The sequence below is a fragment of the Mixophyes fleayi genome, chromosome 1 (assembly GCF_038048845.1).
Source record: "Mixophyes fleayi isolate aMixFle1 chromosome 1, aMixFle1.hap1, whole genome shotgun sequence".
Lineage (NCBI taxonomy): Eukaryota > Metazoa > Chordata > Amphibia > Anura > Limnodynastidae > Mixophyes > Mixophyes fleayi.
The window spans coordinates 179,285,255-179,357,343 of NC_134402.1; the positions used below are offsets into that span (position 1 = coordinate 179,285,255).

The 72,089-nt window shown below is 41.8% G+C and overlaps 2 protein-coding genes and 1 long non-coding RNA gene across 4 annotated transcripts; 2 read left to right on the plus strand and 1 right to left on the minus strand.

Annotated features, from left to right (window-relative positions):
* The first annotated feature begins 27,877 nt into the window (after nucleotides 1-27,877).
* Nucleotides 27,878-38,629, plus strand: FNTA (farnesyltransferase, CAAX box, subunit alpha). Its single transcript, XM_075204570.1, has 9 exons — nucleotides 27,878-28,131; nucleotides 28,381-28,466; nucleotides 29,153-29,267; nucleotides 30,909-31,013; nucleotides 31,922-32,048; nucleotides 32,480-32,628; nucleotides 32,806-32,868; nucleotides 37,656-37,827; nucleotides 38,439-38,629. The coding sequence occupies exons 1-9, from the start codon at nucleotides 27,968-27,970 to the stop codon at nucleotides 38,574-38,576; spliced, it is 1,119 nt and encodes a 372-aa protein (XP_075060671.1). The 5' UTR covers nucleotides 27,878-27,967; the 3' UTR covers nucleotides 38,577-38,629.
* Nucleotides 38,630-44,275: 5,646 nt separating this feature from the next.
* On the minus strand, nucleotides 44,276-48,820 carry LOC142106786 (uncharacterized). Of its 2 annotated transcripts, none has more exons than XR_012679790.1 (2): nucleotides 48,744-48,820; nucleotides 44,276-44,696 (listed from the first exon to the last, which is right to left on the minus strand). It is a non-coding gene; the product is annotated as an uncharacterized LOC142106786 (long non-coding RNA). The 2 variants fall into 2 exon arrangements; XR_012679792.1 differs by lacking the exon at nucleotides 48,744-48,820 and adding an exon at nucleotides 48,652-48,737.
* A 56-nt stretch (nucleotides 48,821-48,876) lies between these two features.
* POMK (protein O-mannose kinase) lies at nucleotides 48,877-55,644 on the plus strand. Its single transcript, XM_075204571.1, has 3 exons — nucleotides 48,877-49,077; nucleotides 52,755-53,066; nucleotides 54,833-55,644. The coding sequence occupies exons 2-3, from the start codon at nucleotides 52,785-52,787 to the stop codon at nucleotides 55,604-55,606; spliced, it is 1,056 nt and encodes a 351-aa protein (XP_075060672.1). The 5' UTR covers nucleotides 48,877-49,077; nucleotides 52,755-52,784; the 3' UTR covers nucleotides 55,607-55,644.
* The last annotated feature ends 16,445 nt before the right edge of the window (nucleotides 55,645-72,089 follow it).

Here is a 72,089-nt window from a genome sequence, read left to right on the forward strand (position 1 = left end):
GACAGGGCACACCCGTTAGGGATGCCCCAGGAGCCAAGACCCTAAATCTCTCCATCTGACCCCTAGATAACGCATCCGCCAACTCATTCTCGACTCCAGGCACATGCCGAGCTTGAAAGGATATATCGCAGGCCAGACAGCGCCAGACTAACCTACGCAGAAGTGTAATTACTGGGGGGGACTTGGACCTTTGTCCATTTATTGCCTGCACAACACCGAGGTTGTCACACCAAAAAACTACCTGTTTTCCAGCTAACCTGCGTGACCATAGCTCCAGTGCCACGATCATGGGGAAAATCTCGAGTAGCGTCATGTTAGCTGTCCAGCCGGACGCCACCCACTCCTCGGGCCATGAAGCAGTACACCACTCGCCTGCAAAATATGCCCCAAACCCTACCGACCCAGCTGCATCTGTAAATAGCTCCAGCTCCGGACTGGACACCGGAGGACCGGGCCATACCCGTACTCCATTGAAATCCTGCAAGAACAGGTCCCACACTGCCAAATCCTCCCGGATTTCCTCCGAGAGTGAGATTCGACAATGCGGTCGCCTGTTCCCCGCCGTTGCCCTCTCCAGCTTCCTACAAAATACCCTGCCCATGGGTATCACCCGGCAAGCAAAATTGAAACGTCCCAATAACTCCTGCGCTTGTCTCAACGACACTCCCCCTTGGCCTATCACTTCGCCTATAGCTCCCCTTAGCTTACTCACTTTATCGTTTGGCAAGCAGCAGATACCCCGGACAGTATCTATCTCAATACCCAGGTATGATAACTTGGTGGTGGGGCCTTCAGTTTTTTCCCCAGCCACTGGTACCCCCAGGGAATGGAAAAGAGCCTTCACCGCAAACAACATGTCTCTACAAGTCTCATCCTCCCCGGGCCCTACCACCAAGAAGTCGTCCAAGTAGTGGGCGACTCCGTGGTGGCCTGTGCCCGCGCAGATACACCAGTGCAAGAACGAACTAAAACATTCGAAGAATGCACAGGACACCGCGCACCCCATAGGAAGGCACCTGTCTACATAATAGCCCTCCTCTAGCTTAAAACCCATAAAGGGGAAGGAATCCGGATGAAGCGGCAGCAAACGAAAAGCCGACTCCACGTCAACTTTCCCCATCAATGCCCCTTCCCCGAATCCCCGAACCATGTCCAGAGCCGATTCAAAGGACTGGTACGTGACCCTACAGTACTCATCTGGGATCGCATCATTCACCGACGCCCCATGTGGAAATGAGAGATGCTGAATGAGTCGAAATTTCCCTGCCACCTTTTTAGGAACCACCCCTACCGGGGACACCACCAATTCCCGATATGGGGGGTCCCGAAAAGGTCCACTCATGCGCCCCAACCTCACCTCCTTCTGAACTTTCTCCAATAGAACCCCTGGGTGCAAACTAGCCGATTTCAAATTTCCCCCTTTTCCCGACTGAACCGCTCCCTCGATAGGAACTCGAAACCCCTCTCTAAAGCCTTCCCTCAAAAACTCTGCCTCTATCCTATGAGGATAGCGGCTAAGCCACCTGCCCAGGCTCGCCAAATTAATCGGCGACCCTGCCTTCCCCAACGCCAGTGCTGGGCTGACCACCTGAGCCACCTCTTCTATCCTGCTTGTCACATGCCTTTGCTGAATGACCTCCCCCGCACTTAATGCATGTATGGGTGAATCTGCACCCTTGTCCGTGAGGGCAGCTTGATCGGTTGAACAGGAAACAGCGGCCCTTGCTGAGAAAGGGCGCGTTACCCTTCACCCGCCCTGTCTGTCTCCGCCACGTGACGCTTGTGGCGGCGGCCCCCCACCCCTCCTGGGACACCTTCAACCAAGTCTCAACATCTTTGTACCCTAACATCAGGCTGGCGTGTCCCTTATATTTTTCCCTGAAAACCTCATCGTAGGCCAGCCAAACCCCGGGACGTGAGGACACGTACATCTCGTGTATCATATGCAGATATTTTAGCATATCCATCCATTCGCTAGGGCGAGACTCCAGATAACAGGCCGCAAAGAGGTAAGCGCCCGACAGCCAGTTCTTATAAGTTTTGTAACTGGCTTCCCCGCCCCCTCCCCTGGCCATGGCCTCTGTCACCAATTTCTTGCCCTGCTTGGAAACTTCAAACATATCCACGAAACGGCCCCTGTGAATTCTACTGCGTATTGTCTTCCTGACCCCTTGAAATATACCTGTGCTTGCGCAGCGCATCGTGTCATCACCCGTGAGCCTGGAGCCCCTGAAATGTCTATACCTGTCCGCAGAGCGCCCTGACTGTCTAGTAACAAAGTGCTTCCGCAAGCGCTTTACTAACCGCTGCGGACTCCCTTGTGAATCGGAAGAAGACATGCTAGAGCTACCGCTATAGCTACCAGACCCCCCAGATTGCTCATCATACATATCAAATACATTCATCTCACCTTGCTCCGCGGACCCGCCTTCCAAGCCCTTCCACTGACCTTCCATCTCCGCCTCGGCCGAGGCCCGCCGCTCTCGAGTCACGGACCTATCCCTTCGACCACCACTTAAAGCGACGCCATCTGCTGGGAGAGACACGTTACTACATGACGCCAGAGACACAGCACCAATCAACAAAGAGCACCTTCCTTGACTACCAGACCTGTGATTCTCCTGCACCACCCGGCTAGCCCGCTCCCCCTGCCCTTCCGAAGCAACTCTACTGGGACCTGATCCACTCCTAGATCTACCCCTGCGGGACCCGGAAGCCACCTGTCCGCTGCCCCCTGCTACCCGGTCTGACTGCTGACTACGATGTGATCGGGCTCTATCCTCTCTGGCCTGGCTATGCCTATGTGAAAGATCCTGCACTTGCCCACGGTAACTACCCCTTGTAGAACCCGACTGAGGCTGACCCCTGTCCATCTCATGCGGCCCATTTCGTACATCCCTGCCCTCCCCTGGAACAGGACTACCCCTACCACCTATGCTACCATGGACACTGAGGGAACGTGAGCAGGATTGGGACTGACCAATTATAGGCAACCTAGGGCTATTTGGCCACCTAGGGCTACTCCCCGTCTTAACCCTGGAGCTGCTGGGCCTTTTAACATGAGTAGGGGAGTGGGGGACCCCACCCCCTTGTAATGACCGCGAGCCAGCGCTACCCTCCTGCTGGCCCACGGACCTGGGATGCTGCCTACCGGCGGGGGGGTGTCCTGCCCCCTCCGCCGCTGAATGCTGGCCACTTACCCTCCCCCTGGTGACTGGCGCTAGCCGAGCGGATCCGCCGCTCGTGGCGTTGCCATGGCGACGGACCAGGGACCGGAAGTGACGCCCGTCACTTCCGGCTGGGCGGCGGCCATGGAGGACTGCATCATATCCCTCCGCCGCATCTCTGGACGGGGGGAAGGACCGCCGCCTGCTAGCTCTCACATGAGAGCGGGATGACTGAGCAGCTGAAGGTAAGGAACAGGGCGGGGGGGGGAGCGGGAGGAAGCGGGGGAGCGTGAAGCCATATCGTGGATGTGGTAAAAGAATGAAAAACACACCAAACAACAATAAAAGGGGGGGGGGAGAAGAGAGAGAGAGAGAGCGGAGACAAGGAAAGGGAGGAGGAGGGAGATGCAGCGGGAGATGTTACCAGGAATAAACAAGCACTAAAATACAAATACTGTACGTTCAAGGGTAACAGAAAAGAAATAAAGAGCACAGACAAAGGAAAGGAGACACAAGCAGATATACACAAGTGTTGAGAAACAGCGACAGAGTAATAAGAGCTATACTTATCTATGTCAAGCAGCCTCTAACGTCCAGCAGTCTAACGTCTAACGTCCAGCAGTGTAAGAGATGGATTCTTCTCCGCCTATCCCATATATAACCTCCGTAACTCCTCCCCATGACTCATCCGGACGTCCTGATCAGACCAGCCCCTTTAACCCCCAGAGTCCAATACAGTTCAACACAGCCTTAGCTTTTATTATCCCTCGAGCTTATATCCAGCCCTCTGTTCTTATTTCCACAAAAAAAATCCTGCTTAAAAATCATCATGAAAACACAACCTTTAGCTGCCTTTGTGACTATTTCAGTGTAGTATGTGTACCCCTAATTCTGTCCGTTGTAAAAAAAAAATGTCTTAGACCCGTTGATGAGACAATATCTCAAGTATTGGACCTTTGTCTGGCATGGCTCTGATCCATCCTTTTTGCAACCTCATGTCCTTGTTACCAAGAAATGAATCAACAAGTATTTAATTTCAAACACTGATGATATGAACAAATCAGGATACAGCAATAATATTTTTCATACTGCACTTAATTGGTTGGAAAGAGTGAAACCAGTCACGCCAAGCATGTGTCCTGATATTGAAGTTGCCTACAACCCTTTGGGACAATGTCTATGTATTTTGTACCTCTTTATAAGAAAATCTGAGGTATTGACAGTTATAAGTGTAAAGAATGGGAAATAAGACAACAAAGAAGAATAATAACAAAATGATTTGCAGAAAAACAGAAAAGCAGAAAAGGAGATTTACAGCAAGATGACAGCTGGATTGGGCACTACTGGGAATTGGTTCTAAACTATTTCACTAATCCCCTTGAATCTTAACTAATCTATGATCCCTCCCCCATTCTTTTTAAACCTAACAGGGAGTTACATTACCCATCCAATCCAGTGTCGTCCATCGTTAGTTCTTAAGGAACCCAGTATCTGATCACAATAACTATACAACCAGTGATGGACTTGTGGTGAAGTGCAAAATTAACCCATGTGACGCATACTCTGTATTTCCCATGTGTGTGTATATAAAAAACAACATTAGAAGCAGAGTATATACACACTTCATTTTAAATAATAAATCAAATAAGTTATCATGAGCCACTCTAGAAGAAAGACTGTTAGAATGAACCACTATTAACTTGTCTTTTAAGGGAAAATTTTGTATTTCTCCCTCATTCCCAATAGTTAATAAATATATTTATATTTGGCTTTCCTTGTCTAACAGAAGAGAGTAAAAAAAAAACAAGGTTTATTAGTATAAGAAAGCAAACAAAACATTTTTATTTCTTTACTTTCCATCCTTATCATCAACCAACAACAAAAAAAAACAAAAATAACAGCAGAAAACAAAAAAAACTCAGACTGTATCTATTCCTTAGCAGCAACTGTTTCCTACCTCTGGATCGAAACTACATGCTGTCGAATCTAAATCAGATTGTTCACCTGCAAGTGTCAGTTTATCAGTTATGATCTCATCAGCTGGAGAGAATTAAATACACTGCATGGTTTGAGTGTACAATAAACTCTGCTTTATTAGTTACACCTCCCTATCTATATAGCAAAAATCACGGATTACAGAAAACTACGCCCCCAAAGGTTTTAACCACTCATATTCCCTTCACACAAATGTTAGTATATTCTCTCCTTATCAACAGGAGAACTACACAGGGGGGGACTGGCTTATCTTCTGTCTGGTATGTCAAAGGTTCTAAGCATAGCCTTGCAAATAATGAATTACGCCTACAAAACAGGTGCATCTAATTGTATTTAAGCTATAACAGAACAAAATGGCTATAAGGCAACAAGATGGCGTCAGCTTAGCAAAATCCCATTTCTCATTTCCCATCTTTTTATTCATTATTTGCCCTAACACTACCTATCAGAGATCACATTCTAGCTGTTAATGGGTACTTATACGCATACACCCTTCTAACAGAACATATGAATAGGATTGCCTAAAACTGGATACATAGAACAACCCATCCCCCATCAATAACAAGTCCATGATCCCTCTTCTAGCTGATAGATGGTCAATGAGTCGACAACCGTCTTGCACCCGCTGCATGTCCTGATGTCAGATCTTCACATATATCAGTGAACATGAGAGGCTCTGGGGCCTCTTGTGCTTCCTTTTTGTCTTTTAACTATGGATTTTTTTAGGAAAGGAAAAAAAGGAAGGGAGGGAGAAAATACACAGTGCACTCGGCAAGTGTTATATGTCACTTATTTCTCAATAGAAGGGATTGTCCGTTGTGCTGTATATCTTCATAAGGATAAACTTCAGTAACGGGCAAAGTTCTTGGTTTCTGCACTTATCACAACTGGCAGTAGTACTGAGAGTTCCACAAGGTTCACACTCATTAGATGGGGTGTACAGTACAGCGGTGAAGACAGATGTGGTAACTTTAATTTTTCTGGAAGAGAAACACTTAGCTTTAATAAACTTGCTAATAAGCCACATCAGTTTTATTAGTATATATATTATAATAAGCATTAGTAACAGTCCTTGAAGTACAACATGTATAAAACCTGAAAACCATCCTCCTATAACCTTGACCCAATCGGCCAGGTACAGCCATGAAAACTATCCTTCTAGATAAGCATCTCCAGTGTGCTCCTTTAAAAATTTATATTTCATGTCTTCATTTTTTGTAAGTGTTCATCAAACACTTTCTCTGGATCATCTGCGTCACTAGTTAAAAAGATGCAACCCTGGGCTTCAATTTACATATTAAGGGTCAGGCAGTACCCTCCAGACTAAAATGTCAGGTAGTCCAATATTAACCTATTGTCTTGTGTAAATGTAATAAAGTGTTGTGCCACAATACTCACAAATACATTTCTGTATTGGGTGTAAACCCCTACAGTCATGGGTTGCTCTTTTCTTATTTGGTTGGGTTAAACTTTCATATTAGAATTTTTCTCATTATGTATAATGATCTCCACATTACTATTGGCATGAGTCTGGTTCTTCCAGACCTAGCTTTCCTTTCTAGACTAGTACACATCTACAGCCTACAGCAAAGGAACATAATGTGCAATCAATATTCCTCCTGCTAATATCAATGAACACCACTCTCTGGTCTCCCTTGGACCTTTAAAAAACTTGTAAACTACATTTTAATTAGACTCCCCTTGTCTGAAGATCTTGCAGTGGGATTCATGTATTCAGCTGTCATTTCCCTTTACTTCCACTACCATGGGAGTCGTCAATAAGACCTGGAAAGGACTCTCATATCTGGGTTCAAGACTCTTCCTGACGTGCTTTTTCACGACCACCCAGTCCCCTGGTTGCAGTTTATGGGTACCTGCATCAAAATTAGGGCCTGGAATGGAAGAAATCACTTGACCATGTATTTCAGTTAGTTGTTTCTATAATAAAGCCACATAGTTTAACAAATCACCATGTACATGCTGTAGTTGCTATGGAAAGTAACAGCCTGTTCTGTGTGCTGTGCCAAACAGTATCTGATTTGGTGCTAAACCTGTGTCTTTGCTAGGAGTGTTTCTTACTTAGATCCATGGCAGACCTGTTTCAGCCATTATATTCTGCATTTTCAATTGCATAGTACCATTAAGGCTCTCCACACATCCCGAACTTTGGGGTCTGTGAGGGGTGTGAAGGGCAGATATGATTCCCATGTCTTTTAACAGTTCCTTGAATCCTTGCCCCGTAAAGTGTATCCTTCTGTCACTTTCAATGACCTCTGGAACCCCATATCAGCAGATTACCTCACTCATAAGTTTCATGGCTACTGCTTTAGTATTTGCTTTTCTATACAGCCATGTCTCCAGCCAGGGACTAAAGAATTCGACACAGACTAGCACACTCTCAAAGCCCGAGCATTTGGGAAGTTGTATAAAGTCTATCTGTATCCTCTTATAGGGATACTGTGTCTGGGGTGTGGTTTTCCATAGGACAGACTTACCCGGGCTATTCTGTGCACAGATTTAGGGATCCTGCCACTAATGACTGTGCTGCTTGGGCGAACCCTGGTGCTATCCATAACCTGTTAGTGAGTACAACCATAGCATCTTTCCCCAGATGCACTTTCCCATGCGCTATATTGGCCCTAATGGGGTAAAGGGCTTTTAGCAGACACAAACGCTGACCTTTACACCACTCTCCTTGCAATTCTAGTGCTCCATGTTTTGCCCAAGTCTTTTTCTCATTCTCTGTTGCTTGTCTCTGCATAAGTTGAAGTGTGGTACTGTCAACCTTGGGGTCAGGGGGTCACCATGTAAATAGACTCCCCTTGGGGTACTGGGGCTATGGCGGCTTCTCCTGCGGCCTGGTCTACCAGTCTATTTCACTTAGCTTCGGGGGTAGTATCTCTGTGTGTGTCTTCACCTTCATCACTGTTTGGAGGACAGCTAGAATGCAGTGAACAGTACCCTGGTATGTTCAGCATATTGACTGGTTTGCTTGCTGAACCCATAAGGTTCCTACTTTTTCATATAGGGCCATAATCATGCGCAATAACAAACGCATCACTTGAATCAGTGTAAATATTTACTCTTTTTCCTTTTGCACATATGCATGCAAGTGTCAGGGCCTTTAGTTCAGCTTCTTGTGCTGACATGTGACTAGAAATAGTCTATTGAATCTAGAGATGGGCGGGTCCGGTTCTCCGAGAACCGAACCCACCCGAACTTTGGGTATCCGAGTACCGAGCTGAGCAGCTCGGTACTCTCCCGCCCGTTCCGAATCCAAATCGAGGCCGAACGTCATTGTGACGTCGTCGGATCTCGGGGCTCGGTTCTCGCGATACTTCAACTTTATAAATACACGCCTCCACAGCAATCCATCGCCATTTGACAGAGGGAGAGAGCAGGGTGTAGTCATAGGCTAATTAGAGCAGGGACAGAGAATACAATATTGTTCTTGCAATTGCTCTAACCAAAATCGCTAGTGCAGAGAGGAGGATAGAGGTTTATTATTTTTTCTTCATATTTGGCACTCCCCAGCGCTTTTGGGGTGTCCCCCATAATTGTGCATAAATATTTCTGGCTGTCAAAAGTCATATCTGTCAGCAGTATCTACTAAATAATTTTTAGCACTCCTCGGTGCTTTTGGGGTGTCCTCCCTAATTGTGCATTAATATTTCTGGCTGTCAAAAGTCATATCTGTCAGCAGTATCTACTAAATAATTTTTAGCACTCCTCAGTGCTTTTGGGGTGTCCTCCCTAATTGTGCATTAATATTTCTGGCTGTCAAAAGTCATATCTGTCAGCAGTATCTACTAAATAATTTTTAGCACTCCTCAGTGCTTTTGGGGTGTCCTCCCTAATTGTGCATTAATATTTCTGGCTGTCAAAAGTCATATCTGTCAGCAGTATCTACTAAATAATTTTTAGCACTCCTCAGTGCTTTTGGGGTGTCCTCCCTAATTGTGCATTAATATTTCTGGCTGTCAAAAGTCATATCTGTCAGCAGTATCTACCAAATAATTTTTAGCACTCCTCAGTGCTTTTGGGGTGTCCTCCCTAATTGTGCATTAATATTTCTGGCTGTCAAAAGTCATTTCTGTCAGCAGTATCTACTAAATAATTTTTAGCACACCTCAGTGCTTTTGGGGTGTCCTCCCTAATTGTGCATTAATATTTCTGGCTGTCAAAAGTCATATCTGTCAGCAGTATCTACTAAATAATTTTTAGCACTCCTCAGTGCTTTTGGGGTGTCCTCCCTAATTGTGCATTAATATTTCTGGCTGTCAAAAGTCATATCTGTCAGCAGTATCTACTAAATAATTTTTAGCACTCCTCAGTGCTTTTGGGGTGTCCTCCCTAATTGTGCATTAATATTTCTGGCTGTCAAAAGTCATATCTATCAGCAGTATCTACTAAATAATTTTTAGCACTCCTCAGTGCTTTTGGGGTGTCCTCCCTAATTGTGCATTAATATTTCTGGCTGTCAAAAGTCATATCTGTCAGCAGTATCTACTAAATAATTTTTAGCACTCCTCAGTGCTTTTGGGGTGTCCTCCCTAATTGTGCATTAATATTTCTGGCTGTCAAAAGTCATATCTGTCAGCAGTATCTACTAAATAATTTTTAGCACTCCTCAGTGCTTTTGGGGTGTCCTCCCTATTTGTGCATTAATATTTCTGGCTGTCAAAAGTCATATCTGTCAGCAGTATCTACTAAATAATTTTTAGCACTCCTCAGTGCTTTTGGGGTGTCCTCCCTAATTGTGCATTAATATTTCTGGCTGTCAAAGTCATATCTGTCAGCAGTATCTACTAAATAATTTTTAGCACTCCTCAGTGCTTTTGGGGTGTCCTCCCTAATTGTGCATTAATATTTCTGGCTGTCAAAAGTCATATCTGTCAGCAGTATCTACTAAATAATTTTTAGCACTACTCAGTGCTTTTGGGATGTCCTCCCTAATTGTGCATTAATATTTCTTGCTGTCAAAAGTCATAACTGTCAGCAGTATCTACTAAATAATTTTTAGCACTCCCCAGTGGTTTGCGCTCAGAATGGATTCAAAGCAGTCCACATATGATCTGAATGAGCAACCAGGTTCTGTCACCAGTCCTGATGTTAGTGTTCCCAGTACGTCATCTGGCCAAGGCGATGTCAAACAACAGAGTGTTTTCAAATTAATGCAAAAAACAAAAACCAAAAAAAAATTTACTGTATTGAAGCGAAAAAGAAGTGTAACTGAGCAAAAGTTAAGTGACGATAAAAAAAAAATTGCAAGCATGCCATTCTACACACGCAGTGGCAAAGAGAGAATGAGGCCTTCACCTTTGGCTATTAGTGGCAGATCCCAAAAAGTTACCCAGCCTACAATTGGTGCACAACTACTGTTACGCGTCAAAGCCGAGCTGCAAGATAACAGTGAGGCATTACAGGAGAATATTTGCTCTGATTCACAAATGTCAACAATCCCTGTGGAGAGTCCATCCAACAGTGGGATGTCTAATCGTGAGCATTCTGCTGATGTGTGCCTTAATAGCCCGAGTGTAGCCGGTGATACCCAAATTGAGGATGCCACTTTGGAATTAGAAGAGGATGAGGGGGAGATTTGTGTAGGCGACGAGGGCGCTAATGAAAGATGTTGATGAGGATGAGGTTGTTTGTGTAAGTCCTGCACCAGTGGCAGCAGTTCTGGCACGTAACAAGAAAAAGGCCATTGTCATGCCTGGGCATAAAACAAAAAAATCCACTTCTTATGTGTGTAATTATTTCTACCCAAATCCAGACAACAATTGTATAGCCATTTGTAGTGTATGTCAAGCCACAGTCAGTCGAGGGAGGGACCTTAACCATCTTGGAACCTCGTCTATGTTACGCCATTTAACGAGAGTTCATGGCAAAGTGTTGGGAAAAGCTGAAAGTTCTTCCCAAAAGAATACAAGCACTCCCTCATCAGCTAAGACCCTCCGCTCACCGACATACCGACGGCTACAAAATACACCCACCACACCATCCTCATCAATATCCTCAGTAGCGCTCGGAGTTAGCCCGGCATCCCACTTAAGGCTGGATGACTCCGGCACTATTATTGATTCCTCTGAAGAAAGCATTAGTCCTGCTGCTGCTGTTGCTGCTGCTGGGGGTGAATCGTCATCCCAGAGGCAGGTTAATAAAATGAGCAGTCCTACATTTCAGCAATTAACTGTGAAACAATCATTTGCGAGGGGAAGCAAATATGACAGCAGTCACCCAGTCGCCAAGCGAATCACAGACGCCATGGCTGCAATGTTAGTGTTAGATCTGCAGCCAATCTCCACAATAAACGCAGCTGGTTTTTCACAGTTAATTGAGGTTTTGTGTCCACGTTACAGAATTCCATCGCGACACCATTTCTCCCGTAAAGCTATTCCACAACTATACCAAAAAGTGTGTAAAAATGTAGACATTGCGCTGAAAAATGCCATTCTGCCCACTGTTCACTTAACCACAGATATGTGGACAAGTGGAAGTGGCCAAACCAAAGACTATATGACTGTGACAGCCCACTGGGTTTGTCATTCACCTTCACCAGCAGGAACAGCAGCAGCATGTACACCACTACGTAACATTTGTCACAGGCAGGCCACTCTTTGTATCACCGGCTTCACTAACAGGCATACGGCTGACAATTTGTTACGCAAACTGAGAGATGTGATTGATGCATGGCTTATACCACTCAGACTCCCCAGGGTATGTCATTTCAGATAACGCCAACAATATAGTGCGAGCATTACAGCTGGGTGATTTCCAACATATTCCCTTTTTTTTTGCTCACACCATCAACTTGGTGGTACAGAGCTTCCTACGAAATAACCGTGAGGTGCAGGAGATGCTTTCGGTGGCCCGTAAAATTTCAGGCCATTTCAGGCATTCAGCCACAGCATGTAGGAGATTACAGCAGCTCCAAGAGCAGTTTAACTTGCCCTGCCACCAACTTAAGCAAGAGGTGGTAACTCGGTGGAATTCCACCCTGTACATGCTTCAGAGGATGGAGGAACAGCGCAAAGCCATCCAAGCATATTGCACAAGTCATGACATTGGGAAAGGAGGGGGGATGTATTTCACTCTTGCACAGTGGGGAATCCTTTCAGTGCTGTGCAAGGTGCTGAAACCATTTGAAGTTGTGACATGTGAGGTCAGTGCAGACTCTGCTAGTTTGAGCCAAGTCATTCCTTTAATTAGACTATTGGAAAAGCAGCTTGAGAAAATGAAGGAGGAGCTGAAAGCAAGCAATTCAGCAAAGTATGTTGGCCTTGTCGATCAAGTACTTAATTCGCTTCATAATGATCCTCAAGTTATTAAGATTTTGAACTCTGATCAGTACGTTTTGGCCACTGTGCTTGATCCAAGGTTTAAAACCTACATTGAGTCTTTACTTGTAAATGAGCGAGATGTGAACTTTTGCAAGGAGCTATTGCTCAGCAAGTTGGCCGCTGAACTGGGCCTCGGCTTGACGACGTGTCCTCCTTCACTTTCTCAAGCTGTTGCTCGTAAAAAATTAAATTTCCAAAAAAGAAGCAGGGAAGACACAGGGGGCAGACCAGAACAATTTAACATCTGGGCTGGTTTGAAGGATTTTTCAAAAAAATGTGTCACTTTGCCCATAACTCCATCCAATATGAGTATAAACATGCAAAGGATGGTGGAGGATTACTTTCAAGAGGTAGTTGATATGGAAATGTCAGACAGTCCCTTTCCTTACTGGGAAGAAAAGCAGGCCATTTGGAAACCCATGTACAAACTTGCTTTGCAATACCTAAGCTGCCCACCCTCCAGTGTGTACTCTGAACGAGTGTTCAGCACAGCAGGGAACTTAGTCAGTGATCGCCGTAGAAGGTTACTTCCCAAAAATGTGGAGAAAATGATGTTTATAAAAATGAACTACATCTTCCACGAGGAAGACCTTCACCATCCAAGACATCCAAGCACTGACTGTTCTCTAATGGCGGATTCAAGCGGCGATGAATTGATAGTCTGTGATGATGACGTACACACTGATGAGGGTGAGGATTAAGCTGAAGATGATGCCGATAACATCTTTTTAAAACTTTCTATGTAAGTGTAGGGTGCAATATACCCCCAAAGAGGAAAGGGACTTGTGGCATTTCCATATCATATACCATCTTGAAAGGCTGCTGTTAGGGCAATTTATCCTTAAGGGTAGGGTGTCATAGACAGAGTGACCCTAAACTGGCTTTGTCCATTTTTCATAAAATTGTACAGTCTATAATGGCTGAATTTTTGGGTATTTTATACAAGTGGAGGGGGGCCTAGAGAGACAGAAACCAAACTGGCTTTTTCCATGTCAATTAATATTGTACAGTCTATAATGGCTGAATTTTTTGGTATTTTATACAAGTGGAGGGGGGCCTAGAGAGACAGAAACCAAACTGTCTTTCTCCATGTCAATTAATATTGTACAGTCTATAATGGCTGAATTTTTTAGTATTTTATACAAGTGGAGGGGGGCCTAGAGAGACAGAAACCAAACTGGCTTTCTCCATGTCAATTAATATTGTACAGTCTATAATGGCTGAATTTTTTGGTATTTTATACAAGTGGAGGGGGGCCTTGAGAGACAGAAACCAAACTGGCTTTTTCCATTTCTTTACATATTTAACTATAAGTGTAGGGTGTAATATACATTCAAAGACGATGGCTGCATTGCCAATATGCATAGATGGAGAGGAAGACAATCTGTTTTGTGTGTAGAATAGGCCTACCAACGAAGAATTAAACTGTTTTTTTGGATGATTTATTACCTCAACAATTAGATTACTTGTCTCTAAAACAGTTGGAGCACTAAATTGGGTTAATTTAGGCCCAAAAACATGGATTTTCCCAAAAAATAGCAAAACAAAACCAAACAAAACCAAAACCAAAACCAAAACACGTAATGGCGGTTTTGCAAAACCAAAACCAAAACCAAAACACGACGGTAATCCAGATCCAAAACCGAATCCAAAACCAAAATACGGGGGTCAGTGACCATCTCTAATTGAATTACTCTTCCTGTGTGTGTGGTTACAGCACACTCTGTATAAGGGACAGGATCTATGTAATATTGTGAATCATCTACAAAAAGAATGTCTGCATCTGGTAATGGTTTATCTTTAATGTCAGATAAAACCAGATATTCTTGTTTAATTAGTTCTATACAATCATATTTAGAAAAATTTTGTGTTTGCATTTTTTTCTTCCTGTTCAAACTGGGATGGGATTCCCCCAAATCCCTAGTGGAACCCCAATATATACAGGTACTTTTCCCATCTTTTGAAACTTGCTGCAATAAGGCAGCAGGATTCAACATTGTGCACCACTTAAGTGTAACGCTACAGGGGGTTAGCAGTGCTACTTAGTCTGTCTGCTGAGAAGTGTTTTGTTTGTGCTTGATTTAAAATTTCTGTTACCGCATGTGGCACCATTAGGGTTACTGGGTGCCCTAGCACAATATCTGTACTTTTTCAAAACACTATGGCCGCTGCAGCCATTGCTCATATGACTGGGTCTAATTGTGCAGAGTAGTATGCATGTGACCTTCGCTTGCGACCATGTATCTGTGTCAGTACTCCTTGTGCATGTGCACTTACTTTATAACAAAATAATGTGAAAAGCTTGTCATAATCTGTCAGTGCTGGCGCTGAAGTTACTTCAGCTTAAAATTAGTTAAACATTTGGCTCTGCTCAGAGGAGAGTGTAAATGGCTTGCTATCATCCAGAAGTGCTATTGCAGGAGCACAGATAATAGCTCATAAAGTCTTAAGGCTTTTTTCATTTATGTACAAACATTGAATTCCCATCAGTGCATTACCATACCCATGATACAAAGAGGTATTTACAGTATATGATGATTATAGCACAGTAAATAAGGGCAGTGAATGTCTTTACAACACTGATTGACCCAAAACTATTATGAGGATAAAAGAATAAAAACATTTGTTATCTACCATAATTTGACATTACATTGCATTACTTTCTTTCAAACCATCTGATATAAAATTCGGTTAAAAAAAACAAAAAAAACAAAAATAAACCTAAACACTATTTTATATTCAACTCTGTTAGTCCATTTCTCCTTTTCTCTTTAAAAACATCTTCTCACCTTCTTCGACATACAGAAAAACCACCTAGTTCATGCATTTGCTATGCGAATAGCCCATAAACTCTAATATCTCTTTCCAAAACAAGGTAATCATTACTCAGCAGAGTCTACGTTCTTTAAATCCTTCATTAGTTTATACTTATGTTTGTTGTGGCTGTAGACCAAAACATATTGCAAACTTCTATTCATTGGAAGTTGGATCAATGCAATCTGGATTGCCTAAATGGTCTTTTTTGCTGGAGACCTGTGAAGAAAAAACTTTTGCATAGAGATTAACATTTATTCACTAGGAATAACTGTAACTGTAACATGCGTGTACACCATTATCAAGTAACAAGTAAACATTTTTGTGCATTGAACAGCTGCTAATAAGACTCTATGCGTTCCATGCCATGATTTCCTCAAAGGGGCAGTCCCTAGTCTCACAAACAGGGAATGTCAAAGTGACGAGACCTGGGCGAGTGTTCAAAGCCACTCCTTTCATCACCAACAGCCCCTGGAAAACTTTGTAAGCATTCAGCATACTTACCTAATTTCCTACACTTATACTTATACCTCGCCAAACCTATCAGCCCTTGCTTATCCCATACATCGACCATCTCAAACGTTTGTTTAGCACTCATGTGGGAATGGAATCCTCAATGCTTCACAGTGCAAAACTCTCAAAAGAGATTTGTATTGGCCGTGGATGAATTCTGTGTTCACTCACTTCTTCTCAACTGGGTACAACTTAACAATTGAAGCGATGATATGCGTATACAGCAAGGACTCCTAACACAGTCACTTACATGGACAACGGAAATATCAACACTTCACAGCATAAATAAATTATCAGAGGTTTTAACAATTCATTTCACTATAAAATACAACAGGACTATCTAACAATACAATTGTTTAAACATGTGGCAACAGAGGGACACATATGCGTACACTAAGCAAACAAACCACGTTTAAATCTCAAAACGACATGAAAAGGAAAGTTTTCTCTTTCTTGTCCCTAGATTTTAACCAGCACTCCTTGGATTACACAAAGCGGATATTCGGGTTTGCAACACTGGAAGATAAACAGTCCTAGAACTAATTGCGTTCTTACCCGATTATGACGCGTTGTCAGGCGCCGTCTCCGCACTGAAACTTGGTGCATGAGACGGATGCCTGCACCTTCTCATCAGCCACGTCCCATTGCCTAGCAGCGGAACACCATCTCCGCTCACCTGTCAGCGGTCAGCGTGTCTGACTGCCAAATCTCCATCACCCAATCAGGATGCACCTTATGGTATATAGAGCACAATATCATACATGTTGGGTGCCAGATATTTGTTTACCACTGCTCGAGCGCTTCTTGAACTTCTGATCCAGTGTTCTTCGGTTCTGACTCAGCTTCCTGTTACTACTCTCCTGTGTTTCGTTTTGGTACCTCGCTGCCTGGCTGGATTGACTATTTGGCTTGACCTGACTTCTCTCTGGAACCTCCCTGTGTACCGCACCCAGGGGCGGATTGGGAACTTAAAGTGGCCCTGGAAAAATTTCTGAAAGTGGCCTCATGTGGGCGGGACCATATTAACTGTAGGCGGGGCAAGCACAAAAGGAGGCGGGATTACTACTAAGTCGACTATGCCACCAGAGGCCTGTAAAGTGCTAGACTGCCTTTTACATAGAACCCTTCCCCCAACATTCCCACGGATGGGACAAACATGTCCCTGGGCGGGACAGAACCCTAAATCAGGACTGTCCCGCTGAAATCGGGACAGTTGGGTGGTATTATTGGTTCACCCACATAATGGCTGCCTTCTTTGTGTACGAGTGATGGGTACACTTTGACTAATACATAGTAAGCAGGACAATATGAGCAACTAAATTTAGCAGTAGTAAACCAGTAACAGAAAATGTCATCACAATATATAGTCATGGCCAAAATTTGAGAATGGCACAAATATTATTTTCACAAAGTCTGCTGTCTCAGTTTTTATGATGGCAATTTGCATATACCCCAGAATGTGGGATCGGGGCACCACCAGTGCAGAGCTTTCTCAGTATTTGCAACAGGCAGGTGTGAGTGCATCTGCACACACAGTGAGGCGAAGACTTTTGGAGGACGTCCTGAAGTCAAGAAGGCCAGCAAAGAAGCCACTTCTCTCCAGTAAAAACATCAGGGACAGACTGATATTATGCAAAAGGTACAAGGAATGGACTGCTGAGGACTGGGGTAAAGTAATTTTCTCTGATGAATCCCCTTTCAGATTGTTTGGGGCACCTGGAAAAATGCTTATCCAGAGAAGAAAAGGTGAGCACTACCATCAGTCCTGTGTCATGCCAACAGTAAAGCATCCTGAGACCATTCATGTGTGGGGTAGCTTCTCAGCCAAGGGAGTGGGCTCACTCACAATTTTGCCTAAGAACACAGCCATGAATAAAGAATGGTACCAAAACATCCTCCAAGAGCAACTTCTCCCAACCATCCAAGAACATTTTGATAATGAACAATGCCTTTTCCAGCATGATGGACACCTTACCATAAGGCAAAAGTGATAACTAAGTGGCTCTGGGATCAAAACATCAAAATGTTGGGTCCATGGCCAGGAAACTCCCCAGACCTTAATCCCATTGAGAGCTTGTGGTCAATCCTCAAGAGGCAGGTGGACAAACAAAAACCCTCAAATTATGACAAACTCCAAGCATTGATTAGGCAAGAATGGGCGGCCATCAGTCAGTATGTGGGCCAGAAGTTGTTTGACAGCATGTCAGGGCAAATTGTAGATGTCTTCAAAAAGAAGGGTCAACACTGCAAATATTGACTCTTTGCATAAAGTTAATGTAATGGTCAATAAAAGCCTTTGACACTTATGAAATGCTTGTAATTTTACTTCAGTATACCATAGCAATATCTGACAAAAAGGTCTAAAACTTTGTGAAAACCAATACTTGGGTTATTTTCAAAACATTTGGCCCTGACTGTACATATGTGTTTATTTAATAACAGGGTGCAAAGGAACTACCAATATAGAAAAATACAGTTGGCAGACTGTCCTGCTCTCTCTTACCTGTTCTTGCTGCTTTCCCTACCTGTGGTTTCTGGTGTCTCTTGCTCAGTTTGCCGCTTGTCTGGATCCTGAAATGCTGGGTGCACTATCTGGAAAAGAAAATGGGTACATGAAATTTAGAAAACTCTAAGGAGCTCTGGTGTTAAATCAAAATAACCCACATATAATGATAAGGCCTCCCTCCAACCCCAACATTAAAATACTAGCATTCACATTTAATAAATATAACCATTTCTCACAACTATCCTGGCATTAAATAATTCATATTCAAATTTAATAAATAGACTTCATTGTCCCCAAACTCACCCTCACATTCAATTAATAGCCCCCAAACCACCCTATCTTAAATTAATAGGCCCCACTATTAAATTACATTACCCCACCATCACCCCACAAACAAAATAGCACCTATTAGCCACCACCTACCCCACATTACATTGACACATGCCCCCTTGTCATCACACGCACACACAGCCACACACACAACACTGACATCAGCCCCCCTTCACACATACACAAAACACTGACATCAGCCCCACCCTCACACAAAACACTGACATCAGCCCCCCCTTCACACACACACACACAACATTGACATCAGCCCCCCCTTCTCACACACACACACACAACAATGCCATCAGCCCCCCCCCTTCACACACACACACACACACACACACACACAACACATTGCCATCAGCCCCCTTCCCCCCCCCACTGTTGTCCTCACAAACTCAACTTTGCCATCAGCCCCCCCTCCCCCACGCTGCTGCCCACACACACAACTTTGTCATCTTCCCCCGCCCCCACACACACACACAGCCAACAGGCCCCCCCAGCTGCTCACCCACACACACACACACACATAGCCAACAAGCCCCCCCAGCTGCTCACACACACACACACACACACATAGCCAACAAGCCCCCCAGCTGCTCACCCACACACACACACACACATAGCCAACAAGCCCCCCCAGCTGCTCACCCACACACACATAGCCAACAGGCCCCCCCAGCTGCTCACACACACACACACACACACACACATAGCCAACAGGCCCCCCAGCTTCTCTCACACACACACTTACATAGCCAACAGGCCTCCCCAGCTGCTCTCACACACACACAGCCAACAGACCCCCCAGCTGCTCACCCACACACACACATAGCCAACAGGCCCCCCCAGCTTCTCTCCCACACACACTCACATAGCCAACAGGCCCCCCCAGCTGCTCTCACACACACACATAGCCAACAGGCCCCCCAGCTGCTCACCCACACACACACATAGCCAACAGGCCCCCCCAGCTGCTCTCACACACACACTCACATAGCCAACAGGCCCCCCAAGCTGCTCTCACACACACACATAGCCAACAGGCCCCCCCAGCTGCTCACACACACACACACACATAGCCAACAGGCCCCCCCAGCTGCTCACAGACACAGCCAACAGGCCCCCCCAGCTGCTCACAGACACAGCCAACAGGCCCCCACAGCTGCGCTCTCTCTCTCTCACACAAACACATAGACAACAGGCCCCCACCGCTGCGCTCTCTCTCTCTCACACACACACGGTAAATTTCCCGGTAAGGCCTATGACCAATCCGCCCCTGACCACACTGCTCGTTTGGCTTTGATCTGGAAGGCCTGACTACGCCTGTTTACAACTGTCGCTACACCAGTGACTGTCTTGCAGAACCGTGACCTGCGTACTCTCTGCAGCTAAGCCCAAACTCCCTTGCGAGGGTCCCTGGTGAATGCCGGGGGTACATTAGACTCCGCGCCTCCCTGTTTAGTTGCACTAATACCAGTTAGCGGCCATCTCTGAAATTCTGTAACAGTATTCCCCAGCCATATGAGTGGAGAGGATGAACCCTCAGCTTGAAATCTTCTGCTCCACTTAGCCCAGAGGGTGGATCAGCAAGACTCCAATCAGGGACAATTCTTGCAATGTCTACAAGGGGTTGTTTCTCGTTAAAACACTCTCCAGGGGTCTCTTCCAGCAAGTCAAGCGGCCTTAGCAATAACGGTTTCCTCCGCAGCCACAACATCTACTGCTAGCACCTTTATTTCCAGAGGCCTACGTAGTCCACCGCTGGAGAAATATGATGGCGATCCTAAGAAATGCCATGGGTTCCTTAACCAGTGTGCTATTCAGTTTGAGCTTGCCCCAAATAATTCTGCCTCCGAGAGGACCAAAGCGGCTTATATAATTTCCCTCCTCTCTGGTCAAGCCTTGGCCTGGGCTTCTCCCCTCTGGGAACGGGATAATCCTACGCTCTAAGATTCTTCTACCTTCATTAAGAATTTTTTGGAGGGTTTTTTATGAGCCCCGCCGTGTTTCATCCGCGGCTTCTGGCCTATTAGCTCTCCGTCAAAGTTCACTCATTGCTGGGCAATATGCCATGCAGTTTCACACCTTGGGTTCAGAAGTTGAACTCCAGGGCTGGAACAACGAGGCCCTGGTAGCCACCTTTTGGCAGGAGTTAAACAACCGCATCAAGAACAATCTGGCCTCCCGGGAGCTCCCGTCTAATCTTGATGACTTGGTCTCTCTGTGTGTTAAGGTGGACATCCGCCATAGGGAAAGTACTCAAGAATGAGAACGGACCCTGTGCTCCTTCTCTCGCCTGGTGCCTCAGTTCCAAGCTCCAGCAATTCCTCCAGAGGAACCCATGCAAATTGGCTGCTCTCGCCTTTCCCAGGAGGAGCGTGACAGACGCATCAAGACTCATCTTTGCCCTTATTGAGGGGACTCGGGTCACCTTCTCTCCTCATGCTCCAAGAGGCCGGGAAATGCCCTATCCTAGGCGATGACAGGGTGGTCGTCCTAGGATCCAAGTCTCTCACTCCCTATCTTTAAGAGTCTCATGCACCGTCTCCGCACTTACACTGACCCTCTCGACAGCCGTGTCCCGTTGCCTAGCAGCAGGACACTATCTCCGCTCACCTGTGGCAGTCAGCATGTCTGACTGCCAAAATCTCCCTAACCCAATCGGGATGCACCTTTTGGTATATAAAGCACCCTCTGACACATGTCTAGTGCCAGAGTATTGGTTCACTTCCGCTCCAGCGCTTCCTGAACTTCTGATCCAGTGTTCTTCGGTTCTGACTCGGCTTCCTGTTATTATTCTCTAGTGATAGGAAATCTAGTTCATTTTGAAGATTCATTTTGATCTAGTTCACACAAAAGATTAGTTCATTTGGCTCATTTAACTCAGTAGTTCATTTGGCTCATTTGACTCAGTAGTTTATTTGGCTCATTTAGTTCATTTGGTTCGTTTGACTCAGTAGTTTATTTGGCTCATTTGACTCAGTAGTTCATTTGGCTCATTTAGTTCATTTAGCTCAGTTAGCTCACTAACTCTGGAACACTGCTGAGTGAAATGATTGGAGACATAGATCTAGTCTATTACTCATACTGTAGGCATATCTACTACTCCTCATTAGATGAGCTATAGTCCTGTTAAAATGATCAGATAAGTTTAATATGTCAGATCATTTTTAACATTTTAAAAAGGACAATCACTTATACAAAAACTAGTAGTGACATGTTGAGCTCTGCAAAGTTAATTACATTTGCATTATTATTTTTTATTTCCATAATGTGCAAATGAAAATGACCCAAATTCAGAGTATTATAAAGTGTCATATTTTTGCTTTTAAAATGGAGATCAGTGCAATCAGGATATATGGGAGATGTATCAAACCTTAGTGGGGAATGTTTACAACTGTAAAAATACCCAAAACAGGCATCACTTCACTGGGGGCGGATTCAAAATGGCACAATTCGTGAAGCCCTGCCACCTACGCCCATACCCCGCTCCAGGAACTCCCAGGCGTAACCAACATTAACCAACATAATGTTGGCAATTATGACTAATCAGCTTCTGTCATTTATCTAGCAGAGTCTATTAAATGGCAGAAAATGATTGGTTGCTATGGGCAACATTTCCACTTTATCTCTCTTGAAGGTTTAATACATCTCCCCTGTATATATTGTGGAGTAAACAGAACTATAGTATATAGCATGCAGCACTCAGCAGTGTAGTGTTCTTGAGCTGACAGGGAAGGGAATGTATCCTGTGACTCATGAGCTAAATGATCTAAGTGATTCAAAAGAAAAGAGTCATATGAGTATTATGAGTCAGAAGAGTGAAAAGAACTAGATGAACTACTAAACTCCTGAGCCAGAAGAATGACAAACGACTCATAGTTCAGTGATCAGTTCCACCGTGTCTCACACAATGTCTGAGCACAGCAGTGCCACCTTTGGTAGTTTAGAGGTACTGACTCATGAGTATTACATGAGAGAGCTGAATAGCAGTGCTGCTGTATTAGCACCTACAATCCCAGTAGCATATTTAGCAAAGATAGGAAGTGTAGGTAGAGGGGAGTTCAGGACCCAGTACCAAAGCCAGAATTCAGACTAATAGGACAGTGATTTTATCACAAAAAGGTGAGTAGCATGAACATACAGACATTCACACTCACACATAGGCTTTAGCTAGTCAGTGCAATTTCAGATTTTTTTTTAATTAGATTTGTATATCATGTGTTGTGCTTTCTACTTTACTTTTATAGTTAGAAACTAAAGAGCCATTGTGAATGAGACAGTGAGTGAGGCTGCTGGAGATGCTCTGCTTTATCTCTAACTCCTCCCACTTGTTTTAGCTCCTGGTGAACTAATCTTTGCCAGAGCTGTGAACTAAATGAGTTAGTTCACTGTGAAGATTAATTAATTTTGAACTACCCATTACTACTATTCTCCTGTGTTTTGATCTGGTACCTCGCTGGCCGGCTGGTTTGACTATTTGGCTCGACCTGACTTCTCTCTGGAAGCACCCTTTGTAGCGCACCGCTCGTTTGGCTTTGATCTGGACTGCCTGTCTACGCCTGTCTACTTTTGTCACTACACTGGTGACTGTCTTAGAGAACCGCGACCTGCGTACCCTCTGCAGCTAAGCCAAAAGTCCCTTGCGGGGGTCCTTGGTGAACATCGGGGGTACGTTAGACTCCGCGCCTCCCTATTCAGTTGTGCTAATACCGTTTAGCGGCCATCTCTGAAATTCTGTGACACGCGTCTTCCACCCTTTGTTGAGAAACCGAAATCCATAGGTTTTGCTAATCTTCCGGGTAGCGTGATTTCCGCTCAGAGCCCCCAAATTGTTATGTTCGTTTTATCGCTACCAATAAACATTATCCAATGCGACTATTGTGGTTCCAACGCACAAAAAGATTTAATTGCATAAAATAGCAGGATTTACAGCAAGCCATGCTAAAGCATAAAAGATATAACAATAAACAGCAAAGTATAAACCCGAATACATTACATACAGTTTGGCAAGCGCGCCCTGGGCCCAGGTTCTGATATAGTCATGTTGTCTGTTGTCTGGGAGATAGAGATTTAACAATGAACCAGGAGCTTGCTGTGAAGATACGTGGTTCCCAAATCAGTCAGACACAGTATAAAATATATGGATGATTTATTCTACAGAACAGGATTAAATACAGCACGGCCCCCTTAACGATAGTAGGTCCAACAAGTGAGGAAATCAGTTCAAATAAATCCAGTGAAATATGTTCCACAGCGCATCTCTGGCAGAGCACCACCTCTTGGCCAAAGGTTAGTCACACATCTGTCCAGCTCCCAGGGTAACCTGTTTTCTCACATCCTAATCCCACCTTGGGAATTGCCTGCCCAGAGAAGTTGCAAAAGGTCTCGATTGGTGGGTTGCTTACACTATCCAGTCCCCTTCCTTACCTCCCCAGGTGTCTTTCCTCACTCAGGTGACCCCTGCTGGGTCCGGATCCTGGCTGACTGTAGAGCTTGCTAGTGGACAATAGGGAGCAAACAGAAATAACAAAGGTAGCTTAATTCACTCAACTCCTGAGTGTTCCCTGTGGAGGTGGAATTTAACACCTGAAGTACTTTTCCCAGGAGATGTTATAGTTACATCACTGATACTTCCTGATAATAACATGGCTAAAAAGTGCAGTTCAGGTATGGATTAGATTAAGGAGTTGTAACACCATACACCATGCCGGTTGCTTTACACTTGCTTATATACAGTTTGAATTAACATAAACAGTGATGATGTCAAAAATATGCACAGATAACACTAAGAGAGGTCTTCATTGGTCCAGGGTTAACAATGTTCCTGTTGTCTGCTGGTCATAGGTCAGTTCATTTGATCTTTTCCAAGGGTGGTGGGCAACTCACTCCAACTGTTGCCTGCTTGTCTTTCCGCTGAATAACCAGTTTAAATTGACCCATAAACAAAGTACTTTTGAGTATTAATCTCATATTGCTCATAACTTGCGAGCGCTAGAAGCGATCACTACTCTGTTGAAACTGGGTTAATGCTGGTGAAATAATGGTGCGTAAAAATCGCCAACACTCTGCTGTTTCCACATCTGAAGAGCTCCGAACTTCCACTGGCATTAATGTAAGCACAAAATTTGTGAAGAGGCAGCTTAATGGAATGGGTTACCAGGGCCGAGCAGCTGCATGCAAGCCTCACATTACCAAGACAAATGCCAAGCATCGGATGAAGTGGTGTAAAATACACTGACACTGGACTGTGGAACAGTGGAAATGTGTTCTGTGGAGTGAGGTATTATGGTTCTCTGTTTGGCAGTCAGATGGCCGAGTCTGGGTTTGGCAGATGCCGGGAGAACGTTACCTGCCTAACTGCATTATGAGAGATTATGGTATGGGGCTGTTTTTCAGGGTTTAGGCTAGGCCTCTTATCTTCAGTGAAGGGCAATCTTAATGCTTCAACATAGAAAGTCATTTTGGACAATGCTATGCTTCCAACTTTGTGGCAACAGTTTGGGGAAAGCCCATTTCCAGTCCAACATGACTGTGCTCCAGTGCACAAAGCAAGGACTACAAAGACATGGTTTGATGAGGGGCCTCACTAGCCCACACAGAGCCCTGACCTCAACCCCATTGAACACCTTTGGGATAAACTGGAATGGAGATTGCGAGCTAGGCCTTCTCATCCAACATCAGTGCATACTATTCTGGAAATCCCACATCCCTGCAAAAATCAGATCTGGCTATAAGGCTTATTTTATATTAACGCTTATTGCAAAGATAAAAAAAAAACATATCGCTACAATCAATAAAATATCGATGAGCAGTACTTAGCATTTATTTTATTTATTTTCTCCTGCTATCACCATCCTACATGTACCCCATGAAAAAGACATGTGTTTGCCGCGGCTCCCAGGGGTGCCGAGGCGATGTCACTGGGTTGCCGCGAGCCAGCCATAGAAAAAAACAAAGAGCACATAAACTTACCAATTCGCACGGCGCAGGGACCCAGCAGACTCCTCTCTCCCGCAGCTGTCACTGAATATCGACGTCAGTGACAGCTGCGGGAAAGAGGAGTCTGCTGGGTCCCGGCGCCGCGCGGATTGGTAAGTTTATGTGCTCTTTGTTTTTTCCTATGGCTGGCTCGCAGGAGAGAAGTGAGAGGGAGTGTGACAGTGGGGCAGACAGTGGGGCAGACAGCGGGACAGGCAGCGGGGCAGACAGAGGGGCAGACAGAGGAGCAGAGGAGTGTGACAGCGGGGCAGACAGAGGGGCAGAGGAGTGTGACAGCGGGGCAGACAGCAGGGCAGACAGAGGGGCAGAGGAGTGTGACAGTGTGGCAGACAGAGGGGCAGAGGAGTGTGAGTGTGGGGCAGACAGCGGGCAGACAGAGGGGCAGAGGAGTGTGACAGCGGGGCAGACAGAGGGGCAGAGGAGTGTGACAGTGGGGCAGACAGAGGGGCAGAGGAGTGTGACAGTGAGGCAGACAGAGGGGCAGAGGAGTGTGACAGTGGGGCAGACAGAGGGGCAGAGGAGTGTGACAGTGGGGCAGACAGCAGGCAGACAGAGGGGCAGAGGAGTGTGACAGAGGGGCAGAGGAGTGTGACAGCGGGGCAGACAGCGGGGCAAAGGAGTGTGACAGCGGGGCAGAGGAGTGTGACAGTGGGGCAGACAAAGGGGCAGAGGAGTGTGACAGTGGGGCAGAGGAGTGTGACAGTGGGGCAGAGGAGTGTGACAGTGGGGCAGACAGCGGGCAGACAGAGGGGCAGACAGTGGGGCAGAGGAGTGTGACAGCGGAGCAGACAGAGGGGCAGAGGAGTGTGACAGTGGGGCAGACAGAGGGGCAGAGGAGTGTGACAGCGGGGCAGACAGCGGGGCAGAGGAGTGTTACAGCGGGGCAGAGGAGTGTGACAGCGGGTCAGAGGAGGGGGGACATCGTGAGAGGGGCAGTGGAGGGGGGACATCGTGAGAGGGGCAGTGGAGGGGGACACAGCGTGACAGGGGCAGAGGAGCAAGACATTGTGAGAGTGGCAGTGGAGGGGGACACAGCGTGACAGGGGTAGAGGAGGAGGACAGCATGAGAGGGGCAGTGGAGGGGGACACAGCATGAGAGGGACAGTGGAGGGGGACACAGCGTGAGAGGGACAGGGGAGGGGAACACATCGTGAGAGGGGCAGTGGAGGGGGACACAGTGTGAGAGTGGCAGTGAAGGAAGACACAGCGTGAGAGGGGCAGTGGAGGGGGACACAGCGTGAGAGGGGCAGAGGAGGGGGACAGCGTGACAGAGGGCAGAGGGGGGGACAGCGTGACAGAGGGCAGAGGAGGGGACAGGATGAGAGAGGGCAGAAGAGGAGGACACAGCGTGAGAGGGGCAGTGGAGGGGGACAAAGCGTGAGAGGGGCAGAGGAGGGGGACAGCGTGACAGAGGGCAGAGGGGGGGACAGCGTGACAGGGGCAGTGGAGGGGGACACAGCGTGAGAGGGGCAGAGGAGGGGGGACAGCGTGACAGAGGGCAGAGGGGGGGGACAGCATGACAGTGCAGAGGAGGGAGGGACATAGTGAGAGAGGGCAGAGGAGGGGGGACATCGTGAGAGAGGGTTGAGGAGGGGGACATGGTGAGAGAGGGCAGAGGAGGGGGGACAGCGTGACAGAGAGCAGAGGAGGGGGGGCAGCGTGACAGAGGGCTGAGGGGGCAGTGTGTCTGGATGCAGAGGGGGCAGTGTGTCTGGATGCAGAGGGGGCAGAGTGCCTGAGGGCAGAGTGTCTGGATGCAGAGGGGGCATTTTTGCATACAACTAAATAAGTATTTCTGTCCTGACCTAAATACTTATTACATTTTTTTGACCCAACTACTTCTAAAACAGGACTGCTCAATAATTATTTTGGAGGGGTGCCTTGAAAAAATTTGGAGACTCTAAGGGTGCCGCGAACGGCAAAAGTTTGGGAACCACTGGCCTATAATGTAGTAAGTATTTATGCTGGACATTTGGGTCTGCTCTGCAATTTCACTAATCAGACTAAATATTCAAAAGAAAAATTCAAATGATCAGTCTTCTGTAATGTTTGATCGCTCTATATAAATAAATGTGCAGAATGGCTGTACAAGTATAAAAAGAAAAGGCTAGGTCTCCGAGAAAATGGATACCGTCACAGACAGTAAAACAGGAACCACTTTCTCCTCTGGTAGATTGTTTATGAGTACACTTGCGCATACACTCTTGAAGCGATGGCATTGGCAGGTCCCGGGCTCAGGCTGATAGCGCAGCTTCCTCTTCCAGTGTCTCTTTCACTTTTCTCCCGGTAGTTGGATGAGAATGCAATCCCCCGAAGAGGCAGATGGGGAGATCGAAAGGCAGAGGGCAGGCGGTGATGCTGTCGTGCTGGACATAGATTATGACGTCCCGGAGATGGAAGGAGTTGGAGACTCCGAGATGGATTATGATAGCTTCTCAGATCGCTACATTCTCTACAGGTATCCACTGAACTAACTACTGATTCTGAGGTCACATACTAAATATTATACAGGGTTACTATAACATGGACTGAATTGCTATAACAATCTACAGAAGTTGCAATTTGTCCTAGTCTGATGGGCTCTGACAACCCAATGAGAAACATTATTTTTTCACTTGTGATGGAAATAGCATTGAACGCTTACTGTTAAATAATATCACTGATAAAAGCAAGTTTCCACATTGAAAGTAACTCATTATTTTAACAGAGATCGGAAAGAATGGGCAGATGTGACCCCTGTGCCTCAAGATGATGGACCAAATCCAGTTGTTCAAATTGTTTATAGTGAAAAATGTAAGTAGCAATTTTAGGGTAAGAAAACTATTACATCAATATCTGTGTAGGAAAATATATAGGGATACTGTTTCATTTGCTATTGGTAATATATTGGACTATGTATCTCATACTGTAATTACAATGATATTTGAAGTCACAGATGAGTGTGACAGTAGTATGATTCCTTCACAGTAATGTAATATAGTATAATGGGTAATTTAGTGAGGTGCTAAGAGCGGTTTGGGTAACCTGTGGCTTTCCAGCTTCTGTGGAACTTGAAGTCCAAGCATCCTTGCCTACCTTTGCTATCGAGTGTAATAAGTAATTTTAATAATATTGCACTGTAGTATAGTGTTTTCAAGAATGTGTATTGGACTATAGATTGTCGGATATTAGTAGTCAGTTTAGAGTTCCGTGACCTTTTTGTAAGGTCAGAGAAATCCTCAGTGACTTCAAATATTTTTATAATCTATAGTGCAATATATATTATCCTTTATAACGAGTTGTGATGTCAGACAGATCTCATTGATTTTCTGATTGCACTTAGCCTTGAAATTAATTGGTTTATTACTCTGTAATAATATTATATTGTTTAATGATTGTTATTAGATTAGTAACACTTTAATATCCTTTTTTAACCTGCATTATGTCTATAAAATGTTATGCTGTACAGTGATGTTGAGTTATTTACATTGCATTTCCAGTCAGGGACGTATATGATTATTTTCGTGCTGTCCTTCAGCGAGATGAGAGGAGCGAAAGAGCTTTTAAACTGACAGCTGAGGCCATTGAGCTGAATGCTGCAAACTACACTGTGTGGTGAGTTGTTACAATTATTATTTAAAGGGATTGTCCTGTTTAGGCCAACCCAAACTTCTTTATTTCCATACTCAACCTTACTAGATAGAAAATTGAAACCCACGAGGGATGGGGTATTCAGAAGTGGGCACGAACATTTACAGAAACTTTTAAATCTAAAATGTAGCTTGTACTATAAGATCTGTTAGTGGCATTTAAGTCTTTTGCAGGATATTGTAGAATTAGTAATTTACACGCTTATGTCATTAAGATGCATATTTTCGCTTCTAATTTTGTACCAGGTTTTATCTAATGACACAAGACTTGTTACCGCTCATTGATGTCTGCAAGTTCTGTATTTACATTTAAGAACCTGTACACTGACATCTATAGATGGCATGGGAAGGGAATTGTGTACTGTAAATACAAAGGTTTATTATATTATAATATAATTATTTTTCTTGCCATGCTTCAGCAACCCTGGCAATCAGCATACATTTTCCTATACTTGCAATGGAGATTGGGAACACTTAAAAAAACAAATAACCAATCTTTGTTTGGAAATCGCTTGAAATATATACGTAGTTTCCTAACTAACTTATTTACATTTTCTTAGCAGTTTAAACCCTTGAGTTTTTCAAACTGTCTTGTGACACGAGTACAGTGTGTGTGTGTGTGTGTGTGTGTGTGTGTGTGTGTGTGTATATGTGTGTATATATATATATATATATATATATATATATATATATATATATATTTATTTAGACCAATTAGCACATTAGATTTATTTGTTTTCTCCAGGAATTAGTGCTTCAGAGATATAGAAGCGCGTATTGCGTCCGTAAGGACAGGAGCCAATGTGTTGCTAAGGATGCTAGCAGAGGCCCTGCCCCTTGAAAAGAGGGACTTGCAATGTAAATATTGAAACGCTCTTCACTGATGGGTGACAAGTAAGAGGATATCTCACAGGACTCAGCGCCTTGCCTGTGCAGAGCTGAAATCACCAACAGCTCATCAAGGGTAACATATGCAAGTTCCCTCTCAGGGCCCTAGACAGTAATGATAGAGGCGGTCTCGAGAGACTGAGTGTCTGCACAGAACAGGAAGTCACATAGAGATACAGAATGATGATATTGGAGAAGAGCCAAGTAAGTAAAGGTTACCTGGCTGACTTCGAAATCTGAGTAATAGTTTTATGACAGAGGACACAGTATTCAACCTGATGTGAGGCAGAATAAGTGATTGTGCTAATTTGACCACACTATGGTACTACATTAAGGGGAACAAACCATGTCCTTACTGCAGTGCCATAATGTGGACAAATTAGCACAGATGTTTATTGTGTTGTAAGGCATCATTACTGCCTAGGGCCCTGACTGATCTATTTATTTTATACACATATATTTGTTATTACAATACTGCCCTGCTTGTATGTTTAGTATTGTACATCATAAACCAATTTACCGTTATGTTTAATTATTAATATAATGCCACACTTCTCTTGAATAGAAAGGAGGAATACTTTTACTCTACATAATTGTAGTGTGGCTACTAATTTTTGTTCTCTATTTTTTGTGTTTTACAGTATGTCTGAAAAATGATTCTATATTGGCCCTTGTTTACATTATGTAGCCTATAAATCCCATCTGATTTGTATTGCAGGCATTACAGAAGAGTACTATTGCAGTCATTGAAGAAAGATCTACGCGAGGAAATGAACTATATTACTGCAATCATTGAAGACCAGCCAAAAAACTACCAAGTCTGGTAAGAGATTTCAAGCACATTGTCACTGTGAACGTGTCCGTTTTCATTCAAGGTCAGACTAGGAAAGTTGGACTGTGTGCTGTGGTCACCTATGGGGGGTAAAAAGGGCCATTATGTTGTCTAGTATACAAAGCATCAGTCTTCTCTTTTCTGGTAAAAGGCAGACTCAGAAGCAGGCAACCTGAAATTCACAGTTAGGAGGATTAGACATTTTAGCATTCCCGGTCTATCATTATTGGTAAAGTTTTGCTGGGACTTGCAGTTTTGTAACACCTGAAAATTGCCCAGTATCCGGTTGAACAACAAGGCCCAGCATGACCTGCTATCCAATGCTGGGAGACACAGATTGCTTTTCTCAGAGCAGGCCCCTCTAGTACACACTACTGCGCTATTTCTTTTTTGCTTTAGACACTGTCTTTAACAACTCGTATAGAGCTCACAGTCAGCGCTTCTATTGGCTGGTACCAGACAGGAGGCTGTTTGTACACTTGACTCCAATTGGCTGCAGAGTTTATTGCATGATCAGCTGTGTACAGGAGCGTTGGAAACGGTCTTCTTGTTCCTCAGGCTTTCCCATGAAATTATCAATGCAGCATGGAGGGATGGGGGCAGGTGGCAAAAAAACCGAAAGAACCCTGACGGGTGTAGGGCTGTGTGCAATTGCTCTCTTTGTTCTTCAAAACGTCAACCTTGTGAATACTCCACTTTTGCTTCATTTTTACACTTCTCCTTATAAGAAGAACTTTCTGTTAACATTTTGGTGTTCAATAAAAACTGATGCAATTTTCTAGTTTATAGGAGCAAGATGAAAAACACTATGATGTTCCGGCCTAATTTGACCCACAATTATAATAATAATGCTCTGTAAAGCATCAAGATGGGGAAAAAATATTTTTTTTATTCATTAGGCACCACAGGAGAGTGCTTGTCGAGCTGCTAAAGGATCCTTCAGAAGAGCTTGAATTTATTGCAGATATCTTAAACCAGGATGCCAAAAACTATCATGCATGGCAGCACAGACAGTGGGTTATTCAGGTATCTTCATACAGTATAATTTTTATTTACAATCCTTACGTTCTAGGAAAAAGTATTTAGACCACTTTTAGGTTTAATGAACAGGCTGAAATAACTCCTCATACAATGGTTTGCTGTCAGTATTGGCCATGTACTTTACCAATGTTTCCCTTTACCTATTTATACCTTCAGTGGAACATATGTTCATACATCCAGACAATATCTATCTATCCTTTCTATAGTCTTCATCTCATCTATATGGATGAGATGACATTTTGATTGCAATGTCTCTATTCCCATTGTACATCTATTTTTGTAAAACTTCTCCACCCCAGTTCTAAATAACTGATTTTGGGTTACCCATGTTTTGAGTTTGCATTTGCTTTTGTTATGTTTGTTTTTACTTATTGTTTCACAGCATTGCTAATATGACTGCATTTCATTTTCTGTAGGAGTTCAACTTGTGGGATGGTGAATTGCAGTATGTTGATCTACTATTGGCAAGAGACCTCCGAAACAACTCTGCTTGGAACCAAAGATACTTTATTATTTCTAATACATCTGGGTACAGCAATGCTCAAATCCTAGAAAGAGAGGTCCAGTAAGTGGCATACATATGTGATCTGATCTTAAGACTTAATGACAAGTTGCTTACCGATGCTTATAGATAGGTATATATGTGTTACTTTATATTATGACTTATTTAATGTTAATTGGCTTTATTCATAAGAATACTTACCTTTTAAGCATTGACTCTTACTTTACTTCATTCCATCAGATATGCTCTAGAGATGATCAAGGTTGCACCACATAATGAGAGTGCGTGGAACTATTTGCGAGGGTAAGACACATTTTTTTGTACTGAAATATGAAAATTTTTATATATGGAACAAATTTTAAAGAGCAGATTCAATTTGGCGTGAGGGGACGCAATGTGGCACTGGGACAGTCCTTGGAAACACATTGCTCTGATCTTTTTACGGAAATCTCCGCTCATTTTCCCTCTTGTCCTATAGAGATATGAATGGAAATTTCTGTAGTGAGGCGATGTTCGGTGGCACCTCGCGGTTTAATTGAATCTGGACCTAAAAATGCATTCACTTGTCTTTCCCACCTTTTGCTTTCCTCTTTGCATTCCTCTACCTCTAAAATCACTAAGGGCAAGATTTACTAAGCTGCGGGTTTGAAAAAGTGGGGATGTTGCCTATAGCAACCAATCAGATTCTAGCTTTCATTTATTAAGTATCTTCTACAAAATGATAGCTAGAATGATTGGTTGCTATTGGCAACATCCCCACTTTTGCAAACCCGCAGCTTGGTAAATCTAGCCCTAATTGTTGAGTGTTCAATATCTTCTGAATGAACACTAAAAAAAAACCTAACATGGGTAACAGCCCATTGTGATGTCCATTGAATCAAGACTCCACAAGAACTTACCACCTGGAACAGTTACTCACAGCAGACCAGGCAGCAAAACTTCAATAATTTTCTATTATGATATGGCAGCACAGTGGCCTACTGGTTGGCACCTCTGCCTCACAGCACTGTGGTCATGAGTTCGATTCCCGACCATGGCCATATCTGTGTGGAGTTTGTATGTTCTCCTTGTGTTTGCATGGGTTTCGTCCCACACTCCAAAAACATACTGGTAGGTTACTTGGCTGTGTCTGTGTGTGAGTGTGTGTCTATATTAGGGAATTTAGACTGTAAGCTCCAATGGGGCAGGGACTGATGTGAATGAGTTCTCTGTACAGCGCTGCGGAATTAGTTGCGCTATATAAATAAATGATGATGATATGGGGGTATATTTACTAAACTGTGGGTTTGAAAAAGTGGAGATGTTGCCTATAGCAACATCTCCATAAGACTTAATCATTCCCAATTCGTCATAGTTGAGAAGGTAGTGTTTAAGAGATTTCTGATATTTCCATAGTAGGATCTTGTTTTAAAAAACATAAGAATTTCTATCTGACAAGTGTTTTGATTTTCCTACATAATGGTCTTGATCTTAATATAATTTTAGTTTATAGAAGGATTTAGAGATGATTGGAAAAAAAACATTTTTTTTTTGTATAATATTATGTTGGCTACTCATAAAAATACACCTATTTCAGGGATTTACTGAATCGAACAGGTTTGTCCATTTAGTTATCTTGCTTAGACTTATGTTCAACCTAGTCATTTTGGATTTAGCCAACCTAATACAAATCCTGAATTGTTTAGGAGATGGAATTGCTTCTAAAGTTACAGATTAGATTTCATCACTTAGGCCCCTCTTGCTTAAATTTATCATTTTTCATGTAGTTTTATTATGTATGTGAACATGCAATATATTAATGAAATTGTTTTCAATGTAATTTCTCTTTCATCCTATCTGGGGGGCACTGCTTCCATGGGGTTGTATGAGGGGAGCTAGGAGTTGGCACGCAAACAATTAATTATTTGTTTACCCTACAGACTCCTCCCCTCTGCAACCCCCTGTATCCTCAGTGTAATTTGAGTGCCCAAGAAGTTGGGCTCTGTGCTGCTCTGCAGCATTTTCTTACAGACTTAGATAAATTTATTTTATTTTCATTTATTTTATCTTTCTTTCCATAAGATTAGGTGCAGGTGCAGCAGCTGCTACTTACTGGGACTATGTTGGAAACACATTTCCTCACAGGATCCTGGCTGCTGCATTGCCAGAGCACGGACGGCTCTGGTACTACAGATCTCTATAAGAAGTGACAGGAGGGTGACCGGCGCTGCTAGTCATCAGACAGTGCCACAATTCTGATGCAGGCCACCATTTTTAGGATGGCACCAAGTTCCCTGGTAATGAGAGAGGGGAGACTTGGACCGCACATGGATGGGCTAAAGGGCGCTGTGGGCTCATATATAGAAGCCAGTGCATCCGCCAGAGAGACAAGCCGTATCATTAGGCTGCTTGATAATAAAAGAAGCACTCCATAACAAATTTGGGAGGAACAAGGCGCTGCATAAAGAGAGGACAGCCCTACAGAAAGTGGTGACTTGGTGTGTCACTGAAAAGTGGGGAAAATGGCAGCAGCCTGTTGTACATTTTACATGCTGCACACAAACCTCTCTCCTCCACCTCACACTATGCAGAGGGTCCTTGGCCATACAAGAGGGCTAAGTATCTTTCTCATCCTGAAAGATTGTTTTATTTTGTTTTTGACAGACATGTATATAATATTTTAGAGATGTATGTGCTGATTGATACAGGGGTTTATAAACGCTGTATACAGTTCACACACATACTGTATCCTAAGGTTACTTACTAAGAGGATACGCTTAAATTCTTGGTAAAATCCAGGATTTCCAGGGGAGGTGTTCCCAAAACTAACAAAAATGTCAGACAAGGGAAAATCTCGTGTCAAGTATTATATTTGCTCCAAGTGTGGCACAAAACTTTCCAGTGGACAGCAAGACCCGGAGACAGTTTGTGCAGCGGTGTGAGGTGGGAACCCAGGGAGAACAGTCCCAGGGTAGCACAACGCCCCAAATGATGGAACCGGTGTGGGCGAGTACGCAGGGGTCATGTCAGTTCCCGGAGTGACAGAGATGCAAGGGGTTCTATTCAAATCTCTTCCTAGTCCCCAAACCAGATGAGTCCTTCTGTCCAATTCTGAACCTCAAGGTTCTAAATCTACACCTTCGGGTAGACAAATTCTGCATGGAATCCATCAGATCAGTGATCAACGGATTGGAACCACTGGAGTTCCTGGCATCCATCGACATTTGGGATGCCTATCTACACATACCCATTGGGAAGGCCACCAATGCCTGCTCAGGTTTACGGTGAAGGACTCTCATTTTCAGTTCCAGACTCTTCCCTTTAGCCTCTCCACGGCTCCAAGGGTGCTCACCAAGATCATGGCGATACTGGCCGCCCTGCTGCACTCCCAAGTGGGTCAGCATAGCTTCTTACCTGGACGATTTGCTGCTCACGGTAGATTCTGACCAGCTACTGAGAGAACTCTCTTACTATTTGAGTTCTGGAACAACATGAGTGGATAATAAATCTTCCAAAATCCTAACTGACTCCCTGTCAGCGAGTGGTCTTCCTGGGTTTAATTTTGGTTACCAGGTTGCAATAGATTGGACCCCTAAGTGTCCAAGTGTAGACCTTATCTATCTTCTTTCAACAGAAAATGGCAGATTTTCCGCAGGTACGGATTTTCCTTCAAGGGGTTCTGCATATTCAGCCCCCTTATGTTATTCCCACAGCTCCATGGGACGTAAACTTAGTCCTGCCTTTGCTTCTGCATGGTGGGTTTCGGAGTTTGAGGCCCTTTCCTTTCGGTCCCCCTATCTTATTTTCTACAATGACAGGGCTGTGTTGAGAACAGTTCCGTCTTTTCAGCCAAGGATGGTTTCGGGTTTTTCAACGGAACCAGGAGATTGGGGTTCCAGTCTTCCAGGAGGCGGCAGCCTCTGCAAGCCTAAACTCCTTGACTAATTTCAATGTGGTTCGTGCCTTCCACATCTATGTTAAACGGACATCGGCCATTCGACAGACTAACTCTCTGTTCGTACTATTTGAGTCCCTAAACAGGGTTGGTCGGTTTCTAAGTGGCCCATCGATAGATGGATTTTAACTGCAATTAAGCAGGCCTTTGTCCATTTCGATCGGCCTGCGCTTAGTCATATTGCCGCCCATTCCACCCGCTTAGGGGAGCTTCTCGGGTTGCGCATAACAGGGTCTCAGCGGATCAGCTCAGCCGGGTGGCCACCTGATCCTCTGTCCATACCTTCAATAGGTTTTATCAATTCAATGTGTTTGCGTCCCCGGACGCCAGTTTCGGCCACACAGGGTTGCGGACCGGACTGTCGGAGCGGTCCCTCCCTTAGGGGGCTGATTGATCCTATCTATCACCCAGATAGGATGAAGGAGAGAAGAAGAATTTTATACTTACGATAAATCCCTTTCTCTGATTCCATCTGGGGGACACTGTGTTTTCTCCCTTCTGCTGTTATTCTTCGGGTGTTTGAGTTCCGTTCCTTAGGGCTTTTGTATTGCACACTGAGGTTTGCACAGGGTTGCAGAGGTGATACAGCCTGTTGGCAGGAAGTTAAATAAGTTAACTATTTGAGTGCCTACTCCATGTTCCCTCATACAACCTCATGGTAGCAGTTTCCCCCAGATGGAATCAGAAAAAGGGATTTGTCGTAAGTCTAAAATTCCTCTTATCGTAAGTATAAAAAAACCTTTCTATTTTCATAGGACAGTGGAGACGCTTGATGAATATGACCCTCAAATATTTTAACATTAAATGGAATTGCATTACATTGGCGGCTGTTCCATAAAGGCCTTTTGCCTATGCAGCACTTCAAACTCCCAGTACGGTATGTGACCCATTGGGTTAGTCCCATTAAAGGGTTTGTAGCAGAGACTGTGTTTAAAGAAAGGAAGGATAGAAAACACATTTAAATAGACATGTATGTGCTGAAGCCCTGGTCTTTTGTTAAAGTTTTGAGCCCTGAGATCACATGCAAGTATGTGGTATGCCCCACCTTGAATTTATAATTTGTCTTCCTCTTGTATGTAAACGTGTTTGTTTATAGTCGCTAAATCATCAATCAGTATACAAATACTACATTTATACACTTACCATTGTTTTTCAGAATATTACAAGACCGAGGCATGTCAGATTACCCAAACCTGTTGGAGCAAATCCAGAGTTTGCAGCATACACACAGCTCTCCGTTTCTTGTGGCCTTCCTAGTCGATTTATACGATGACATGTTGGAGAAGACGTGTGAAAATTCTGATGATATCCTGAACCAGGCACTCCAGGTTTGTATTACTTTTATTAATTGATTTGAGGTCCGGATCTATCTTTTTCCTAACTTTTAGCTCTGATTTTTGAGCAGTATCCAAAATATCTTAGAAATGCTCATGTTGTCCTTAGTGGTAATTCAAATGTTGAAGCGCTAGATGCTTTTACATGGAAATCCTGTGCCAACGTTACAGTGAAGTAGACTGCCTGTCAGCTGTAATATCAGAGTAAACTGGTTCTAGCAGCTCTAGTCATTTCTATTACATCCAGTTACACTAACTCTTTTAGAGCCACAAACTGGGAGACACAACAAAGAAAATCAAGTATATAAATATAAAATATATCAAAGCATTCAATATATACTGATTGACATATTCTTGAAACCGTTAAACAAAATTTTGTTTGAAAAATACAGCAAGAAATTTATGTCCACTAAATACTGCTATTCACCCTTAGTGGTTCAATGGCTTTTCCAGAACGTTGGTCGTGGTTGATGTGTGTGTGTGTGTGTGTGTGTGTGTGTGTATAGTACTAGAAAAGTTTAGTTCACTTATAAAGTCAACCTTTGCCGTTTTTATGTGGAAATGATTGGTACTACTTCAATGTGCTATTTTTCCTGTTTTTTTAGCTCTCTGAAATCCTTGCAACACAGAAAGATACAATTAGAAAAGAATACTGGCAATATGTTGGGCGGTCACTACAGATGAAATATGGAAATCTTTCTGCGAAAGAAGAATCTAGTCCTGTGGAAAATAATTTACAATGAGAGTTGCTTTGTTCTCATTTATGTATTTAACATGTGGTTTTTTTTTTTTTATTTTACAATAAACAAAAGTGTTTAACAGATTAATCCTATAAATTTTAACATATTGCTGCCTATAACACATTTTTCACTGCTTGACAAAACTTGGGCAGTATTGTAAACAATTACCAACTAACCATTTGGACTCCATATTAGCTACACGAGCTAGTCATTGTGACAGTAAAATTCTGCAGATGGATTATTGATACATTTGCTTTTCAGTGCAATGTGGGCTCAGCTTCTATCCCAATGATCTTTTTAAAAAGTTGTAACATGCAATTAGAAGCCAACACACTAGACCACATACCTACTATTTAGTATTCTTTACTATGTGGTAAACAAGTGCATGTAAATAATAAGTATTAAATATTAAGCTACAGTAATATGTCAAAACATGAATTTAGACCATTTTCTTGTAATAAACTAAAAGCAAAATAAATATATTGTGTTTATCTTTTTTTATTTATTTAATTTGTATCTTTTTTTTTTAACAATTATACAATACAATACAAATGTCAGACCAAAAACAGTAACTTGACAAAACAAAATAAAATCCCCACCCACCAAAAAAAGAAAAATTACACAATAGAAAACCTTGTTTATTACAATTCCTAATATGATGCAAAGGCCATATCGACAATTTACTTAATACTTCCAAAAATTCCCACTTCCCTACTGAATAGGTTCCATTTCTAGCCAGTCCCTATATTGCGAGGATCTAGGCTGATCCGAAACAAATGCTAACCAACTATACCATTGTCTATTCTCAGATCTAGTGGAAGTAGAATAAGAGGCACCAACAGTTTCCATGTCACAGCTAGCTTGCACTATAGAAACTATCCTATGAATAGATGGAGGGTAGTACCTAAGATTTCTATGACTGTCCAATTACAGCCCGCGTAGCAATACAGATGTGACCACAAACATATTTATCCAAAGCGGAAATGTCAGATGGAAACAACTGAATGCTGAATGACAATTTTAATAAGTGCAAATACAGAGGTCCACAAAACTTGGATCACCGGACAGGACCAAAAGATATGAAAAATATCTCCAATTCCCCCACATTTTCGCCAGCAAACATTTTGAGACGTGAGGCTACATTGTATGTAGAGGGGCCTGTGTTAAATAAAGCTTATGGATTAATTTAAACAGCATTTCGCTATAATTCAAGCATCGTGATATATGTAAATAGAAGAAAAAAAGAGATTCCTCTAGCATAAACCTAAGTCCCGCTTCAAGAGCAATTGAGAACGGGACTTGGATTGTTCCTGAGCTATTAGAAGAGGTTTATACCAGAATGAGATACTAGGTCTACTCTGGCCAGAAGTCACTCTGGTCCATAGTAACTGAAGAAGCTTGGGAAACTGGGATTGGCGAAGATCCAATGATTTTATCCAATATTCCAGTTGTAAAAATTTATAGAAATCTTGTGCCGGTATGTTGAATTGAGCCCTAATCTGTTCAAAATGCATAAGGCCATCTTTATTATATAGATGTCACATCATAGAAGCTCCCTTAGCAGCTCAATGTAATAAATTAAGGTCAGGGATAAATTTAGCTATAGAAAGCAAATAAATATTTGATGTGGGCAATGAAACAACCTGAGTGGTTGCCAACATTTTGTCCCATACCTTCAATGAGTCACGTAAAACTTGACAAACTAGAAGCTGCTGGTCTCCATTCCCTTGGTAAGTAAATATAAAAAATACATGTAGTGGCAGCGCTGATGTATAAAATATCACAAATTTATTAAAACATATAATTAAAATAGTTATAATACACATACATATGTATGTAATATATCGGTAGACCGAGCTTGATAGATGCCTAACAGAGCTCTATAGGTACATATATATTTGGATAGACACAGGTGCAAAGATTCTATATGTAGCGATATATAGATATTCCCTGTATGGGAAGAGATTTAGATAGAACGATGGTATATGATGAAACAGTTCCTTGGTAAGTAAGTCTGAGAGAGGCAAAGAGAAGGTGAGGTGTCTCTCCAAGTCTACCCAAGACTCTATTTGGGTAGGGAGAAACCAGTCTCTCAGTTGAGACAAAAGGCACACCTCTTAATATTTCATCTAATCTGGAGGTGCCACGCCACCTTCTCTCCTCTATTGGGTCATACTCGAATAGGTCAACCTATGGGACCTACCTTTCCAAACATAGGAACACATTAGCCTCTGAAATTTAGTCATCCACCTATTGAGCAAAATAAGGGGTATAGTACGAAATAGATATAAGAATTTTGGGAGTATCATCATTTTAAAAACATTGCAATTCTCCCCATCCATGACACCTCACAACACATCCACGATTTACTAAGATTGAAGATATTCAACAATAAGGGAGTATAATTTACATTAACTACATCCTTTATTCTAGGAGTGATCATTATACTTAAATATGACATCTCTAAAGTTTTCCATGAGTACTGATACTTTAAGCAGAGGCAATTCAGGAGTCCATATTAACTGGGAGGGTTTCTGTCTTTGAAGTGTTTAGTTTATAATAGATATTTTGCTGTCATTTTCAAAGATAGTGTGCAAAGAGGGTAGCGAGGAATTTGTGATAAATAAAAGAACATTGTCAGCAAATAGACACATTTTATGGGTGGTATCTCCTATCTCCAACCCGACACATAAGTGAAGAGTGAATAGCATGTGCCAGCGGCTCAATTGTCAGAAGAAAAATTAAGGATGACAGAGGACATCCCTGCCTAATTCCATTCGAAATTAAGAAAGAGGTAAGTCCATTACAATACATTCTTGCCGAGGGCTTATAATATAATGCCATTATTGCCCTCAGGATACTATCTCTGAACCCACACTTGCTTCATAAACCCCCAGTACAATCTATCAAACGCTTTTTCCGCATCTAAGGAAATAAGTAATACTTCTAGATGGTGTTTATTAGATTATTCAATAATATTAAATATTCGTCTATTGTTGTCGGATGCCTATCTTCCCCCCGATAAAGCCCACCTGGTCCAGATGTATCAGACTGACAATAATGGGGTGTAGCCTGTTGGCAATGAGCTTAGAATAGATCTAAATTGGAATTAAGTAGTGCTATCGGATGACAATTCTGGCATAGAGAAGGATCTTTTCCCAGTTTATGAACCTGTATTATATAATTTTACTCAAATTGTAATTATTTGATGCTGAAACATCACATAAAATTCATTATTAAACACATCTGATGTTTTATGCCTTGGTAGGTTCTTTAACTCTTACAATCTCTTGCGGTGACCAGGGTGCATTTAAGGAAGTAGAGGTATCCAAATATAATCTTGGGATATTTAAAGTACTAAGAAAGTCTTCAATATCCCCTTCCTGTGGCTAGACAGTTTTTAAGATTATAAAGTGAGGAATAATAAAGAGGGAGAAGGGTTCACTATATCCGATGGATTCAGAACCCTTTTTCCCTCACTATCCATAAGCAATTTAATCCGGACTTGGGTCCTATAACCGCTTATCTTTCTAGCCAAAAGTTTACTGACTCTTATTTCCTGTTACATACTATTTCTGCTGCATTCGATTAAGCGCCTCCTGAGTGGATGCCATTAATAGCTTCTTTAGTTGAGACCTTAGGGCACTAATCTCTATTTTCAAACCTTGAGAGGGCCTGATTTTATTAGCTACCTGTAGTGAGGCGCGTTTTGTCTTTAATTTCTGTTGATGGAATAACTTTGCCTTATTATGGCGTCCCCCGTTCTGGATAGCTACCCCTTTAATGACTGCCTTAAGGGCACACCAATAAGTAAAAATTGATGTATCTGTTGGATTATTAGTGGAGATGAATCTCTCCAAAGCGTCTGACAATCCTTGTTTAGCTTCTGAATGGCTGAGTAAATGTGAGTCTCCATGAGCCTGGAGGAATCTAAATATGGAGATTTCCAATTCCTAATTAATGGGGCATGGTCAAACCATGATCTTGGAAGAATCAGAGGTGATACTGTGTTTTGTAGGGACCATTTATTGGTTAACATTAGATCAATACGTGAATAAGAATTGTGAACAGATGAATAGTAAGTATAATCAATATCTGCCGGAGCAAACACCCTCCAGACATCGTATAATTCAAACTCCGCCAACAATTTAGTAAAGGCTAAAGAGGGGCCAACCACATCTGGGGTACCAGAGCACAAGGGAGGCGACCTATTCATCTTAGGATCCACAATGATCTCCTAACACTATTAGACTTCCTTGTTTATTTTTTCAATTTCCTAAGAGGTAGATTTAAGAAAAGGAATCTGTCTCGAGTTAGGTGCAGAAACGGCTATTATAGTGACTAAAAAGCTATCCAGTAAGCCTACCAGAATTAAAAACTGTCAATTTTTACCCTATTTTTAAGCATAAATGAAATCTTATCATTAAACAAAATAGCCACCCCATGTTTTTTAAATGGGCCATTGGCTGTGTAACACACTGGATATGGGTTATCTCTAAATAGTGGGGGTGCACTTTCAGCAAAGTATGTTTCCTGAACTGCTGAACTGCAACCAAATCTGCTCTATGTTGATGGAAAGATGAAAGATTTGAAGTGCAAAATCGCCATATGTATTAAGTAGTGATTTTTAGTCTGATCTTCAAAATCGCTGTTCATCTCTTTCGATTTGCAGCGATTTCACACTCGCCTGTGTTTAGCTTAAAATCACCATTTTCAAACCAATACTCATTTCTGATTGGATGAAAGTTTTACATACAAAACTCGTGGATTTTGACCTCACTAACATAAAAAGCAAGCTACTTCCTTATTTGAGTTGAAAGGGACTTAAGGAGCATAGAGAGAGCAGGCGACAGGTGGAGGAGAGAGATTTGTTTTTGTTCAGGAGTGTTGCAAGTTTGTGTATTTTTTTCATTATTATTTTGTTTAATTGCCCTTGTTTGTCTTATTGTCTGTGTGATGATTAATATTTATTTTTTGTTGACTGTAATTTTTTGCTGTTTACTATATTTTCCCTGTGCTTGATTTGTGAGTGTATTTGTTTGTTGTTTTGTATTTTATTTGTCAATATATTTGTTTTTTTGTTTGTCTTTACCCTGTGTCTTTGTCTGTCAGGATGGTGAGGACACTGGGGAGAGTGGGGAGGAGAGAGAGGAGCTAGGAAGTGAGGAGGAGCAGAAGGAAGAGGCAGGGCCTTCTGTTAGCAAGACAAAGTCTAGGGCAATGTGCTCTTTAGTTTTGCCGAAAACTGTGTGCTGATACATAGTTTAGTCCCAGTATATGAGAGCATTTTGGACAGTCTAGCTGCCAAGACTATTTTCTCAAGGAAAAAGCAGCTGTTGAGTCAGTTGTGTGATGCGGTCAATGCTATGGGCCCCATCCAAAGGACCATTGAAAATTGTAGGAAGCCCAGCTCCGGTATTAAACAGAGTGAAGGAGAAATTGTCAGAGGTGTGCAGCTGCAAGGACGGGTGGTGGTCCAGCCCTGGTTATGACATATACTTCATATGAAGAGGAAATTAAGCAGTTAATTCCCATGGAGTTAATTGAAGGCATAAATGTTTGGGACATCGACAGACCAGTGTCATAACCTAAGGCTGGTGAGTAATGAATAATGGTGCAAATGTTGATCCTTTATGTTCTAACAGTAATCCCGCAGCATGTAAATGTTTGATTTTTCTGCACACTGCAAACAGAAGTTCGAGCATTTTAAAATGTTTTATTTTTTCCTGAATGTTTTTTGCACATGACAAATATATTAATATCAAACATTTCAAATTTGTGTCCACACAGCCTCCACCCAAAAGCAGACACCACCAGCGCTAGTAGTCGCAGCCCAGGAGGAAGATGACTCATTGGATGGTAAATGCACCTATGTTGTAATGGGGGTGAAACAAATGCTATGAAAAAATTGTCTTATGCAAATTATATGTAACTGCTTTAGTGACGTCAGTGTCCCTTGACCATGTTACTACAGCAGTCAGTCAGTTTGCTGGAGGTCACTTTTATCCTGTGTATTATAAGATGAGTATTCTTTATATCCATAATGTGGTGACTTACTGCTCTTTCAACGTAGGGCCTCCTGCAACTGGGTAAGAAGAACATTACACAGCTCATAGGCCATTCCTGTGAAAAAGAGAAATACAGGTTTATGTGTACGTCAGGGTCAGCAGTTCATAGTCTTACCATGTACTTTATCAGTCCAGGCAGTTCATCAACAAGTGCTGGGTACCAACAACTTAACTATCACTGTAACGGAAAGCTGGAAGCAGTTGAATGGCTGCTTCAGTTGCTGTTGTCCCAAAAATCACAGTTTTGTAAGAGGTGACATGGATTTGCATAATTCTTGCTCTCATGTGTGACACTTTGTTACTCAAAATTAGTAAAACAAAAAAATTACAATGATATTTAAACCCAAAAATATATGACCAGGCTGGCTCTGTGAGGGATAAAGTGGTTTACCCTTCCTGAATTGTGTATTATCTGATGGTCTCCTAAGTTAATGATGTTGTAAGTAGTGGTGCTGTAAACACAGTATATCCACCCTCCATCAGACCATATTTTGAGCATTCTTTTATTCTCTTATTTTTAATGCAAAGATGAACTAATGTATTTGATTGAACCAATAATTACCCACAGGTTGCTGAGCTCTAATGACCTTGGCACATGGGTGTTACAGCTGTAAAATGCACTGCGCCAATTGCACATTACTTTGGTGAATGCTGGTTCAATCACACACAAGCACCTTCAGCATACCGTTGTAAGTGCTTTTGGTAGCAAAATGCTTTTATGTGCCAAGGAAAGGGGCACTTGTGGAACACAACTGTTTACTGGCTGAAAACCTGTGGCAATCAAATCCCGTTGTGTCCTAGCCATGAATTCTCAAAATAAGGTCTGTTGGATTTTTTGATGTAAACAACTTTTCTGCAGTGGCTACAGAAAACGCAGAAGCACACCTCAGTGTTTTACTAAGATATGTTACAGATCTCCATAACCATTCTTTATCCTCCTCCCCTGTAATTATCCTACCTCCAAAAAAAGTTGGCATCTCTAGCCCTTGCTGTAGTTTGTAGTCTCTATGTCATCTTCATAGTTATTGTTACTTATGTCAATATCATAACCTTAAGCATTGCTTCTCTGGTCCATAGTGGCTACATCTTTCTTACTGTTTCAGCTATGTGTTATACTTTCAGAGCTTTCAATAAACAGTTTTAAAACCTATATACTGCAAAAACCTTAATTCATGCACTTATCATCTCCCGCATTGACTATTGCAATTCCCTCCTTACTGGCCTTCCCAAAAACAGACTCAAACCCCTACAATCTATTTTGCACGCTGCGGCAAGATTGAATTTCCTTGCAAATCGTTAGTCCTCTGTTGAATCACTCTGTATGTCTCTAAACTGGTTGCCTGTTTTCTACCGAATCCAATATAAAATACTCCTACTAACCTACAAGGCCATCAACAAAGCTGAACCAACATACATCTCCTCTCTTGTCACAAAATATCTCCCAACTCGGCAACTCCGTTCTGCACAAGATCTGTGTGTCATCCACACTCATTACATCCTCCCATTCCCAGTTACAGGACTTTTTCCGGGCTGCACCCACTCTATGGAATTCTCTCCCTCGCACAATAAGACTCTCCTCTGGTCTACAAGCTTTCAAGCGTTCTCTGAAAACCCACCTCTTCAGACAAGCTTATAATATTCCTCAACCACCCTCTTAACCTCACTACATTACCCTATTACCACCTGTTATACAACTACCCCTTGACCAACATTGTGGTGTGACAGGATCATATAGCTTATGAGTCACTTTTACCTTTGCAGTCTGGCTGGGACTGGGCCGACTGCAAATGTAGACTTAACCTCATGTGTCAAACTCCCATTGTCCAATAGATTGTAAGCTTGCGAGCAGGGCCTTCTCACCTCTTTGTTTTACTCAGTTTATTAGTTTACTATGTTTGTCCCCAATTGAAAAGCGCTACAGAATATGTTGGCGCTATATAAATAAATGATGATGATGATATGTTACTGAACAAAATGAAAAACTAAATAGTTTTGCTTTGTATATTTTTTCACTCGAGGATAGATGTGCTAAATAGACCCGCTAGTAAAGTGTATATAGCACTTTCCTCTCCTGACATTATGATGGTCCCACTCCCCCTTGTCACTAATTTGATGTCATCAGGTTTGAACTGAGTGACACAAATTTCTTTCTAGCCATACAAGGACTCATAGCGAAAATGGCAAGAGTTGCAGGGCACGTTAGTGCCATGTATACTACTATATAGCAAATGCTTACAGATAGTGGTTACATTTGCAAAATAAACCATAGGATCTATCCCCAAACTCTAAGAAAGTGGTGTGTTTTCCTTTTAATGAAAAAAATGAACCCAATTAATTTTGACTAGGATGGTCACGGATTTTCATAGAAAGGTCACATCTATTTTTACAGAGTCTTAAACATGACATCCAGGAAAGCCGAGACCACAAAAAGCTCATAAGGGTTGTGGATGACAAACTATTGTTATGCAAAGACTGTCTGCATCCCCTTGAATGGAATGAAATATAATGGAGGATACTGCATTGTCCATTATGTGGTAACAGGACATGATTTTCTTACTTCTTTTCTCTAATGAGTTTTCCTGTTACAAACCATGTAACCAAAGTAATTTACATTTCTCCAAAGTATGGGAGAGATTCTTTCTTTGGATATCTAATGTTACTCATTATTAACTTCAATGTATCTATTGACTTTAACACTCTACATTCATACAGTTTTAGAATGAGAATTTACAGCTCAGTTATTTTCCACAATACATATTTTTTTGCTTTTGGTCTTTACCTGTCATGTAAAGAAATATTAAGGCTCTGTTACCATAGAGAGTTATACAAGGCCTATGTATACTACTTTGTAAGCATACAAAATAAGCAGGATTCACATGTGACCATTTTGTAAAAAACCCTCAAAACTCTCGGAATTAACTTGTTAAATTTACCTCACCCCCCCTTAACCTTTATTGTATTGCTTTTGAAGTACTCCCTACATCTCTAACCTTATCTCTATTCACACTCCCTCCCGCTCACTGCGATCATCCAACGATCGTCGCCTCTCTTCCCCTCTGATTACCTCCTCTCACGCACGTATCCAAGACTTCTCCTGCGCCGTTCCCCTCCATTGGAACAAGCTCCCCCGCTCCATCAGAACTTCCCCTAATCTGTCCTCTTTCAAACGAACATTAAAAACCCACCTTTTCCTTAAAGCCTTCCAGTCTCATGCCTAAACTCCCACCGGTCGGCTACCTCTCTTTCTCATCCCTTCTCCCCCTTCCTCCCGTCTCTCCGTCTCATCCATGTGTCTGTCTGTCTTCCCCTCCCTTCAGATTGTTCGCTCCTTTGAGCAGGGCTCTCCTACCTTCTGTTTCCATCACTTTTAACTGCGCTCTCTAGCTACTCAGCTCACCTCTTCTCAGTCCCTCTGCCCTCTGTCTCCTCTCGCTTCTCTCCGCTCCCCTCAGTGACTCTCAACCTGTCATCCGTGCCCACCCTCTTGGGCCATAGTTACCTGCCTGTACTCACTTTTCCCCTCCCTCCCTCTCTTTCATGCTGTGCCTGAGCCCCCAGAGTTATAGTGCTTACTGTTACTTGTACTGTGCTGTTTCACCTTGTACTGTGCCATTGTTTGTCCTTGTACGGCGCTACAGATACTTTGTGGCGCCCTATAAATAAAAATTAATAATAATAATAATAATAATAAATACTGCAATCTGAAAGTGTTAAGTAAATTTGACTCCTTCCATTGTTGGGACAGGACATTCCACTGTGGAATTCACTATAGGATTCATAACTGGACTACAGCAAAGTAAAAAGCACAATTAGTAACAATCACTGTCCATTATTAAGTATAGTTAATTTAGTGTTAACACTAAAAAACATAGGCCATGCAGTGCAACTTTAGGAATACACATTCACAATGTTGTAATATTCGAACTACTGACATGTAAACCAGCTAATACACTTCAATGTGTTCTGTTGTTAAGACTCTTCTCTGGGATTAATTAATGCCTAAAACGCACCTTACAGGTGGATAAGCCTGATAGGGAAAACTATTTTTCCCTCTGAATTCAGTAGAAATATTGTAATGTTTGTTGCTAGAACCCTCCTCTACCTGATGTTCTATCACTTTCAGTAGCTACACAGGAACATTAGCAATAGCAGCAGCAGCCGCCTCCCCTGTGTACCATGTGACCACAGCAGTCACACGACCTGGTGACGTCATGTGACCACAGCAGTCACATGACCTAGTGACGTCAGACGATCCTTCCGATGAGAGGGATCCAGCTTCACCATTGTATACAAATGGCAGTAAGATAGTATATGTCAGACAGACATGTGATAGAGCGGATCTGGTGGACACACACACACCAGACAACAGTGCTAATAATATTATGTGATGACTAAGCATTGAATGGCTGCACAGTTTCGTTCATAGTGAAGTGGATGTAAGTAATCTTTACAATATTGTTATGCTTCTAACTGCAATGTCCTAGATTAAATAATACAGCTGGTCGGCGTTACTTTTACTGTGTTCCTTATTACTAATGGATTATGCATTTTAGTCTCGTTTAAGATTGCCCTGACAATTCTGGTATAGTGTGCTATTTGGAATATTCATTCAACATACTGACCTAAATGAAGATACAGGGCGGTGTGCAATGCATGTCGGTGTAATGTGCAATCTCTGTTTATTCATGGTGTACACTGACTGGGTGAGAATTTAAGTATGTGTGAAACAGTGTTCAGTTCCTTTGTTATTAAAGGTACACTTACTACCACCCTCCTTCCAGCTAAATTGCAGTCTGGATGCTTTCAACCAAATAGGCCAAACATTAGTAACTTCCATTAATAATTTTGTCAGATTAGACAAGGCTTCAACCCTAGTATAATCTGTTTGCCAGAATATGTGTTTCGTAGAAACCAATTTGTTAAAGCTTGTATGTGTGTGACCAAATTAAACTATCTGGGAACTTCTAGAATATAGATAGTGTTAGAATAATGATCTAAAATTTTGGGTTCTTTGTAAATGAGAACAGAAAGACAACTTTGATTTATTTGGTATGCACATGATAAATAGAACAGCTTGACTTGTCTGTACATCTAAAATCTAAATAAAGGAAAAACAGGTAGCATATCACATGATTAAAGGTAACAAATCTTGCACTCTTTATCAACCATTTCACTTCTCTGCAGTAATTGGCTAAATCCTCATTATCTTTTATTTATATGGTGCCAGAAAACTCTGCAGCACTGGGCAGCCCTATAACAAATAGTACAAAATACAAAAACGTACATATGGAATTGACAATGTTGCATACATGAGCTTTTGAGTGAGGGTAGAGAGTGCCCTGCTCATCACTGCTTACAAAGTGTGACCATAAACAATTAAAGCTTTTTTTTTAAATGTTTGTTATTAAATCTAGTACCCCCTCTAAACAGTGTGATGGGGCTTGTTCAGTAGTTGAATGGAATTGCAGTTCAATGATATCTTTGTCTTGTAAATCTCCCAAAAGGTGGTAATTCATATGTAGAGAGAGACTATGGTCAATTTAATAGCATCCAATTAACCTACTAGTATGTTTTTGGAGAGTGGGAGGAAACCCACGCAAACACGGGGAGAACATACAAACTCCAAACAGATAAGGCCATGGTTGGGAATTGAACTCATGACCCCAGTACTGTGAGGCAGAAGTTCTAACCACTTAGCCACCATGCTGCCCCAAATGACATTATCCCAATATTTAATCTCGAAGCCCAGTTTGTTCAACAATGTCATAGTTGTTCTCATAACCTATTTGTACATTTTTTACAGTTGGAACAGCACAGTGGTTACTATTCCTGCCACACCACACTGAGTTCATGAGCAGGATTCCAGACTGGATCTGTGTGGAGTTGTTAGTGTGTTTGTATTAGCGAATTTAGACTAGGCTCCAGTGAGGCAGGGACTGATGTGAATGATAAATATTTTTATTTTTTTTACATTTTTATTTTGAAACCGCAGAGACAGAAGAAGTAACATACTTAACAGTTGTGCCAACAACAAATGGCAGATAATACAAAAATAGAAGACCCAAATTGGCACATATAAAATTTAGCCCTAGCGATAATTAGAAAACAGTGCTGAAAGAAGAGATAGGGTAATCTATTACTTATTAAGACTTGAAAACATTTATGATAAAGCGGTGGTTTCGTTTTTTTTTTTCGTTTTTGGGGAGAGGAGGGAGGGTATAGGGTTAGGTTATGCGAATCAAACAGTATCCGGAACAGGAGATTTTTGCCACTTGAACCACGGTGTCCAAACTTCCCGGAATTTAGGAACAGTGTCATTTAGTAGAGCAGAGATATGTTCCATAGAGGAGATGAACCAGATACGATTAAGCAGCTCTGTTTTAGAAGGAATGATAAATATTTTTTATACAGCGCTGTGCAAAATGGTGGCACTATATAAATAAACAGTAATTCTGCAACGGATCTGCTTTTCTCTTGGTGAATGTTCTATGCAAGAGGATTTGGTTCGCTTTCTGATTGCAAGGTCTGTCTGCTTAAAGCCATTGTGAAAGAAGTGGTTTGATTTACAATCTCCGTTGCATTTATATTTCTTTCTTGTAAACCTATAAAAGGCAAGGAAGTACTTGGAAATCTATCCAGTGGACTGCATATCTGTTGCCATGGTTGCTCTCCCATTTTAAAGGTTTTGAAATGTGCATTTGTCCTGGACTTTCATGCACTGGTTCTTGACATTTGTACCTGTTAGAAATTTTTACTTCGCTCAGTATGTTGTCCATCTCCTTAATCACCCTACCTCTGTCTGTTATTATTCCTTTCATGTGTCACTATTTGACTGTACAGCCAAACCTATTTTCTGTGTTTATGAGCCCTGGTGGCTGTTCCATGTTTATTTCGTTATCAATCTCTCCATATAAAAATGGTGTTTACATTTATATGCTGGCTGCAATAAAGTAGAGTTCTTATGGTTGTATGCTTTACAGTCTTGACCAAAGTTTCCTATTCTATGGGAAATAGTCTAACTTTGTAATAACTTCTCCATTATGGGTTTGTAGTATTGCTTTGAAATTTCATGTACTCCCAGTGTGTTTGTAGTCTAAGTTTTGTGCTTCATGTATCTTAAGTAGTTCTCTATGAAAGCCACAAACTGCGTTCTTTCACCTAGGGTTTCTTCTCTTGGCACTCGCACATCACATTGGATGAGCTCTAATAGATGCCTTGTAGCTTTTGCTTTAATGTAGCAGATGCATTTCATAAGTGTATTGCAGTGATATAACGAAATCAAAAGCAGTGGTTTTTTGTTGACCGATTGATTGCACCTGAATGCTATGCCAATATGTGAACACACTTCTGTTCAGAGCACTGAGTGGCAGCTCTAGCTACATTATTTCCTGAATTATGCATACTTTGCTGTTGAGCTGAGCAGAGTCATGCACTGATTCACTTTTCACCAGTGGGAGTCTCTTCTAAGTCCAGGAAATGAACAAGAATTTGGTAGGTTTTCTTTAGAAATTGACTTGGCTCCAATTGGTTTGTCTAATTCCTTTCATGCCAACACTTTTCTGCTGAGTGTCATTGTTGCTGTTTATGAAATGGTATATATAGAATGAAACTTGGATATACACTGATCACCGTGAAATGGGAGACTGGTGTTGCTGTCATTTTAGTGCTCCAATAACGTGGAAGCCTTGTTCTGAGCTGCCCTCCAGACTCCCACTCATCTGGTAAAGATGTTACTTCCTCCTTAGCCCGTGGCTTGTTCCCATAGAACTTTTATTTTATTTTGTTAACGGTTCTGAACCGTGCAAACATTGAAATTTATGTGAAGCAAACTCTTTTCTGACAGTGTGTGTACAAACAATAGCATACATTTAATAGCCTTTAAGAATACATGTACACACAATAGTTCATTTTAATCATTTAACAAGACCTAAAGTGTGAATTTGATTAAGACAGATATATCTTGTAACATGCAGAAATTTCTTCAACCTGTGCGTGTGTATTTTTTTCAATGTTACTGGTAGCGCTGTTATACAAGTTTATTTTAAAATGTTAAGGTTATCCAGTTGTATATTTCCCCATATATATATATTTTTTTTGTTTTGTTTTTTTGTAGGATGCTACAGATCTTCCAGTGCAGGGCAGGATGGAGAAAAGACTTGTTGGCAGAGGGGCTGGCAGCTGGAATTGTCTTGTACTGCTAATAATCCTGCTCCTTTTCACAGTGGTGGTCATCAACTTTCTGCTCTATGTTTATCTTGAACACGTCTATGTGTCAACTAGTTACAGTCATGCAGATCCCAGTGTTTGCCCTCAAGGGTACTTCAAGATTGGGAGCATGAAAAATTGCTCTGCTTGGCTGTCTTGTGAGGCCATCAAAAAAGAGGTCCGCAAATTAAAGCTTGTGGGTGAAGGAGCAGTAAAAAAGGTAATTAATGACAAAATGGTCAAATGGTAAAACAAAGTACTAAAATACACATTTTTATACTGTCTTTAATTTTACAGATTTGTTTCAGACGTTGACGTGCGGATAATCTAATTTCTCTTGTATGTATTTATGTGGGAACTGCTATAGAGCTTGAATTTTGAGGTTAAAAATCAAACAGCCTAAACACCAGTTAATCATGCAAACTGGTAGAATACTTTACCAAACAATGCCTGAGCTATGCATCTGTCAGATAGCAAAAAACATATCTTTAACAAGAAGAGTTATACAACTCTGTTTTCAACAGTAGGCGGAACTAGCCCTTCAAATTGAAAATACTTTTTTAAAGAGGTTGACTTACTTTGGCCTGTGTTTAATTTAATTTTATTTGTTTTTTTAGGAATATGCCCAACTTCACAATTACAAAATACTGAAGCAAAAACCACAGTGCTGAAAGCCAGGAGACTAGTGAGCTATTATTACTGGTGGATTCAAACCACCCAACCTGTTTAAGGAGATGAGAGGGTGTGAAGTATAAGCGCCCCCTGATTGAATTGGCCAAGGCTTCTGTTCAATCTGGAGCTGCTTTTCTTATATCCATACTGAATTAAAAATTGAGGCCTTTGTCAGCTCTCTGTCCTGGCAGTAGACAGTCACAATTCTTTCTCACCAGACAGTGAAATAGATAATATGCTTCACATATGTTCATACAACAATATTTACTGCAGGGCTTTGCAAATCCCAGGCACATGGTGCCTAAAATTGAGCCATGATGCTTAACTTCTGGGGAGTCGTGTTTTATGTGAACCAGGACATTTGATCTTCTCTGTGTCACTCTGCGTTCAGAGGAGAAGGGTCCATGTAGGAGGCAGCAGTAAGCTCTTTAATGAGTTCTCTGATTTTACTGCCAACAGTTTTCTAATTGATGTCCTAGAATTCTGTGTGCAAGGGTTCGCAGTCAAATTTAGACTTGCTTATAGGAAAACTGATCACCTCTCTGACTCTGTGATGGAATGTATTATCAGTAAATGGGTAAAAGTAGTATGATTGTGGGTGAGGGGGAGGAGTTGATGATGAGGGGCTAATAATAAAGGATGGGGTTGTGATGACAGGTTAATGGGTGAGTTTAATAATGATGCAGAATGCAGGGATTAATGATTAAGGGGTCAATGATAGAGGATATTCCATAAAATTTATCTCCGATGACATTTAAACTGTTCACAATATGGAAAGGACCAGCTCCTCCCCCCATGCTTTATCTGGCCATGGAGCCCTCTTGCATGACTCTACTGGGTGACATTCTGGCAGTTTTCCGTTCTCTAATTAAACATATGTAAATACATCAATATACAAAAACACCATTTTATTACATTGGCAATTAAATTATTTTAATTTCTTTGTCCTAAAACTAATAATCATGTGTTCTAAAGTAGATTTCAGCCCTAATGTGAATAATAACATTATGAGAAGTTGCCTCTGTATTTTATGACCTGTGTAGCAGAATAGGGGTGCATTATGCCATATATTTGTTACAGGTTTAGTACCATATTTAAGGAATGTATGTTAATCCTAACATACAAGTCTGAACTGTCTTAGCACTTTAGCTGAGGTATTGATGATCTAGTGCTATCCACTTGCTGTTTTTTTTCTTCTAAAAAGTAGAAATGGGTTTTAGTTCTACACTACTAAATTGTTCAAGGAATAACAACATTGTTTAACCTTTTGTGCACTTGTACTATAAATTGAGCTATAATCTGCTTGTGTTCTAGGTATTCCTGTCAGAGTGGAAAGAGATGAAAGTGGCCCTGTCTCAGATCACAGTACCAGCTCTACAAGATGACTTTATCCATGGCTTACGGATGCTACAATCTCTACAGAGCAGGCATGTTGTAACTCTTGTAGGTTATTGCGAGGAGAATTACAGCATACTAACGGAGTATCATCCTCTTGGCTCTCTAAAACACTTGGATAAAACTTTTAACCTCCCTAAATACCAGAACTTTAATACTTGGCAAAATCGCCTTGGACTTGCAATAGACTATGTGAGTATTATCAGTTATCTGCACAATAGCCCACTTGGAGTGCTGGTCATGTGTGACTCCAATGATTTGGACAAGGTGCTGTCTCAATACCTCCTAACGAGTGACTTCCGCTTAGTGGCCAATGATTTGGACGCTTTGCCTTTGGTGGATAGAGAGAAAGGTATTTTGGTCAAATGTGGCCCAAGAGAAATAATGGGAAATTTTGTTGCACCTGAACAACTATGGCCTTTTGGGCCAAATATCGAGTTTAGTGACCATCTCATGCCACCATATGATGAGAAGACTGACATCTGGAAGATCCCTGCTGTGACGGATTATCTTTTGGGTCATGTGGAGGGGAGTGACATTGTCCGGTTCCACTTGTTTGACATCCACTCGGAGTGTTTGAAAAGGAACCCCGCAGAGAGACCATCTGTTCAGACCATTCTGGACACATACAGGAGAGTTCTGACTTTATTGATGAAGGAGATGGCTTTGTCCGATACTAGAGAAATGTTGTGAAAAGACTGTATACAAAGTAAACATGAAGTTTGACTATGTCAGGCTTGTAGAACTGTGTTTCTTCACTGCTTTGTCACTTATTTCACATTTTAACAAGTCTTGCTCTTTTTTTTTTCCTGGTGTTCAGCAGGGAATATGTAAGTAGGCAGCTGGTTGTAATACCACAGAATGTTGCATGAAGATGGACATCCAATCGCCAATTAACTTGAAATATGATACAAGCTAATGAAAACGTTGTTTTGAACGTGTAAAACACTCTGGTTGTCACGTTCAGATTCCAAGACTGTGAATTTATCCTTAAGGCCCCTATTTACCAAAACAAGGCAATATCAAAGATTTACTATTGCTGCTTATCACAGCGTGAGCTTGCTTGTTGGTTTATGCATGCACAGTGGAACTGGAAGCTTGGTGTTGGCTTCTAGTACCACTGTCTATGGGGAAAAAAATAAAAATAGGAAAACCTTTAAAATAAAAAAAAAGTAAACATGGGTGGGTGGAAACATTTGCACATATTTAAAATAAGATAGAATATATTTTATTGCAATGCTGAGAACACGTAAGTTAAGCTGTCCTATCTATATAGGAAGAAGGTCAAGTACCAGAAGAAAGCCTTGTCAAGGAATTTTTAATGACTGTTAAAGCAGTACATTCTGACATGTTAAACTGAAATTGGGGAGGCAGAGTTACTCTACAAGCAGGTTCATGATCGCAAAGATAGGTTTTGTTTTCCAGGATAAAAGAAATCGTAAGTTGGAGAATTGATCAAGGTATAAGTTGGATGGTAAAATGATTTGGGACTCAAACAACTGATGCGGGTATGAGTCTGGATTGAGAAATAGTAGATCCAAATTAGGGTCTGGTGAGATGGATGTTCAGTTGTAGAGAAAATGCCTCCTGATAAACTTTCCCAGCTCTCATGCTCTACTATCCTATGAAGTAGAATGTATCCAGTGCTGCGCAGCCCCTAATACAATAGGGTGTAACTGAGGCATTCAATTTAGACACAGCCACTGGTAGTCATTACTACATGTGCAGGACTTTACATGCATTTTGGAAATAAAGAATCCTGGGAAATTCATAGGGAAACCCAAATTCATTAACCTAAAATGCAGACAGGAAAGAAGCCCATTAACCCCCAGTAACTATAGATATATGCCTCTAAAAAAATCTCTGTTGGATTGTTACAAACATCAGTAATATTCTTTGTATATGATCTGTTTGTCAGAGACAGGGAATGCAACAGAATGATGCCCTAAACAGTCAATAGCTTGTTCACAAAGAACAAAGTTTGGGTAAACTATCATTCAAAATCTCGATGGGAAGTCCCAGGAAAAGAGAGAGATCCCAGAGAGGTAATTTTATGATGCATTGAAAACATTTTGGGCCTGATTCATGTCTGATCACAAGGAAATTGTATGTAGTTCAAACCGTATTCAAATCAAAGCATACCTCAAGATACATTTTGATTTGAATGCTTGTGAAAGTACGCTCTGCCTACCCAGTACTTGCCTTACGTAGACACAGTATACACACAGAACAGACTGTAGTATACACACATGTATATGCACAATAAAAGTTTGCATCAGAATTCATTATAATTTTATATGATCATAAATATATAATCCTTTTATATAAATATTTATTTATATTTTTATATATATTTGTTTTACATTATTTACAAAAAGATGTTTTTAATACATACAGTACATTTGTATATAATTGCATACAGTTGTTCTGTGATAGCTAATGGCATGCATACATGTAATTTTTAATTCACACTATGCCATGTCAGTCATCACTATCAGTCGTCATTTACTACCTGCCCTATAGTGGGTGAAATATTGTGTCATTTTGTGTTCTGACATGAATTGCATGCAATTGTGTTCATTGGCGTAATGTCCGCTTCTAAGCAGGCTTCGAGCTATTTCACACAAGATACACTAAGCAAATAGACGTGCATCCGAACGTGAACCAGGCCCTTTCTGTTTAAATTTGGCTATCTTCTGATCTGCAAGCTGGCTGAAGTAATGTAACTAATGGGGATCTTGAAGCAATCTCTGGGCATGGAACCTAGAGTATCACACTAGTGTGATATGCAGTCGTATAGGAATCCTTAATACAAACTTTTGGGGAAGGTACAAAATGTATTCAGCAACTCATTGGGGGGGTGGTTACTTGGTCTTAATTGGAACAGGTTAAGTGATTTCAAGAGCCATGTCATTCTAGATTCCTCATAAATTCCAGTAACTATGGAGAGTCCATACTGTGTTCCAGTCCTCAAGCAGGGAGGATAATTAGACTTGTAAACATCTTCTGTTATATAGGCCACTGAGAGTGCTCTACACTTAAAATAGGAGAAGAGTAGGAAGGAAATGAATAGAATATTATATGTCTCTGTTTTGGAGACATTGGTGTGTAGACAAGACAAACACATTCAAATCTGGATACAGGAAGGTTAATTAGGGAGGCAGACAAATAGATTTGCGTTGGAAACTTAAGACCATGAATCAGTTTTACATCAGTAATGTACTTCTACTTACCTTGCTGTTGGCCAGAAGTATATCATTATCAGCATTTATTTATATAGGGCCAGCAAATTCCTTAGCACTTTACAATTTGGAACAAACACAGTAATAAAACAATGCTGGGTATACAGACAGAGAGGTAAGAAGGTCCAACTTGCAAGCTTACAATCATTTGTTTTATTAAAATGTAACTATTCAAGTTGATAATTAAATAATTATTAGGTAGTGCAGCACTGAGGAACTCGCACTAAATAGCGTAAGGAATATTTGGAGTCTGACTCACGTGTTAACCTGTGGTATCTGTTGTGCAATAATCTTTGTAAGTGGTTTAATCTTTGTACATAATTTAAACTTCCTCGTCACTTGATGGTGGTGTCATGCTGGCAATTTTTCAACTGTGGTTTTCCACAGTGAAATAATATGGAGCTAGTCTTAAATAGACTTTTTTTGTTTGTTTTTTTTCCCTTCTGCACTGTTTAAAATTACTGCTCTAAATTTTAACTACGTTTTAGAGGACTTTGAGGTTTGCCATGCAGAAAAACACAAAACATAACACTATAGCAGTGAATACATTCTATGTGCCATGCCATTGTCAGGTACCATTGATTTCATTAGAGCTACTTACCATAGTAACCAATCAGATTCTAGCTATCGGTTCTGCAGTACATTCCAGAGATGATTGCTAGAATCTGATTGGCTGCTTTATGGATGGTTTTCCACATGTTGCTTGGGCTATCTTTCCATTCATAACATAAGAGGAAGCACCATTGACTTATGAATTATTGTGCCAATCATTATTTAAGGATTATGAGGACAAATGAATTCATCAACTTATGGGGACAATTTTTATTGTTTATTAAATTAAGGGGTAATAATATTTGATTGCTAATGGGTGCAATCATTATTTATAACCACTTATTACATGGCTGCACAAGTGCATGCTGGTCCTTGTAGCGCCACATGTGTGCAGTATAAAGGTGCACCCATCATAAACGATTATTGCCCCTGTTGGCAATCAAATGTTATTACCCCTTAATAGATTGAACAATACATTGTCCCCATAAGTTGATTATGAATTAATTTTGTCCCCATAATCCTTAAATAATTAATAATGTTTTAACTAACCTATCAGAAGCAGGTATTAAAATAAGCTATTTTGTGGAGGTATTGACTAAACCACCACACATCTCCGACAGTTTTACATTCAACCCTCAAACCACTCGGGAATTGATGGCAATACGCAAGCACCACGTTTACCGCTTAGTGTGGTTTGTGTGCTGTAACAAATAGTCATCGTGAGCTGATATATTCTCACCTGTTTTTTTTTTTTGTTTTTTTTTTGTTTTCTTCTCATTGAATTGATTATTTTAATTTATTTCTATGTACTTTGTATACTAACTTGAAACGTGACACTATCACAAAATGTTGTTTTTTAAAAAAGTGTGAATAAAATGATAATAATATTATTTAGATGGTACTTTTTTCCCAATAGGGCTCAAATTATAGAGTTCCTGTGGTGGATCTGTTGGATCGGGATCCCTAAAAGTTAATGAATTTTTAAATAAAAAAAAAAACAAAACTGTACACATGTTTGGTATTTCTATACTTAAAAAATTCTTCAGCTAAATCTCCACTATCTATAGAGTACCTTTCTGTGATTGCACTAACTTAGTAAAATTGTGTGAAAGACCATGGGACATAATGGGGTTTTGCTTGTTCTCTCTGTAGTAAGCACTTAATCAAATATACATATATATTTTATTTTTTTATGCTGTCAAACAAAAGACCTATTTGTCTTCAAATAATAAATAAAACATTTTTTACAAAAATCTGGTTTGTGCAGTCATGGCATACGTTCAGGAAACCTTTAAAAATACACTACATGGACAAAAGTATTCGGACGCTTGACTATTACACCAACTGGGACTGTAATTCAAATACATATACGTTAATATGGAGTTGGTCCCCCTTTTTGCATCGATAACAACTTCCAATCTTCTTGGAAGGGTTTCCACTAGATGTTGGAGTGTTTCTGTAGAAATTTGGGCACAATCATTCTTTAAAGCATTGATAAGGTTAGGCACGAGAAGGCCTGGCTCGCAATCTCCGTTCCAGTTCGTCCCAAAGGTGTTCGATGGTGTTAAGGTCAGGGCTCTGTGTAGGCCAGTCAAGTTCTTCAACACCGCACTCATCAAACCATGTCTTTGTAGTCGTTGCTTTGAGCACTGGGGCACAGTCATGTTGGAATAGAAAAGGGCCTTCCCCAAACTGTTTCCACAAAGTTGGAGGCATAGCATTGTCCAAAATGACTTGGTATGCTGAAGCATTAAGATTGCCCTTCACTGAAGATAAGGGGCCTAGCCGAAACCTTGAAAAACAGCCCCATACCATTATCCCTCCTCCACCAAACTTCACAGTTGGTATAATGCAATCAGGCAGATAACTTCTGGCGTTTGCCAAACCCAGACTCGCCCATCTGACTGCCAGAGAAGTGTTTTTCGTCACTCCACAGAACACGTTTCCACTGCTCCACAGTCCAGTGTCGGTGTGTTTTACACCACTCCATCTAACGCTTGGCATTGGTCTTGGTGATGTGAGGCTTTCATGCAGTTGCTCAGCCATGGAAACACATTCCATTAAGCTCCCGCTGCACAGTTTTTGTGCTTACATTAATGCCAGTGGAAGTTCGGAACTCTTCAGCTATGGAGTCAGCAGAGTGTTGGCGACTTTACGCACCATGCGCCTTAGCAGTCATTGACCCCGTTATTTTATTTTATGTGGCCTTCTGTTTTGGTGGCTGTGTTACTGTTGTTTCTAAACGCTTCCACTCTCTAATAATATCACTTACAGTTGACCGTAGAATGTTTAGCAAGGATGAAATTTCACGAACCGTCTTATTGCAAAGGTGGCATCCTATCACAGAACCATGCTTGAAGTCACTGAGTTCTGAAGAACGACCCATTTTGTATCACAAATGTTTGCAAATGGAGATTGCATAGCTAGGTGCTGGATTTTACACACCTCTGGTAGCTGGTCTGATTGAAACAACTCAATTCAATAACTAACAGGTGTGGCCAAATACTTGTGTCCATGTAGTGTATACACTTGTTACACAACCCTAAAAATATGTCAATCATAGTACACATTTGGTAAAAATATGCGTGGGAGAGCTAGCTAGTTTATCCTATTTTTCCCTACACAACCCTTTACAAAAAAAGATAGATTTCTAATATGCTACCAAAAGCAAGCCACTACTGTCCTGAAAATTTTAAAAACAAAGAAAAAAAATTAAACAGTGTAACATTCACTAAAATCCTCACTAAATAGTACATGGTGAAGGTATGCCTAACTGGTAGTGATTGTTTAAAGGTGTGCAATTCCTTCAAGATTGTATTCAGTTGGAACTATTTGCACTATGTAAAGCTGGTTACCCACTGTAGTTTAAACCGTGTCTGACTTGTACTTTTAACATCAAGTGGAAAGCATGCAACCTCATGTTACACTTAACCCATTTTATTCATTATGACCATACCTATTTGCACTTGCGTGCATCGTTGCATGGTTTTTTGGATGCTACTTGTTCCATTTCAGTGTACTCAGAGCATATCAGTGCACTTGAAGACTATTTATGTATATGGAGCACACTGGGTCTGATCCATTAAGGAAAGTAAAGCACAAAAAACAAACTATAAGTAACTTTTCACCTTGGCAAAACCATGTTGCTTTGGAGGGGGTGATGAATTTAAAAACGTGATGACATTATATATATATATATATATATATATATATATATATATATATATATATATATATATATATAATTGGGCAGGGTATGTCCTAGATCAACATCAAATGTCAGTGTAAAAATAAAACTATTAATTATTTGTGTCTTACATGAAAAAACAGCCAGTATGTATGTATCTTATGAACACAATTATAAACAAATTTGAGCCCCTTGCATTATAACATTTACACAGGAGAAAACGTACTCATTTTTTTGCCTTACTTTCCTTAATGAATCAGGCCCATTGTGTACATACACACAAGGATTTACACAAGCAGTTTAACCAACATTGTGCTGTATTTTTACCATTGATTTCTATGGCCCATTCATTCCTATAGCTCATGCTATGTATTTGTGCTCTACATGTAGAAGCTCAATTGAATGAATGAATGAATCATATATATCAATGGAACTACTTAGCATCGGTAATTGTTCCCTCCCTCCGCCACATCAATTCAGGTTCAATTAATTTCTATTGATATGTACTCAAAGCAGCGAATTTCCAAAATGCAACTCAATCACATTGGGATTAGAGATGAGCGCACTCGGATTTCTGAAATCCGAGCCCACCCGAACGTTGCCGATCCGAGTCGGATCCGAGACAGATCCGGGTATTGGCGCCAAATTCAAATCTGAAACTGAGGCTCTGACTCATAATCCCGTTGTCGGATCTCGCGATACTCGGATCCTATAAATTCCCCGCTAGTCGCCGCCATCTTCACTCGGGCATTGATCAGGGTAGAGGGAGGGTGTGTTAGGTGGTCCTCTGTCCTGGTAGATCTCGTGCTGTGCTGTTTAGTTCTGTGCTGTGCTGTTTAGTTCTGTGCTGTGCTGTTTAGTTCTGTGCTGTGCTGTGCTGTGCTGTGTTCTGCAGTATCAGTCCAGTGGTGCTGTGTGCTGTGCTCTGTCCTTCTGAGGTCAGTGGTGCTGCTGGGTCCTGTGCTGTGTCCTGTTCAGTCCAGTGGTGCTGTGTCCTGTGCTCTGTGCTTCTAAGGGCATAGTTATTTCCCCAATATTCCCCTGTGTTTAAAAAAATAAAAAAAAGTTATTTAAAAAAATACCAAAAACTAATTTAATTTTTTTTAATTACCACAAAATTTGCACAACCAATCCTGCAGTATAAGCCCATTGGTACTGCAATATTACCAAGTTCACACATTCAGCAGTAAAAGTCCAGTGGTACTGCAATATTACAAAGTTCACACATTCTGCAGTATCAGTCCAGTGGTGCTGTGTCCTGTGCTCTGTCCTGCTGAGTTCCGTAGTGCTGCTGGGTCCTGTGCCGTGTCCTGTTCAGTCCAGTGGTGCTGTGTCCTGTGCTCTGTGCTTCTAAGGGCATAGTTATTTCCCCATTATTCCCAAGTTTTTAAAAAATAAAAAAAAAGTAAAAAAAAATTAAAAATTAAAAATTAAAAAAAAAATATATAATTATAACCAAATTTGCAAAACCAATCCAGCAGTATAAGTCCATTGGTACTGCAATATTACAAAGTTCACACATTCTGCAGTATCAGTCCAGTGGTGCTGTGTCCTGTGCTCTGTCCTGCTGAGTTCCGTAGTGCTGCTGGGTCCTGTGCCATGTCCTGTTCAGTCCAGTAGTGCTGTGTCCTGTGCTCTGTGCTTCTAAGGGCATAGTTATTTCCCCATTATTCCCAAGTTTTTAAAAAATAAAAAAAAAGTAAAAAAAAATAAAAAATTAAAAATTAAAAAAAATATATATAATTATAACCAAATTTGCAAAACCAATCCAGCAGTATAAGTCCATTGGTACTGCAATATTACCAAGTTCACACATTCTGCAGTATCTTGTGCTACATATAATGGAGACCAAAAATTTGGAGGATAAAGTAGGGAAAGATCAAGACCCACTTCCTCCTAATGCTGAAGCTGCTGCCACTAGTCATGACATAGACGATGAAATGCCATCAACGTCGTCTTCCAAGCTCGATGCCCAATCTCGTAGTACCGGGCATGTAAAATCCAAAAAGCCCAAGTTAAGAAAAAGTAGCAAAAAGAGAAACTTAAAATCATCTGAGGAGAAACGTAAAGTTGCCAATATGCCATTTACGACACGGAGTGGCAAGGAACGGCTTAGGCCCTGGCCCGTGTTCATGACTAGTGGTTCAGCTTCACCCATGGATCTTAGCCCTCCTCCTCCTCCCCCCCCTACAAAAAATTGAAGAGAGTTATGCTGTCAGCAACAAAACAGCAAACAACTCTGCCTTCTAAAGAGAAATTATCACAAATCCACAAGGCGAATCCAAGGATGTTGGTGGTTGTCAAGCCTGACCTTCCCATCACTGTACAGGAAGAGGTGGCTCGGGAGGAGGCTATTGATGATGTAGCTGGCGCTGTGGAGGACTTGATGATGAGGATGGTGATGTGGTTATTGTAAATGAGGCACCAGGGGGGGAAACAGCTGATGTCCATGGGATGAAAAAGCCCATCGTCATGCCTGGTCAGAAGACCAAAAAATGCACCTCTTCGGTCTGGAGTTATTTTTATCCAAATCCAGACAACCAATGTATGGCCATATGTAGCTTATGTAAAGCTCAAATAGGCATGGGTAAGGATCTTGCCCACCTAGGAACATCCTCCCTTATACGTCACCTGAATAACCTTCATAGTTCAGTGGTTAGTTCAGGAACTGGGGCTAGGACCCTCATCGGTACAGGGACACCTAAATCCCGTGGTCCAGTTGGATACACACCAGCAACACCCTCCTCGTCAACTTCCTCCACAATCTCCATCAGATTCAGTCCTGCAGCCCAAGTCAGCAGCCAGACTGAGTCCTCCTCAATACGGGATTCATCCGAGGAATCCTGCAGCGGTACGCCTACTACTGCCACTGCTGCTGTTGCTGCTGTTAGTCGGTCTTCTTCCCAAAGGGGAAGTCGTAAGACCGCTAAGTCTTTCACAAAACAATTGACCGTCCAAAAGTCGTTTGCCATGACCACAAAATACGATAGTAGTCACCCTATTGCAAAGCGTATAACTGCGGCTGTAACTGCAATGTTGGTGTTAGACGTGCGCCCGGTGTCCGCCATCAGTGGAGTGGGATTTAGAGGGTTGATGGAGGTATTGTGTCCCCGGTACCAAATCCCGTCGAGATTCCACTTCACTAGGCAGGCGATACCAAAAATGTACAGAGAAGTACGATCAAGTGTCCTCAGATGTTATAAAAAATGCGGTTGTACCCACTGTCCACTTAACCACGGACATGTGGACAAGTGGTTCTGGGCAAACGAAGGACTATATGACTGTGACAGCCCACTGGGTAGATGCATCCCCTTCCGCAGCAACAGCAACAGCTGCATCAGTAGCAGCAACTACAAAATGGCTGCTCGTGCAAAGGCAGGCAACATTGTGTATTACAGGCTTTAATAAGAGGCACAACGCTGACAACATATTAGAGAAAATGAGGGAAATTATCTCCCAGTGGCTTACCCCACTTAGACTCTCATGGGGATTTGTGGTGTCAGACAATGCCAGTAACATTGTGCGGGCATTAAATATGGGCAATTTCCAGCACGTCCCATGTTTTGCCCACACCATTAATTTGGTGGTGCAGCATTACCTCAAGAGTGACAGGGGTGTGCAGGAGATGCTTGCGGTGGCGCGCAAAATTGCTGGACACTTTCGGCATTCAGCCAGTGCCTACCGCAGACTAAAGGCACATCAAAAAAGCATGAACCTGCCCTGCCATCACCTCAAACAAGAGGTTGTGACGCGCTGGAACTCCACCCTCTATATGCTGCAGAGGATGGAGGAGCAGCAAAAGGCCATTCAGGCCTACACAGCCACCTACGACATAGGCAAAGGAGTGGGGATGCGCCTCAGTCAAGCGCAGTGGAGACTGATTTCCGTGTTGTGCAAGGTTCTGCAGCCATTTGAACTTGCCACACGAGAAGTCAGTTCCGACACTGCCAGCTTGAGTCAGGTCATTCCCCTGATCAGGCTGTTGCAGAAGCAGCTGGAGAAAGTGAGGGAGGAGCTGGTAAGTCATTGCGATTACACCAAGCATGTAGCTCTTGTGGATGTAGCCCTTCGTACGCTTTGCCAGGATCCGAGGGTGGTCACTCTTTTAAAGTCAGAGGAATACATTCTGGCCACCGTGCTCGATCCTCGGTTTAAAGCGTATAATGTGTCTCTGTTTCCGGCGGACACAAGTCTACAGCGGTGCAAAGACCTGCTGGTCAGGAGATTGTCCTCTAAAGAGGACCGTTACATGCCAACAGCTCCACCCTCATTTTCTTCCACATCTATGGCTGCGAGGAAAAAGCTCAGTTTTCCCAAAAGAGGCACTGGCGGGGATGCTGATAACATCTGGTCCGGACTGAAGGACCTGCCAACCATTGCAGACATGTCTACTCTCGCTGCATTGGATGCTGTCACAATAGAAAAAATTGTGGATGATTACTTTGCTGACACCATCCAAGTAGACATGTCGGACAGTCCATATTGTTACTGGCAGGAAAAAAAGGCAGTTTGGAAGCCCCTGTACAAACTGGCTCTATTTTACCTGAGTTGTCCCCCCTCCAGTGTGTACTCGGAAAGAGTTTTTAGTGCAGCGGGGAACCTGGTCAGTGAGCGGCGAAGGAGGTTGCTTCCTCATAACGTTGAAAAAATGATGTTTATAAAAATGAATAATCAATTCCTCAATGAAGTACAGCACTGCCCTCCAGATACTACAGAGGGACCTGTGGTTGTGGAGTCCAGCGGGGACGAATTGATAATGTGTGATGAGGAGGAAGTACACACTGTAGGGGGAGAGGAATCAGAGGTTGAGGATGAGGACGATATCTTGCCTCAGTAGAGCCTGTTTAGTCTGTACAGGGAGAGATGAATAGCTTTTTTGGTGTGGGGGCCCAAACAAACCAATCATTTCAGCCAAAGTTGTTTGGTAGGCCCTGTCGCTGAAATGATTGGTTTGTTAAAGTGTGCATGTCCTATTTCAACAACATAAGGGTGGGTGTGAGGGCCCAAGGACAATTCCATCTTGGAACTTTTTTTTTTGCATTATATGACCAATCAACAGTTGTTTGCCATGTTCAAAAAGTAAAACCAAATTTAAACAAATTCAAGAAATTAAACCAAAAGTAAAATGCCCTGTCATAATTTAAAACAAGAGGTATTGACGTGCTCTAAAACTACTGTATTGTTGTTTATATTTTATAAACACTACACTTGAAAGCTTGAGTCTTTCAATAAAAAAGTAACTGTCCATTGCACGAATATTTGCAACAGGGACAATTTTAGGGTTAAGAAAGTCATCTAATAACACTTCGACACTGTCTGTCTTTATAAACACTACACTTGGAAATTGGAGGAGGTATTGTGGCCCTGGCACCAAATTTACTACCGGGGCCACTCCACTGTGCAGTCCATATTTAGGTGTATCAGATATTAAACAACGGTGACAGTTGATGCCCAATTTTTTAATTATATTGTGGCCTCGGTACCAAATTGTGTACCGGGGCCACCACACTACGCAGTCCATACCCTTTTTTGGTGGAATTCTGACCCGTGGAGGGTTTTTTAATTATATTGTGGCCTCGGTACCAAATTGTGTACCGGGGCCACCACACTACGCAGTCAAGATAGATAGATGCGTATCATAGATAAAGTACATTCAGTGGTGTGGGGCAAATTGAAAAATATTCAAAATGCACTGACATTATCAAAAACAAGAGGTTGTCACACGCTAAAACTCCAACATGTATATGATGGAGAGGATGGAGGAGCAGCCGTATGTGCAGTGTAATGCAGACCTGTTGAAGGTTTTTTATATATTTTATTGTGGTGCCCAGTGCCCACTCCTCTACGCAGTCCAGATACATTTATTGGTGCGAATCATAAAAGTTCAGGGTTTTTAATATATATTGTGGTGAACCACTCCTCTACGCAGTCCAGGTACATTTATTGGTGCGAATCATACAAGTTGATGGTTTTCTTATTATATATATTGTGGTGACCCACTCCTCTACGCAGTCCAGATACATTTATTGGTGCGAATCATAAAAGTTCAGGGTTTTTAATATATATTGTGGTGACCCACTCCTCTACGCAGTCCAGGTACATTTATTGGTGCGAATCATACAAGTTCAGGGTTTTTAATATATATTGTGGTGACCCACTCCTCTACGCAGTCCAGGTACATTTATTGGTGCGAATCATAAAAGTTCAGGGTTTTTAATATATATTGTGGTGACCCACTCCTCTACGCAGTCCAGGTACATTTATTGGTGCGAATCATACAAGTTGATGGTTTTCTTATTATATATATTGTGGTGACCCACTCCTCTACGCAGTCCAGATACATTTATTGGTGCGAATCATAAAAGTTCAGGGTTTTTAATATATATTGTGGTGACCCACTCCTCTACGCAGTCCAGGTACATTTATTGGTGCGAATCATACAAGTTCAGGGTTTTTAATATATATAGTGGTGACCCACTCCTCTACGCAGTCCAGGTACATTTATTGGTGCGAATCATAAAAGTTCAGGGTTTTTAATATATATTGTGGTGACCCACTCCTCTACGCAGTCCAGGTACATTTATTGGTGCGAATCATACAAGTTGATGGTTTTCTTATTATATATATTGTGGTGACCCACTCCTCTACGCAGTCCAGGTACATTTATTGGTGCGAATCATAAAAGTTCAGGGTTTTTAATATATATTGTGGTGACCCACTCCTCTACGCAGTCCAGGTACATTTATTGGTGCGAATCATACAAGTTGATGGTTTTCTTATTATATATATTGTGGTGACCCACTCCTCTACGCAGTCCAGATACATTTATTGGTGCGAATCATAAAAGTTCAGGGTTTTTAATATATATTGTGGTGACCCACTCCTCTACGCAGTCCAGGTACATTTATTGGTGCGAATCATACAAGTTCAGGGTTTTTAATATATATTGTGGTGACCCACTCCTCTACGCAGTCCAGGTACATTTATTGGTGCAAATCATACAAGTTCAGGGTTTTTAATATATATTGTGGTGACCCACTCCTCTACGCAGTCCAGGTACATTTATTGGTGCGAATCATACAAGTTGATGGTTTTCTTATTATATATATTGTGGTGACCCACTCCTCTACGCAGTCCAGAAAGATACCTCGTTGCAACGTTTTGGACTAATAACTATATTGTGAGGTGTTCAGAATACACTGTAAATTAGTGGAAATGCTTGTTATTGAATGTTATTGAGGTTACTAATAGCATAGGAGTGAAAATAAGCCCAAAAAGTTGATTTTTAAATTTTTTATGTTTTTTTCAAAAAAAATCCGAATCCAAAACCTTAAATCCGAACCGAGACCTTTCATCAAGTGTTTTGCGAGACAAATCCGAACCCCAAAAATAATGAAAATCCGGATCCAAAACACAAAACACGAGACCTCAAAAGTCGCCGGTGCACATCCCTAATTGGGATTAGCATGGTAAACTGCTTGTGATTGGTTTACCAGCTAAGGGGAGTCCTAGTCAATTGAGATCCCTCTCATTGTGGGGCGGTACCCACAATGAGAGGGTACCGCACCATCTTAAGAGTTTTACCGTTTGGATTGAAATAAAGTGATTTGGGCTGGATTACCCTTTTGGAATATAAATTAATTTAGCTTAGGCTTAAAAGATCTGGATTGGACTAGGGATGTGCACCGGCGACTTTTGAGGTCTCGTGTTTTGTGTTTTGGATCCGGATTTTCATTATTTTTGGGGTTCGGATTTGTCTCGCAAAACACTTGACGAAAGGTCTCGGTTCGGATTTAAGGTTTTGGATTCGGATTTTTTTTGGAAAAAACATAAAAAGTTTAAAAATCAAGTTTTTGGGCTTATTTTCACTCCTATGCTATTAGTAACCTCAATAACATTCAATAACAAGCATTTCCACTAATTTACAGTGTATTCTGAACACCTCACAATATAGTTATTAGTCCAAAACATTGCAACGAGGTATCTTTCTGGACTGCGTAGAGGAGTGGGTCACCACAATATATATAATAAGAAAACCATCAACTTGTATGATTCGCACCAATAAATGTACCTGGACTGCGTAGAGGAGTGGGTCACCACAATATATATTAAAAACCCTGAACTTGTATGATTCGCACCAATAAATGTACCTGGACTGCGTAGAGGAGTGGGTCACCACAATATATATTAAAAACCCTGAACTTGTATGATTCGCACCAATAAATGTACCTGGACTGCGTAGAGGAGTGGGTCACCACAATATATATTAAAAACCCTGAACTTTTATGATTCGCACCAATAAATGTATCTGGACTGCGTAGAGGAGTGGGTCACCACAATATATATAATAAGAAAACCATCAACTTGTATGATTCGCACCAATAAATGTACCTGGACTGCGTAGAGGAGTGGGTCACCACAATATATATTAAAAACCCTGAACTTTTATGATTCGCACCAATAAATGTATCTGGACTGCGTAGAGGAGTGGGTCACCACAATATATATAATAAGAAAACCATCAACTTGTATGATTCGCACCAATAAATGTACCTGGACTGCGTAGAGGAGTGGGTCACCACAATATATATTAAAAACCCTGAACTTTTATGATTCGCACCAATAAATGTATCTGGACTGCGTAGAGGAGTGGGTCACCACAATATATATAATAAGAAAACCATCAACTTGTATGATTCGCACCAATAAATGTACCTGGACTGCGTAGAGGAGTGGGTCACCACAATATATATTAAAAACCCTGAACTTGTATGATTCGCACCAATAAATGTACCTGGACTGCGTAGAGGAGTGGGTCACCACAATATATATTAAAAACCCTGAACTTTTATGATTCGCACCAATAAATGTATCTGGACTGCGTAGAGGAGTGGGTCACCACAATATATATAATAAGAAAACCATCAACTTGTATGATTCGCACCAATAAATGTACCTGGACTGCGTAGAGGAGTGGGTCACCACAATATATATTAAAAACCCTGAACTTTTATGATTCGCACCAATAAATGTACCTGGACTGCGTAGAGGAGTGGGTCACCACAATATATATAATAAGAAAACCATCAACTTGTATGATTCGCACCAATAAATGTACCTGGACTGCGTAGAGGAGTGGGTCACCACAATATATATTAAAAACCCTGAACTTTTATGATTCGCACCAATAAATGTATCTGGACTGCGTAGAGGAGTGGGCACTGGGCACCACAATAAAATATATAAAAAACCTTCAACAGGTCTGCATTACACTGCACATACGGCTGCTCCTCCATCCTCTCCATCATATACATGTTGGAGTTTTAGCGTGTGACAACCTCTTGTTTTTGATAATGTCAGTGCATTTTGAATATTTTTCAATTTGCCCCACACCACTGAATGTACTTTATCTATGATACGCATCTATCTATCTTGACTGCGTAGTGTGGTGGCCCCGGTACACAATTTGGTACCGAGGCCACAATATAATTAAAAAACCCTCCACGGGTCAGAATTCCACCAAAAAAGGGTATGGACTGCGTAGTGTGGTGGCCCCGGTACACAATTTGGTACCGAGGCCACAATATAATTAAAAAATTGGGCATCAACTGTCACCGTTGTTTAATATCTGATACACCTAAATATGGACTGCACAGTGGAGTGGCCCCGGTAGTAAATTTGGTGCCGGGGCCACAATACCTCCTCCAACTTCCAAGTGTAGTGTTTATAAAGACAGACAGCGTCGAAGTGTTATTAGTTGACTTTCTTAACCCTAAAATTGTCCCTGTTGCAAATATTCGTGCAATGGACAGTTATTTTTTTATTGAAAGACTCAAGCTTTCAAGTGTAGTGTTTATAAAATATAAACAACAATACAGTAGTTTTAGAGCACGTCAATACCTCTTGTTTTAAATTATGACAGGGCATTTTACTTTTGGTTTAATTTCTTGAATTTGTTTAAATTTGGTTTTACTTTTTGAACATGGCAAACGACTGTTGATTGGTCATATAATGCAAAAAAAAAAGTTCCAAGATGGAATTGTTCTTGGGCCCTCACACCCATCCTTATGTTGTTGAAATAGGACATGCACACTTTAACAAACCAATCATTTCAGCGACAGGGCCTACCAAACAACTTTGGCTGAAATGATTGGTTTGTTTGGGCCCCCACACCAAAAAAGCTATTCATCTCTCC

What these genes read in the sequence shown, in the direction of transcription:
- FNTA (XM_075204570.1), top strand. Translation starts at nt 27,968, where the DNA reads ATGAGAATGCAATCCCCCGAAGAGGCAGATGGGGAGATCGAAAGGCAG. An exon ending in GCTGCAAACTACACTGTGTG is followed by an intron (nt 29,268 to 30,908) that starts GTGAGTTGTTAC and finishes TTTGTATTGCAG; the next exon opens with GCATTACAGAAGAGTACTAT. An exon ending in ACAGACAGTGGGTTATTCAG is followed by an intron (nt 32,049 to 32,479) that starts GTATCTTCATAC and finishes CATTTTCTGTAG; the next exon opens with GAGTTCAACTTGTGGGATGG.
- POMK (XM_075204571.1), top strand. Translation starts at nt 52,785, where the DNA reads ATGGAGAAAAGACTTGTTGGCAGAGGGGCTGGCAGCTGGAATTGTCTT. An exon ending in GTGAAGGAGCAGTAAAAAAG is followed by an intron (nt 53,067 to 54,832) that starts GTAATTAATGAC and finishes CTTGTGTTCTAG; the next exon opens with GTATTCCTGTCAGAGTGGAA.